This window comes from Saccostrea echinata, unplaced genomic scaffold (genome assembly GCF_033153115.1).
Source record: "Saccostrea echinata isolate AGI-Se365-2 ecotype Australia unplaced genomic scaffold, CSIRO_AGI_Sech_v1 ptg000086l, whole genome shotgun sequence".
NCBI lineage: Eukaryota > Metazoa > Mollusca > Bivalvia > Ostreida > Ostreidae > Saccostrea > Saccostrea echinata.
Genome location: NW_026889835.1, coordinates 2070700 through 2142788, shown reverse-complemented (window position 1 = coordinate 2142788; position 72089 = coordinate 2070700). Strand labels below are relative to the sequence as shown.

At 32.7% G+C, this 72089-nt stretch overlaps 4 protein-coding genes across 6 annotated transcripts; 1 reads left to right on the top strand and 3 right to left on the bottom strand.

The window, feature by feature from the left end:
- Nucleotides 1–6433: 6433 nt before the first annotated feature.
- On the bottom strand, nucleotides 6434–15137 carry LOC133177056 (astacin-like metalloprotease toxin 1). Its single transcript, XM_061312147.1, has 12 exons — nucleotides 15117–15137; nucleotides 15018–15030; nucleotides 14836–14868; nucleotides 14610–14656; nucleotides 14419–14497; nucleotides 13501–13639; nucleotides 13208–13383; nucleotides 12774–13082; nucleotides 11439–11459; nucleotides 10818–10955; nucleotides 9121–9365; nucleotides 6434–6542 (listed from the first exon to the last, which is right to left on the bottom strand). Exons 1-12 carry the CDS (start codon nucleotides 15135–15137, stop codon nucleotides 6459–6461), a joined length of 1305 nt encoding a protein of 434 aa, XP_061168131.1. The 3' UTR covers nucleotides 6434–6458.
- Nucleotides 15138–22182: 7045 nt separating this feature from the next.
- LOC133177055 (zinc metalloproteinase nas-6-like) lies at nucleotides 22183–27632 on the bottom strand. Its single transcript, XM_061312146.1, has 12 exons — nucleotides 27576–27632; nucleotides 27021–27033; nucleotides 26862–26894; nucleotides 26709–26755; nucleotides 26356–26434; nucleotides 25942–26080; nucleotides 25682–25857; nucleotides 24980–25288; nucleotides 24518–24538; nucleotides 24284–24421; nucleotides 22538–22785; nucleotides 22183–22312 (listed from the first exon to the last, which is right to left on the bottom strand). The coding sequence occupies exons 1-12, from the start codon at nucleotides 27630–27632 to the stop codon at nucleotides 22229–22231; spliced, it is 1344 nt and encodes a 447-aa protein (XP_061168130.1). The 3' UTR covers nucleotides 22183–22228.
- A 7047-nt stretch (nucleotides 27633–34679) lies between these two features.
- Nucleotides 34680–37675, bottom strand: LOC133177004 (cilia- and flagella-associated protein 299-like). The gene is made up of 6 exons (XM_061312084.1): nucleotides 37542–37675; nucleotides 36122–36255; nucleotides 35923–36013; nucleotides 35642–35784; nucleotides 35153–35282; nucleotides 34680–34872 (listed from the first exon to the last, which is right to left on the bottom strand). Exons 1-6 carry the CDS (start codon nucleotides 37647–37649, stop codon nucleotides 34774–34776), a joined length of 705 nt encoding a protein of 234 aa, XP_061168068.1. The 5' UTR covers nucleotides 37650–37675; the 3' UTR covers nucleotides 34680–34773.
- Nucleotides 37676–38051: 376 nt separating this feature from the next.
- Nucleotides 38052–67847, top strand: LOC133177082 (trichohyalin-like). 3 transcript variants are annotated; one of them, XM_061312176.1, is made up of 14 exons: nucleotides 38052–38137; nucleotides 40143–40309; nucleotides 40724–40916; nucleotides 41143–41251; nucleotides 42521–42618; nucleotides 42983–43062; nucleotides 45773–45881; nucleotides 48899–48996; nucleotides 50026–50100; nucleotides 50316–50416; nucleotides 50668–50795; nucleotides 56827–56982; nucleotides 59178–59405; nucleotides 65747–67847. In XM_061312176.1, the coding sequence occupies exons 2-14, from the start codon at nucleotides 40164–40166 to the stop codon at nucleotides 65897–65899; spliced, it is 1674 nt and encodes a 557-aa protein (XP_061168160.1). In that variant the 5' UTR covers nucleotides 38052–38137; nucleotides 40143–40163; the 3' UTR covers nucleotides 65900–67847. The 3 variants fall into 3 exon arrangements, with proteins under 3 accessions (XP_061168160.1, XP_061168159.1, XP_061168161.1); XM_061312175.1 differs by lacking the exon at nucleotides 38052–38137 and having other exon boundaries at nucleotides 40133–40309; XM_061312177.1 differs by lacking the exons at nucleotides 38052–38137; nucleotides 42983–43062 and adding an exon at nucleotides 42834–42913 and having other exon boundaries at nucleotides 40133–40309.
- The last annotated feature ends 4242 nt before the right edge of the window (nucleotides 67848–72089 follow it).

Sequence of the window (72089 nt, the reverse complement as noted above, 5' to 3'; positions counted from 1 at the left end):
GTGAGGCACGATAGACAATCAAAAGTTTTCATTTGAACATATTGTAAAAAATCTTCAAAAATTTTCTGGAGAACAGCAAAGCCATTTTAGTAATATTAATATGGAAGCATAAGATCTGTTAAATAAATATAGATAAATAATGTGTAAAGAATCATTAAACGTCAACTTCAATTAACATGACGATCTCTTCAAAACATTATATTTCAGCAATTTGATTACTTTTTTGACATATTTCATTTTATTTTTGGTTCCTTGTGTGTTAAATATCAATTATTAAATAATTGTTAAATATCAAATATTAGTTCATTTGCTTATCATATTCTGCAATTTATTCTGAAATACCAGAATAGGATTCGATGATTATAGTCCAATTCTACAATGAATCTAAAAATAAACATTAAAAAACATAATAAGCCAACTCCGTATTGTTCAAGACCTCAATTTTGTTGTCGTCTGTCTGGTTAAACCATTTCGGGCCAGTTAACAATGGAGTTACCTCAATCTTGTTAATGAAAGAAATCGTAACAAAAGGAGAACTAATGGAAATTTTCAACGATGCAGCTTTTTGTAAACACGATTGACCTCCATTTTTTAAAGTACAGAAATTTGCGTTGTTGCAAAAATAGTTAAGTTCTTTTATTTATATCCTTGAATAAATTGCATACAAAAAAAAAAAAAACAAAAAAAAACAGAAGACAACAAGGTCCAATGTCATTATCAAATTGAAAAATATGTATCAAATATCTTTCAATTTACGAAAATGTTATTTATATATCACGGCATAATTTGTGTATCACTGATAATAATATAATGGCTATGTTATTTTGTAAATGAAGTTGATTTTGAGAGAGATCGAGAATTCATTTTTGGGGAAATCGCACCTCCACAGGTTTATGTGATATTTCTCCGACAATTATTTCATTGTTTTTTTTTAATCATAATTTTTTTTAATTTCAATCATATTTTGGTCCCACACCACACAGCATTTGAATATTAAAATAATTCCAATATTAAATTTGCTTTATAAATAAGTAAATGGCACACTGCAAAGCTTCACATAAAAAATTAAATATAGTATGACCTAAAACGTATATGCAAAACATATTGATGTATTTTTCGCGCACTTTAACTTATTGTTGTGGTTTGACAGAGGGTAATAAGGAATGATACATAGATGCTCTCTGCTAGGGTCAGCGTTTGGATACAATAACGCAGTAAGGCTCCCTAATTACCAGAATCAACATTCTTTCACGCACTGGCACAAAGTGGGGAAGTGATTTGTATATCAATAGTCTCATTGTAGACTTGTATGTATAACATTGCTTATATTTGTTTAGAATGGTGGAATACAATTATCTTGCATGTGTTACATATCTACTTTTTATGCAAGAAACTGCTTATCGAAAATGTAGCGTGTTTCCAGAGAGCTTTCTGGGATAAACGTAGAATCCCTAGTTTTTCCAACAAATATTCTAACTTAAGAATTTTCGTCTTTGCAATCGCGAAAAATAAATTTACCACACATTACACAAAAGTTGAGACTAATCGTGTTGCTTCATACTGAATAGCTTAAGGTAATGTTTTGTAATTAATTGTTACGTGTCGAGCAGATTTTCTTTCGCAAAAATACTTCAAAGTCGTAATTTAATTGCCCTTTGTTATATTAAAAAACGAATACAATAAATTCTAATTCTAATTTTAAAGAAATCTGGTTTTTTTATCTTCGAATCTAATCTCGCCGAGGACAGGTTTTCAATATAAAGCAATACTAGAAACTGATCCATTTTTGAAGTTTCTTACCTTGAACAGTGAACGTATAAAAGAGTATTCCCTCGATGGGTCCCTCCGTATGCGAGGCATAATGTATTTATTTTAATGTTCTTCACATGGTCAGTAGAAATTGATTGTTAATGATAAATCGCAAGATATTAAATTATTCATTATCACATGTTGATCTTTAATTGCTATTAATTATGCACAACAGAAATCGCATGACTGGTATAAAGTGGCACAAAAACTACTCTCTCCACTAAGGGTAGTACACAATAGTAATATCCTAAAATCGATAAGCCTTTCTTGTAGTGTAGAAAAAATCCCCTTAACGACAAATTGCACCTCTGATGTCGGATAAAAAGGACGCTGATTAGCAAAATTACATGCACTTTTTATTATCCTCTTTCAAAGCAGACGTTCGGTCATAAGCGCGGGTAGACAAATTTTACGGTATTTCGAGTGGACACAGGCTAGTGTTGACTTATTAGATTAATTACAAGGCACTGCAGTTTAGTTGGTATGCAGATCCATGAGCGAAATTGTGAACATCTTGCTCCAATGACTATTAATCACACGTGAGTCTGAAGAAAGAAGCCTATGATGCCATTATACAGGCTTCTTAAAAAGGCATTAACAGAATAAAAAAAAAACTGGATAAGCTTGATTGTTTATAGCTTTAGAAGTCTAGATGTAATTAGTTTTTAAAAACTTTTTGTTCTCCATACGAAATCGTAACAGACACATATGGTACAAACTGTCACCTAAGTGAATAGCTCTCTATATGAAAAGTGTTTTCTAACGATTTGGCAATGAAAATAAGCAGAAAAGTTTGCAAAGAATCGATAATGAGAAGGCGAAGGACCTTTGCATGGGTCATTCTTTGCAATCTGATTTAGAAAAATAATTTCAGATTTGACTTGCGTGATTTGCTTTCGTTTCCTCAAAGGAAATGACTTTTTATTGGCTGTCTTTGGGTAAAATGCTTTGTTTTCGCATTCTTAAGTAATCTCCAGCCTTGACCTTATTCCTGCAGCCATTACTCTGCCAATTTAATCTAGTTATCCCTTTTATTGGAACTATATATATGCATTCCAAAACTTTACCAATTTAATCTAATTATCCCTTTACTGGAATTATTTACATGCATTCCAAATACTTTACCAATTTAATCTAGTTATCCCTTTTATTGGAACTATGAACATGCATTCCAAACTTTTCATTAATAACAAACGTGTCGACCCATTACTGCAAAGTCCACATTGCCAAACCACTCACTCGCTGATTTTTCAGATTAACACTGTCCATCCATCGTCCGTACGTTAACATCTGAGCATTTTCAGCATCTCTCTTACGGCTAAGCCAATTCCATCCATTTTGATTTGGTATATATACAGCACCCACAGGCAAAAGGATAGATAAATTGTGAATATTATACTCCCTGTGTCTTTAGGGGTGGGGCCAGTCATCAAAATTTATAAAAATTTCTTCATTTTTGGACATTAATCAGTCAAACTGTTGGGCTGAATATAATACGCAATGAGTGCTCTACCAATATTCGGGAATTCCTGGAACCTTGGTGCAGTGCTCAGGCTCCAGGGCGGGGCTAAGTTTTCATATATATGTTTTTAAATCTTCTTTACTCATGGACATCTAGCTGACAAACTGTTTGCGTGGTTATAAGGAACACTCAACGTATTGTTTTGTGGATTCAAGTTCGGTCATATCTTTACATATACCAAGTACCACTTTAAGTTAAGCTGGAGCAAATACTGGACCAAATTATTGGATCAAAATTTTTCATGGGAATAAATAGGTAAATTTCTTTGTAGAAATCTTCCTCTGAAAAAAAGCAGGGCGAGAGGACTCGGTGAGCGGTGTGGTCAATGGGCCTCTTGTTCTTACTTCTTGGTTTATTTATCTTTTTGATAGATATACCTCATGAATATGAATTTCTACAGCTGTTTGACCACTGAAGCAACCTTTTCATTTGAAAAGACAGTAATGAAACATCTCTTCTCGTGTAAGTAGTAGATAGGGTAAATCAATTAATAATAAAAGTATTTAATGAATTACCTGCTGGACTCTTTTTTATAAAAATATCATGGTGTAGATATTGATGATTGTTGAATCAAGTAAAGCATTGTAAGAATACTTTTTAGTGTCGTTGGAAACATTTTTTTCGGAGATGAACGGTTGCATACATTGCTTAAATTACCGTTATACAGGAGTCACATCAACTTTATTTTATCAAACTTTGAAATGTTTTTGAAATGTTTAACAAAGCCCCCCCCCCCCCCCCCCCCGAACTCTGATTGACAGTGCAGACTGCAGAGTGCAACTAATTTTATGTGCCGAGCCGAATGAAAGTTGATTATTTGTAAAACTGATTGCAAAAGAAAAACAATTGCTAGGAAATGTTTGCACCTTAGTTTCATTTAGAAAGCCCATTCGGTAATAAAGGGCACGACTAGAAGTTATGATAATATCATCTATTTCGTGGTTAGCACACATGATATTATAGGCAATGTAGACAAATTTTTCGCAATAGAAAACTAAAGACAGCTTGGTATAATAATAGTAATACTTAAATAATCTCTATCTGTGCATTATCCGATATCTAGCATTTTAACTTTACGTCTTCACATAGCTGGAAATAATTATACACCACCTCTCCTGTTTTTAAATAATCATGTAGTGAAATTATTCATTACATGTACTTCTTTTTAACGACGTGTATTCTTATATTTTTCACAATAATGAATGTTGGTTGCAGAAGTTTCAAATTATTAAGATATTTGTGCATCTAACAAAGTAACATTTCACATGGACACGTACCGATATTCGCAACCAATTACTGTTCACAAAAGACATACACATGTTCAACAAAACATATTTATTGTTTCAATATTTGCCGTTGTTGCTAGACTATGATCTGCATCAATGAATAGTATTCCTTGCCCATGACACATAAAACAAAAATTATGAATAGAAAAATATGGCGATTATGTATTTTTCTAAGCCATCTCTCTATTCGGACAAAAATATACCCCAAGACCAACACATTAAATCCTCTAAAATTCATAAACGTGTTTTGGCCGTGGAATAATTAAATCTTTCAGAATGCAGTAACTTAATTCAACTGGCGTTTTCACAATTATTCAATGAATGAAAGATTGTTCAAAACGTGTGTTTCTTTTGTCAACTCAAGGTCACGAAAACTCCTGTGTTTGAAAGAGAAGATGTTGCAGGACTTACCTTATCTTCTGTGGATTTCGTATCCTCTGTGGCCATTTTTAATTACAAATGATTGTGTACAGGGTAATTTGCAGTAAGAGAACATACGGGTGGCCGATGGCCGAATGTTATGATGTTCAGGTTGAATGCATGATAGGCTTAACATGTGAAATAAATGCTGTGAGAATTCAATAGGGTATCTGGAATATGGGTTTAAAAGGCAGTTTCCATCCACAGGTAGATGAGGTTAGAGGTATGTAGGTCTTTTGAAACGGTCATATACCTCTACAATTTTCTAATTCATTCACGCGTACGCGTGCTTGTAAATGTTAAGTCGAAATCTTTTCCCGAAGCCAAACCCTTTTAATCGTGCGAAACAAGACAATACTATTTAACAAGTAATCTAATTTACCTCAAGCAAAAGTGTGCGGCAAAGAGCGCAAAATAGAATTATCTCTTGTAAGAAAATTAAACCACCTGGACCTTTGACGGTTGTTCATTCTAGGCGATTGTTGTGAATAAAGCAACCGGTCCATCTTGAAGACAATGTTATCTTGATTCTCCGTGATCATGTTCAATATTTTTTTTTTACATTGATAAATATTTTTCTTGTAAATACTGCAAAATTTATATACATTTTGCGTTTTCACATTGAAAATATTGATTCCTAGCGTTCATTAATGTTTTTAAAATCATTGTATAAGTTTTAATGTTGTGCATTGATGTAAAATGATAGAATACTTACATTTATCTCAAAAGCGCACGGCAATATATAGTAAATGATTAATTTCTTATTAAAAGTTACTATTTATCAAAGATACAGCAAACAGTGCACTTAGTATATTTATCTTTCAGAAACATCTCAGAATATACATTAACTGAAATTTATATATATTTCAAAAATTTCTATTTATTTGTTCTTAGTATGTTTTAAGTAAAATTGGTTTTTCATGCCAATAAAATATTAACATGTACTTTAAAAAATATTGAAATTCATCCCTGATTTCAGTCATAGTGATGTAATATAACCCAGAAATATGCAGATTAAGTCGACCAACTGGATATGGATACACAGCAAGGATAAAGATACGATTCACATAAGGATTCAGTAATACAACACTGCAATTTATTCAAGGCTTAGATACATTTCCTTTATTCCTATACATGTACCTGGAGCTTTTTTTCTTACGTGTAAAAGATATTTTTGCATTTTATTTTTAATACAGTCATGTGATTTTTTTTAGTTTATGTGCGTCACCCAAATATTCTGTTTAACCATTGAAAATGTCTGCAATGAACAGTTCTGAAAATGACTTGCATATGTTTGAACATTGTTTAATGATAAAAAATGTCATGGCAAAGTATTCCTTCGGAAAAAACACTTCACTTTTATTGGAAAAATACATCATTATACCACCAACATACCAAATTTTTAAGAAACAAATGGACTACTAACAGTGGCCAGGTGTAACGGATAGGTCATCAATGGCTAAGTCACTATGATAACCACTTCCGGTATGTCCTTCAATCTCAAACTGAAATTCAACCATGATATCATTACTGCATATCAGTAGAAATCCTACAAAACCCCTTTGAAACTTTTTTTTATGCCAGTGACGTTATATTCTGTTACATTTAATGATGGGCTGATGATTATCATCGAAAAACTGATCAATTTGTTTAGTAATTGGACTATCAAATGCAATAGTTTTAATCAAAATTCAAGAAATAATGTGTTTGTTGCAAATAAATCGAATATTTGTTATTTCTTTATATTACAATATAACTGCCAAATATATATAAAACAAACATTTTTCTATCAATATTATGGAAACTATAACCTGCCTGACACAAACTATGCTATAAGAAAACAAAAGGCCCAAGGGTCTTAACGGTCATCTAAGTATAATGTAACGATTCATATATTAAAATAAAATAAGCTGATATCAAATAAAACTATGTTGCCCAGAAGCAAGAGAAATGGGATAATCAGGGATCAGCAAAATATTAATTTAGTACTCAGTAACAAATCTCAAAGTTGATTTATTTATTTGCCTGTACTTTCGCCATTTGTCACAATCCCAATGCAGACAAAACAAAACAATAGTTCTAAAGCACTGCTAGTTAACACATTTAATTCCCCCTCACATTGGCCTCTATTAGTCTTTGAAGATTATTTAATGTAAAAAGATACGGTGTCCCATTTTCATTTATCTATTATTTAAGACTACCTGACCATTAAAAACTATGAAAGTACTTTTTGTATTAAATATTATAAAAATTCTTGTATAATTCTGTTATTCAATTGACCTTTTTAAGTTACCTTATTTACAGTAATTAACTATCATAGGTGAATAGCAAAGGGGAATAACTTCTTTTAGTAGAAATTAATAAATTGACCAAAGGGTACAGAATTTCAAAATCTGATAAAAACACCCTTGCTTATTGCAACTTTATATATTATGTTTGCCCTCCAGATGCCCAGGAGCAGAGAAGAAGATTTTCAAAGAAATAATCCATTTTAACTATAGATTCAACATAGCCCCACCCTAATACTAGAGCCCCTGACCCAGGGGCAAAGATATTCACAATTTTGGAAGAGGCACCCTTGCTCGTCATAACCATGAACTTATTATGTCTCCTTAAATACAATGGACAGAGGAGATTTTCAAAGAAATATTGCATTCCTATTATATATTCAAAAGAACCTCTCATTAGCCTGAAATCCCTGACCCCGTGGTTATGAATTTCAAACTTTTTGAAAAGACATCCTTGCTCACCATAACCATTCAATTAGTTTTTTTGTTAAACACCCAGAGGCAGAGAAGATTTTCAAAAAAAAAATAATAATAATAAAAATGCATTTCCACTATTTATATAGAAGCCGTCCCCTCAACGCATGAACCCCTGACCCTGGGGCCACAAATTTCACAATTTTGGAAGAGGCATCCTTGCTCATCATAACCATGCACTTAGTTTAATTGCTAAATACCCAGGGGCAGAGTAAAAGATTTACGAAGAATTAATGCAATTTCACTATATAATCAATAGAGCCCCATAACATCAGAACCCCTTACCCAGGGGCCAAGATATTCACAATTTTGGAAGAGGCGATCTTGCTCATCATTATTATGTATTTGGTTCATCTGCTAAATACCTAAGAACAGAGAAAAAGATTTTCAAAGAAATAATGCATTTTCACTGTATAGTCAATAGAGCCCCCCCCCCCTTCCAACAGAAAATTTCACAATTTTGGAAGAGGCATCCTTGATCATCATAACCATGCACCTAGTTTATCTACTTTATATACAGGGAGAGAGAAGATTTTTAAAGAATTTATGCATTTTCACTATATGATCATTAGAGCCCCATCCTAACTCTAGAACCCCTGACCTTTGGGCCATGAATTTCATAATTTGGTAGAGGGCTCAATGCTTATTACAATCATGTTATCAGTTTGACTGCTTGGTGTCAAGGAGTAAAGAAGAAGATTTTTAAAGATTGCACCCCCTCCCCTAGGAGGGCAGGACCATGAAATTAAAATTTTTGTTCCCCCTTACTCATAGATGTTCTATGCCAAAATTTGTTGACATTGGTTCAGCAGTTGCAGAGAAGAAGCTGAAAATGTTCAAAGGTTAACGCAGGACGACGGACGAAAACGAATAGCAATAGGTCATCAATATACTAAATATTTTTTCTTTTAGAGGCTGTCTACCGTATGACTGTCTACATGTGACCAACTCCACAAGATAAGGACTGTCTTTTGCAATACTTATATATATCCAAAAAGAGGATATTTTAAACAAATTAAGCATGATTCCTGATTAAAATCAATTTCAATGCATTTTGATCACGAGTCCAATCTTTTTTGATAATTTTTATTCTTCTAATTTCTAATAACCCTAACTATGGTATTTTGGGAGAGTTTTTATGGTATCGAAAGCTATAGTACTAAGACTGCAAATGATTTTTTATCCCCCCTCCCACCGACCGATTTTAATATTGATGCAACGGTGCATTGATCATTTGCAAAGGAAGAAGCGCAAACTTACATACATTTTACAATGAAAGTATTTCACTTGGGAGGGGGAAATCCATCTGAAATATTATTACCTGGAAGGTAGCGTGGATATTAACACTGAGTCTAAGATGAAGCCACCTGTTGCCATGATCACCAGTATACCTCTTCATGTGGTAGGTGTGGCCGTGCTGGATAAGATTGAATGACAGATACCCGGTCTGTTGTCCATACATATGGAAGTAAGCGCTGAAGCAGTACTGACCAGCTGGGTAAGATGGCGAGTCTAATTTTGCTGTCTTTTGATAATGGCCAGAAGCCTCCATATAAAGGTAATGTCCTGAATATCATCAAAAGCAGTTCATGTTCATAAAAAATAAACTTCTACACATGAAGGAAACAATGAATTGGTTGCATTGTTAGAATGGATATTAAAGTCTGTGTACAGTTTTTTTTAAAGGAGATAAGAATCAGATTATCAGAGGTGCATGGCTATTCATTTCACTGTCACATCTATCATTTTATTAGAGCTTGCATTTGACCTACACAGTTTCTTTTTAAAAAAAAACTCTAAAGAAAACATTTTATTACTACTAAATAGATTCTTAATAGAAGATATTTTGTTGTGTTTTCATCTTAAAATTGGATAGGTATCGGGCTTTCTAATCTACCTGATGAAAGATTAGGGGAAAAAGTATAAAATATTTAGTAAAAATAAGTAGGAAAAATTAGGGAAAAGTAGGAAATTTACCAGAAAAGCTAGTTTTTATCATCTTTTGGTAATAATTTTATCACTGCTCGAATTAAATGCAAATCTAGTCTCAGACTGCATAACCACCATGAGACTTCGCATCTGGAATTACACATATATTAACTAAACATTTACAAGAGGTGTAGCTAGGGACTACTTGATATGGAAACAAAGGAAGAGGGTTCTGTGGACCGCCTTGAGGCTCCCAGTAGGTCCAGGGCAAAGCCCTGGTTCGGGGTGCGGGGGGCAAAGTCCCCGGAAGCTGAACAGCTTAATTTTAGTGTCCCCAAAAGAATATTACTGACAGTATATTAACTGAATTTCAATATAAAAAATTCTTATTTCGCCATGAAATTTTATAATTAAGTAGAAAAGGGCTCTCCTGTATTATGATGGGATTTTATCTGACAAGTCGTGTGCTTTTCATCCTAAGCTCTACATATATTGTTACATATATCATTCATTTTAATTAAATAATTTGTAATTTGCAATCCCACTTACATTATTATTTTTAGTGCACCTTACACATTCAAAAAGTAGTTCTGAAAACTGGAGATCTCATCTACTAGAATATTAAGTGATAACACTTAATTTAAAATCATTGTACATTGTGGTGTCATGGTTGTCGTTTCATGAACAGTGTTTTGCTATGTAAATTGATAACGAGGTGTATATCAAAACCAGTTTCAGTTCTTTATTAGGTGGAAGCGCTTGTATATGCCTAGCTATCACCTTGAATACTCTTTAGAAAAACAACATTGTCTTTTTCTCACTCAGTTTGATTTAAAATCTTTTCTATTTTAGTTTATTTTACTTTAACTTTCTCAATCTCTTTTCATCTGTATTATGATACCTTTCACTTCTTTCTTTCGTGACTAAAAAGTAGGAATAGTTGGAGGATTTTCAAGAAAAGTAGGATAAAGTAAGATCAAAAAGAAATAGTAGGAAAATGTAGGTACAGTAGAAAGCCTGTTGTTTAATACACGAAGTAAACGACGAATCATCCTCAGGTGTAAAATACTAAAATAGGGAAAGTTTTACCTGAAGTACTTCCGTAGTGGTCAGTGGTGGGTCCGGTATTGGCACTAGGTGTACGTCCATGTCCATCTGTCCACTGAAGGTTATCTGTTGTGGATTGGGTCCATCCACAAAGTCCATTGTCAAAAGTGCATGTAGCAGCTGTCAATAAGGAATTAAAAGGTCATCCTGTAAGATCATTTTTACTCTATTATTTTTATGGTGCATAATTAAAATATTCCATCTATGAACTTGTTATGCGAACACGCATATTTCAATTTGAATAAATCTTTAATAAAATACAAGTACCAACTTTTTCTGTAGCAAACGTTTGAAAAGAACTACTATGTTAGCATTTTGAAGGACTGAATATTGAAGTAAAGATATACCTTGGCAGTTAGAACTATGTGGAAAGTGTTCTTTCAAAGATTTATAAGAAAGAAATGACTTATAAAACATAAAGCTTATTCTTAAAATTTAAGCACAATACTCTGGTGACCGTGAAAATCATCCAGATATCACCAATCTACCTATCCTCAGAAGAAAAAGATTAAAAAGCACAACAGACAGTGTTTAACGTAACAAAACGACTCTCTTTCTCTCTCATACGAGACATATATCCGTTGAACATTTACAACAACATACCTCCATTGGATGGGAATGTATCTAAAACGAGAAATAAGGACAATACGCAACAGAATCGACACATGAGTAAATTAAATTGACAATATCTATATGAATCAATTAGATCAATTAGTACAATTCCAACAAAAATGTGGAATTCTTGATGTCGACAAATAGGTTATGTCTAAAGCCTTTCCTTGTGATTTTGAAGAACATCCTATGCATTGAATAAACAAAATGAAAGGATGACAGCACTTAAGGACATGCGAAATTTGCGACAAAATAAACGACCTTTTTTTCTTTTTAATTGCAGGAATGGTCAACATCAAGTCTACAACTTTGCGAAATTACTTAAATAAAAGTAAGTACAAATGTATTTACAAAGTACGAATCTGTTTTCAAAGGCGGGGTCATCATAATTTCTTGAATCTCCGTACGATAATTAGTATGCCCACTCTTTCGCTCACTTTATACATAGTCTGCTTATGTTTGTCTATTGTTTTTCGTTGAATAGTAGTTGTAAATTTCTATTTATAATGTTGTGTCAAAAGCAGAATAATAGACAAACATGCGCTCGTGGTTTAAAAGAGAAAAAAATGCATCTTCTTACATTTGTTCTCTCTGTTTTAACCAAGGGTTGTGACATATGGAATATTATAATTCACTACTTTCCCTCAGGTAACTCTGTGAAACTAAATTGTAAGGTGGCATATTTTGTGCTAACTAAACATTGTGCTCGAACACGTTAAATTGTTAGACACCGATTTAAAATCTTTTTACCTAACATGGACGTGCTCATATTGTTAATTTCGTTTTGAAACTTTTGTAAATAGTGTACTTGTGCCATACAGAATAAAGAAAGAGATTGCAAAGTGTGATCACGTATTTTTTATACGTCATTGTTATTTTTCTAGCCTAATTTCAGACCCATTCTTACAATCAAAGTTAGCTCCACCTCCAATGCCTACCTTTTGTTCAATCAAAGGCAGGTAAGTGTAAATTCTCTATATTTGGAAAACAGAAATGACAAAAACCATAGAATTAGTTTATTGTATCACAGTCTAAATTCATTTTAAAATATAAATTTGGTACCAAATTGACAGAAATCTTTAATAAATATGAAAGTGAAATTAGGTTAACATATGAAAGCAACAGAAGCGACCGAAAAAGAACCAAACCCCAGCGTTAAGTGCAGTCATCCTTTGCCGAAGTTTTGCGGTGCAATGTTTAAAATGCTGATGCAAAAACAGCATTTCTTGACAGTTTGATGTAAGGCAGGTTTAAAATGCTACTACATGAAATTTCCCTTTATTTGCACAGAATTTTGTTTGAATAAGCATAAGAAAGTAGACTCACGTGGGGTGGCGGTCTGATGATGCACTGTGACCTGAGGAGCAGAGGTAGCCCCTGTTACAGCGCCACCTGGTGGTGATCCAGGTCTAGGAATACAGCCGTAACGAATCTGAATTTCTTTGGCATCGATGTCGCTCAGTCGAACACGTTGACCGATCGTCACGCCGGGCTGCAGAGTCTCAATGGTGACTTGTCGTCTGTTGATGGCGAAAGCATAGGCGCTGTAGTGCATCACGGATCCATAGTCGTAAGGTTCGTTCAACATATCTAGTTGAGGTCCTACCTTGTATTTATCAAAGTTTCTTTCGTGTCCTAAATATCACCAAACACGAATTTAACTCATTAATATAAATATGAAATACTGAAAAATGATTTCTCTATGATATAAATATTTCTGAAAACTTAAATTTCAACCACTTGAAAGAATTGATTCCCACCATGTTGAATGTTTTCGAAGTGAATTTTGACGTAGTTGTCTCTGTCAGCTCTACTTTGTTCGTGCCAGAAACCGAGAGCATGTAAAATTTCATGCATCACAGTTCCTTTCCTCAGGCATCCTGTTCCTAATGTTACGTCAGCACGTCTGCCATGGTAACCAACAGGTGTATGACAGCTAAAGAAATTTCAAAGATATATACAAAATAATTTTATTAATTTCTTTTTGCATATTTAAATAGTAATAACATTGCATAATGAAATGGCATAAGGGTTTTTGAAAAGAAATTTCTACCCCGATCCATATGTGAATTGGATGTAGGCAGCGTCATTTGTTCTTGGCCTGAAGTCTATGCACTTCTTGCCATTTACCATGGTTTTATCCATGATTTCCTGCATGGCGTCCTTGAACAACTGGACGTGTGATGGAATTGCTGAAAATTTAAGAAAACGCTTGAATAAAGATGCTATTAGTAGCTGAAGGCAAGTGTATGATAGGAAAATTTAGATGTACACTTGTTTGGTAGAAGAAACTGGTGTAGATTTAAGTTGGGATATACCTTTACAAAAATGCACAGAAGGTCTAATCAAATCTCTAATTTTATCATAGCAGATTTTAGAGAGAGGCTTAAGGGTTCAGTATTATTATGTTTGGCAATGTTAGAATCTCTCAAAGGTTTTAGTTCAAAATCACATAAATATTTTGAACATTTGCATAAAAAAATACATAAAAAGAGGTACTTCGTATTGGAAAAAAAGAAGGTACGTCGTCTGTACCTGAAAAAGGAGAAAAATGAAAACGCCAAAAACACGTGCCCAGGGCTTGCCCATGCTAATGAATTACAACATCTAAGCGTCATCATGAGGGGACCACATAAATCCGGAAAAATAAATTTCAAAAGAAATTCAGAAACATAGTGATAAATGTCGCTCTCAACAACTATTTATCTTTAACGGATAAATCTGATTACAATAAAACTTGGCAAGATCAAATAATGATTCTGTGATCTTGTTTGAAAGAAAAGTTTCAGCATGTCGAAAAATTTTCACCAGAAAATTTATTACATTTAATCATTTTATCATTTATTATCATTTAAAGAAAGTTTTCTTGGGTCTTCATTCTTAATTCCAAACTCTGGTTCAAACCCACAGCCTTTTAAAGATAAAGCGAGGGACCGAAATCATCTTAAGAAAAAGATTGACCAGGTCATACCTGCATGATGGCTATCGATAGTATAGTGAACAACACCATGTGGCCAAAGATATCTCGTATCTCCTATAGCATTTCTAAGCTGAAATAGAGCACATATTCTTATAAAGGTTTATTTTCTTACAGAATTTACCAAAATTACTAACCTAATTTTAGCATAGTGTTATTAACAATAATTTGCACGTCTCACATACATTTGATTCTTGTTCAGGCATCAGCTCCATGTCACCCTCGAACAAACCTAAAAATATAAAAGATTGGTACCACAGTTTTACTAAATAGGAATCAGAATAATGCAAGTAATAATAATAATAATAATAATAATAATAATAATAATGAAAATAATAATAATAAAAGGAATTCGATTTAATAAATAGGTACATGAATTGAATGATTGATTACTTATTTAAACTCTCTTACCAGGATTTTCCTCAGGATAAGCTTGATCAAATCCTAGTTTAAAAAAAAAAATCACTCATTTTTATTCGATTCTACTTAAAATGTTTAGTAACCATTTTTTTTTTATAAATCATTCATTGATTTAAATTTCACCGCCGAATCAAGTTAAAAAACTACTGTAAAAAGTAAACAGCCGAACTTACCATCTGGTACTTCCTAAAATACGGAGTGGTGAAGTTCATTATTTTTATGAAGAATTAAATATTTTACATAACGTTAGAAATTTATGTAATAATATTTACAATCATCGTTATAATATCCATTGCGCAAAAAAAAAAAAAAAGAAAAGAAAAGAAAAGAAAAGAAAAAAATGACAATTTTTGGGAAAAGTTTAAGATCTAAGATTTTCTGTTAATTGTTTATTGATTAATAAGTAATAATGACAAAAAGTACTAGCCTGTTTTGGCCTGGCGACAACTAATGTAACAAAGAACCCTATAAGCCACAACTTCATCCTGGTGTATTGTGAGATCAACTAGTGAAATTCAGCCAGGTCAGAAGGGCTTATAATTGAGTGTATGTTATGGAGGACTTACAGAGTCATCCGTGAATCTGACTATTAATTACTGAATGATAAGTTTTACATATTTCAGATGTACGTAGTGATACCCTTACACTGCTCTTTTTCGTGCGAAGTTGCATGGACAAATAAAAAAGGCATATTTTCAATTTCAATCTTCGATAGTATATAGGAACTGGAAACATATTCTTGTATTTTCAAAATAATAACAATAATGATTTGTACTTTTATATTTACCCTATGGCATCCAAATAAAACTTTGCGCTATTGAAGCAGTGTTCTGACTCTGAGGAAGCATACTGGAGAGACAGAGTCAAAGCTGTGCAGAAAAACAAATATTGGATCGACAACATTTTTTTTTCTGACAAAAAGCACTTTGGAAAACTTTTACTGTAGAAAATAAGCATGCTTTGAATTTTCAAATTTATTCTTAAAATCTTTGTATTTATTTACTTTTTTCTTTAAAAAATATGTATTTATCATTTATGAAGTACTTTAGATGATAAAACACGATGTTTATTTTTAAAATGATTTTTAATGAATAAAAGTCGTAATTATTCCGGATCCTTTCCTGTTGCCTCAAATTGACACCAAACTCCTTTTTTTTCAATGGTGTAGATTTCTCCATTCTTCAACATAGGTAAAAATTTCATAGCAGAATAAAAGTGAACTAGTATCGATACATTATGCATTTGATGAAATGCGTTACTTAACATGTATTGCCCTTTTTCTTGGTCTTTTATGAGCCATTCAGAGTCGACTGGCATGAGTTTGGATTTTTTCCTGAATTGTACATAGTTAAAATACAATATCCAAGCGTCAAAAGAACTAGTATGCGATAATATATAATGCCACATTCAATTCAGTTTCTGTAAACGCTATGTGAAATTTTGTTGCTATGTATGAGTTTCCATACAAAATCTTTGTAGCTTTAGTAACAGACTTTGCTGTGTCGTTACCAAACCTGTAAAAATCCGCCCCAATTCGTTTTGAATCACGTCATCATAGATTGGTCAACTTGGTACACCTTATAGTAAATGTTATGAACTTACTATAAAAGTGCAAGAAATCATCCTATTGTAGATATATGTAGATAATATATTGCTTAGATTGTTTGTTGAGGTTGATGTACGAGTTATTTGTCAGTCTCAGTTTGAATTTGCAAGTAACGAAAAGGAGAACGATTGAGAACTAATTAATTATTACTGCGTTTAGTTTGAGAGATCCTTGGAATGCACTTAACGTTATAAATAGTGTGGACTCACTTAATGCGGACGTAACATATTTGGGAGTTTCTAATGTTTACGACTTCAGAGAATTTTACGATTTTAACGAAGTAGTGATTCGTGAATGTGGCCAATGTTTTACAATGTTTTGTCTATAATTTATCAGATCCAACAAGATAAAAAAAAATCTTTTTTATTATTATTTATTTATTTTCCGTGACATAATTCTTCTTACAAAGAATGGTACCAAACATGGAGAAACATACCTGCTTCGCCAAAAATGTATTGTTTATCTACTTTTTGTTTGTCCCTGTGGTTTTAAGTTTTAACATCTTTACACAAGTTAAGAAAAACCAAACAAAGTTCTCTTTGGACATTAGATGGCAATATTGTCTACTGTGATTGTTACTATATCTAGAAATATGCATATTTCGCTGTCGATTTTTTTAAATGAAGCATTTCATTTTGATTGCTAACTTTATTTACTCGTTGTTGCGTTAATTGTTATTTAGGCCACTCCACTTGTATTTCTTGTACATTCATAGTTCATTTTATATACTAACCTTAATTGTTTAAGGAATCATTCTGCTGTGTTTTATACGTAGATAATATACTAGGCAAAAGGGCTAAGGCACCATTCAATATTCTCATATGTAAACAGAACATTTGCCTAATCGGCACGAGTAAATCTAAGATACTTGTTCAATGCCGTCGTAGGATTTGCCGATATCATGGTGTCAACACAAGACCCTCAAAAGAACTATTAATTTAGTATTTAGCTATGGTGGTCAGTGAGGTGACAACAGCGATGGTATCCTTGTCTCTCTAACGATTAGAGTGATATGTCTCTCATATCACATAGGAGTCACCCAGTGCTTTTGCATCTCGGTCCACCACACTTTTGCCACAGATGTTGCCACAGATTTACATTGCAATCTTGCAATAATTGTGTGGTGTATGTTGAATGCCGTGACCACCAATAGAATACATTTTCATATTTGTTAATCTAGTTAAAGCATTTTTAATATATTCGATCAGTGCATATTATCTATTCAAGATATATTACTAAAGTCAGGTACTCTTCACACAATTGCTCCGAAGAAAATAGTTCCATTCATGATCAGTAGATACAACATTACAACAAATGTTAAGAATAATGATGTATATTTAATACGTTAAAGAAAACAAAATTAACGTAAAAAGATTTTAAGAAAATCACTTTTCCCAAGAAAAGGAAATAAAAAGTTTTCATATTCCTACGCTCGCTGCCTCCTCAGTCTTTTTCACGAAAATATATAGGTCATCCTTCGATTGATAGTGATAAATCTTTTCACCAATTATATAACTGTCATGATTATTGTTCGTTAATTGCCGTATATTTTCTTTTGAGTGAGAATATTAATCATTAACTGTGTGTGTGTGTGTGTGTGGTTTTTTCTCTTTTTTTAAATAACGGAATGGTTATTATGTTGTTAAACACCTGCAATCGTAACTTCTCGGCAAAGCAACGTGATTTGCCGAGCTCGTCTGAAAGGATCTTCGCACGTGTGTAAACCTAGTCTATTTGGTCTTGCAAGCACAGGTATGTGCATCGTTCGCTAGTAACGCTTAGATCATGTAGACTGGGTATCAGTATTTGCTACGGACATGAAGAAGAACTATACACCAGTTTCATAACAAGTGCAGGTTTTTTTACTCAAGCCCTAGACTGGGCTAAAGGGGCTGAGTTACCTAAAACGATGCTAGGTCATTGATCTACTCAGTTTAAAAACACGAAAATATACTATTTTTGTAAATAAAAACATTTCTAGAAACAAAAATGAAGTTTATCTTCAAAACGTCTCTATATTCAAAATCTATATAAAGTGTTAAATGTCGGATTTTATTCTATGACGAAGGAGTGATGCTCCACAGCCGCAACCGATCTCGCGCTTTCCTTTGCGTTTAACAACGGCCGTCAATGCATCTCTAGACGAGTTCATTGATTACTCTTGTTGACCATCTTTAACATCTGCCTATACTTTGAGTTAAAGTACTTTAATAGCACAAAATTAAAAAATAAATTAAAATCTATCCTTGATAGATCTATAGTTTTGCTATTTATAAAAATTGGGCTATCTTTGATCTTTGCTTGGACTTGTTTCGAATTTTTACAGAAGATTCTAACATTGGAAAGTTAGATGGTACACATGTAGCACAGGCCCATAGTATGCGGGATTTTTTCGGAGCCCCCCCCCTTTCACTTTGAAAACGTTGCTACAGGCCTGTAACATGCTATTTGGATTAAATATTCCTGAAAATGAGTGAGCTGTTAAATACATCTTTAAAATTATACGGTTAATTATATTTAGTCTATGTTCTATGTGAAATTAAAACTTTTTCTATAGGCATCTGATACGTTGTGATAATAAAAGTCACTAATCGCATGTAACGTTATATACATGTATGTACATGCAGTTTCCTTAGTACATGCATATTTTATTCAACAAAAGATGTTGAAACCCAGTAGCCTAAATATTATGTCATTTTAGGTTATTTATGGCCATTGTATAGTTGACTTTCTACAGCTTGAGTATCTCTGACGTTTTATCAGTAAATAGTTTTTTTTTTAAAAATTAGAAATCATCTGAGCACAATGAAAATTCGAATAAATTAAAAGTCGAATATCTTGGATATGGGGTAACCCATATCTATTCTTGTTAATAGAGGAAACAAAAAAAATTTATTTATTTTATAAACCTTACAAAAGGAACACCCTGCAGAGATCATATTGACTGTCCTACCATGCCCTATGGTCAAGTACCGCTTAGGATGATTTTTTTCTGAGTTTTGTATGAATGCAAAAACAAAGAACCCAAATCAAGATAGAAAATAGATTTATCCCCCCCCTCCCCCCACCTACAGTGTGAGCACGATTTTCATACATTTCTATGAAATCGTTACGCTTCATTTAACATACGATTCTTCATTCAGATTGAGCATTTAAATGAATTACTTTTAACTTTTTTAACATATTATTAATACATTAAATTCATCATTAACAAGTTTTGAAAAGGTAATTATTTATGGTGGTTTGTTAGCAGTTTTATCTAGTATATTTTACTTAGGTTGTTTGCTGATGATACATTTAATGTTATCTGTCAATCTCTGTTTTAAATTGCATGTCCAAAAAAGAGTCTGAATAAGAACTGTATAGTTGTTACTGCGCTAAACTTATAGTTTGGGGGATCTTTGGAATGCACAGCGTTATGAATAGTGTGGACTCACTGAATGCGGCCGTTGTAACGAGTTTGGGAGTGTCAGATGTTTATGACTTCTGAGCATTTTACGTTTCGTAACAAGAAATAGTGATTCACGAATGCGGTCAATGTTTAACAATGTTTTCTCTATGTAGCATACACGTGTTGAACTAAGTATATGTTTTTTTTTATTAATATATCGAAGGATTTTGCAAGAAATCCTGTCCAAGAAAGATACTCTTCTTAAAAGCAATTTGTACTGATGTTTGAAATTACTGCACTTTTTCACCATAAAAGAATGTTTATTGAGCATTTATTTAATATTTGTTTTTGCAATTCCTGCATCTCTATAGACAACACAAGTAAAGAAAACCAATGAAAGTTCTCCTTAAACTACATGGCAATATAGTCAACTGTGATGGTAACCATTTACAGAAATATGCGTATCTTGCCTCTCGATAGACTGTCAATTTTATTTTATGGTTACTATTCCTTTAATTATTTCTAGAAATGTTGCCTCGGTCTTGTTTTCGTTGAAAAGATCATAAAATGATCTCGCTAACCTATGAAAAATCTGTGAGCATAGTAAGATTTCGCTGCATGTCCGTAAAGTTAAGTTGTGAACATGACTTCTTCTTGCTCCAAAGATGGTTCAGACCATCTCAAAGAATATTTTCTGAACGTAGCTTTAGCTAGAGAAAAAGGCAAATTTCGACAAAAAATCGTAAAAGTAAAGACTGGAAAACATGGTTTACTTTGGTGAATCTTCACTTGTAATTACACCTTTTATGTATGCTATCACACTAGTGATCATTTACACTAGATTTCACTAATGGGATATAGAAGTAAGTAAAACCTTTTTTATAAAAAGATGTTAAAAAGAAAAGAATTGATGATATATTTGAACATTAACGTAATGTATTTCAGTGTTAGTGTCTTGTCTCACTTTGCATAATCCTTTAATTCTATCTCTCAATTTGTATGGGAGCCTGGTTAGAAAGTCAGTAGGGATCTTTTTGATATTTTAGTAAAACATTTGACTTATTTACACATATAACATATTGACATCAAAATCAATATGCTTTAATCGCGAACTTTATTCCAAATGTTATATACTGTATATAGTATGTATGTCAGATGTACTAAATAGACTTAAATCTTAGTACAAATATTCTTGCTATCAGCAAGCTCCCGACCTTTCGTGTTATGAGGTGTCTGTACTGTGTCCTTATCAGTAGGACACCATATTAGTCTTATTTCTAAATTATTCTTAGCAGTGCCTATTTACACGAATTCATCAGTCGGTCCATAATTATATTGATTAGCTTTCTAGAGATATCGAGATTCGTAAACTGAAATGGTAGCTAATTTCTGAAAGAAGATTTTACAAATTTTGTAATGTCTATACTATGAAACGTATGTGTATTGCTGATTTATTATCATTTTTCTTAACTATGCTATTTGCTGTTTCAATGGAAGAGGTTACAAAATAGTTTTTAAAAATATAAGCTACACCATGTAACATCATCCACTTCAACATGTTCAATGCTACCATCTCATTTTTGACAAAATAAAATGTTTCACAAAATTTATATATTGTATAAATGTAAGATTAAAACGCCAGTCGTGTTTTTAATAAAAAATTCATAGTATAAATAGCTCGTCTAAAATTTTAAGTTATGATTACATGAAGTCAATCAAAAGAGAGAACATTGTAAATGGAGGGTGGAAGAGGATGTTGTAAAAAGTTGGGAGAAGGGGTTGGAGAGAAGATGTGAGAGGTTGGGAGGGGAGAGAAAGTAAGACAGTGAGTTGGGAGGGTTTCCCTTGTTCAACTCTACGTCAACCTTATCAAAGCCAAAAATAAATACGTGTATTTGTGCAGTGTGAAAATATCGTGACAAAGGATCTTCACATTTTCTTATCATTCTGACCTTGTATCGATTTTGTGCTACATGAATTCTTATCATAATGTATATTTCACCAAAAGGCATGATGATGTCGGATATACATAATTTAATCATGAAAACTATTATGAAACTAATGCATAATTATAATATTCTGTCAATGTTTTCATTTGAGACCGTCAATTTGATGCTTAGAATTTTCAGGAATTCCTCAATTTGTTAGTGATAAAATATACTGAGACTTTATATGATACTTTCATATATAACTGTCAACAAGTATTTGACTGAAGAAATTTGATTTGCTAGGGCGATATTCTTTTGCAGTTTTCTCGATTATTTCATTTATAATTTCATGGAACTTTTTAAAACATTTTACTAGAGTTTTGGAGAACAAAAAAAAAAAAAAAGGCTGAAAATCCTTTTAAATGTTTACCTTTAATTATCATACATTTATTACAAGATTCAGCAATGATTCGGTGTCACTGATAAATCGTCAATAGCAATATCACTATGGTAACCATTTCCAGTGTGTCCTTCGATTTCAAACTACAACAATACGTATTTTATAATAAATAAGATTCTTCCAAATAATCATGTTGAATAGCGCAGGCTGTCATACTGATATAAATTTCACAACTCGGACCAAAATTATACCTGTTATGATTTTAAAAATGGATAAGTGAGATTTTTGAAGTGCTATAATAAATTAAGATACTAGTAAATTATGATTTTTGACGGAAAAATTTCGGAACATCTCGGATGAGGACCTACCTGGAATGAGGAAGCATGTACGTTGATACTCAACCTCATATGGAGCCATCTGTTACCATGATCACCTGTATATCTCTTCATCGTGTAAACACGTCCGTGTTGAACAATGTTGAATTGTAAATACCCAGTCTGTTGTCCATACATGTGAAAGTAAACACTGAAGCAATATTGTCCACCAGGGAACACTGGTGAGTCTAACTTGGCTGTTTTCTGAAGATGGCTGCTGGCCTCGAGGTATAAATAGTGTCCTGACAGGAAATAGACAAGATACTTACAGATTCTCTTTTTATTACTTTGAAGTGTAAGCAAACTAATATCATTAACGAGGTTCTGAGATTTTTAGCTCACCTGAGCCGAAGGCTCAAGTGAGCTTTTCTGATCACATTTTGTCCGTCGTCCGTCTGTCCGTCTGTCTGTCTGTCAGTCCGTCCGTCTGTAAACTTTTCACATTTTTGACTTCTTCTCAAGAACCACTGGGCCAATTTTGACCAAACTTGGTACAAAGCATCCTTGGGTGAAGGGGAATTTAAATTGTTAAAATGAAGGGCCAAGTCCCCTCACAAGGGGAGATAATCAAGAGAAGACAAAAATAGGGTGGGGTCATTAAAAAATCTTCTTCTCAAGAACCACAGGGCCAGTAAAGCTGAAACTTATATGGAAGCATCCTGGGGTAGTGTAGATTCTAAATTGTTCAAATCATGACCCCCGGGGGTAGGGCGGGGCCACAATGTGGAATCAATGTTTTACATAGAAATATATAGGAAAAATCTTTAAAAATCTTCTCAAGAACCACTGGGCCAGAAAAGCTGAAATTTATGTGGAAGCATCCTGGGGTAGTGTAGATTTTAAATTGTTCAAATCATGACCCCCGGGGGTAGGGCGGGGCCACAAGAGGGAGTCCAAGTTGTACATTGAAATTAATAAGAAAAATCTTTTAAAATTCTTCTTCTCAAGAACCACTTGGCCAGAAAAGCTGAAAATTATGTGGAATCATCCTGGGGTAATGTAGATTCTAAATTTTTCAAATCATGACCCCGGGGGTAGGGCGGGGCCACAATAGGGAATCCAAGTTTTGCATTGAAATATATAGGAAAAATCTTTAAAAATCTTCTTCTCAAGAACCACTGAGCCAGAAAAGCTGAAACTTATGTGGAATCATCCTTGGGTAGTGTAGATTCTAAATTGTTAAAATCATGACCCCCGGGGATGGGGCGGGGGCCACAATAGGGAATCCAAGTTTTACATTGAAATATATAGGAAAAATCTTTAAAAATCTTCTTCTCAAGAACCACTGAGCCAGAAAAGCTGAATCTTATGTGGAAGCATCCTGGGATAGTGTAGATTCTAAATTGTTCAAATCATGACCCCGGGGGTAGGGCGGGGCCACAATAGGGAAACATTGAAATATATAGGAAAAATCTTTAAAAATCTTCTCAAGAACCACTGGACCAGAAAAACTGAAACTTATGTGGAAGCATCCTGGGGTAGTGTAGATTCTAAATTGTTCAAATCATGACCCCCGGGGTAGGGCGGGGCCACAATAGGTATTACAAGGGGGAAGTCTGGTAATGAACAGCATGGCCAAAGTTACTCAGGTGAGCGATGTGGCCCATGGGCCTCTTGTTTCAGTATGATTCTCTTTATTCAGAGTGCTTGTGGGTATTAAGACAAGCAAATAGGCAGTCTTGGAGTGTAATAATTTCCTTCTAACTATACATACAGAGAGAGAGAGAGAGAGAGATCTACCAGATGTGCTTCCGTAGTGATCAACACTTGGGCCTGTGTTTGCACTTGGTGTACGCCCATGTCCATCTGTCCAGTCAAGGTTATCTGTTCTGGATTGGGTCCACCCACAAAGTCCATGGTCGAAAGTACATGTTGAAGCTACAAAGGAAAACCCCAGTCATTTTTAAACAATCTGATGAAAAAATGTATATACACGATACTTTATAATTGTGTAAACTAGGATTGAAAACATACCTTGATTTGATGGGAAGGTATCTGAAAGGGAGGAGAAAATTTGTTCAATTTATGTTTTCATACCTTGCAGCTAAAGATAGATTGTTGACAAATACCAGGAATAATATAGACATTTAAGTTTTTAACCTACTTATTAATAAATGATTATTAAAACTTTAATAAAATAATTAAATTATAAACTTATCTTATAAATTTTTTTATATGTATTTTGAATGCCAAAATATGATTACTATGTATTTTACAGTGTAATTAAAATTATTGAGAACTATTTTTAAAGAAATCGTACTTCTAAGAAAACTAAAATACATCCAATTTCAATATTATTCAAACAATTCTAATATGGCTATATAGAGAAAATCTGGATAAGTGAATCAAGTCCCTCAAAGACATGACATTTCATGTTTTACATGGAATTACATGCACATATATTATTCTACAATCTTGATAAATTGCAAAACTTACGTGAAGTAGCTGTTACGTGATGAATTGTGACATGAGGAGGGGAGGTAGCTCCTGTCACTGCTCCACCTGGTGGTGACCCTGGTCTGGGAATACAACCGTAACGAATCTGAATTTCCTTGGCATCGATGTCGCTCAATCGAACACGTTGACCGATCGTCACGCCGGGCTGCAAAGTCTCAATTGTGACTTGTCGTCTGTTGACGGCGAAAGCATAGGCGCTGTAGTGCATCACGGATCCATAGTCGTAAGGTTCGTTCAACATATCTAATTTGGGTCCTACCTGGTATTTATCGAAGTTTCTTTCGTGACCTTAAAGTTCAATAAGTTTTGTATATATATATATATATATATATATATATATATATATATATACCTTGATCTATTATGACGTCACAATGAACTTTTGCTTTTGGACGTTACCAGATAATCTACCTGACATTTGTATAACTGCCTGAAGAGCCTATCATGGCGAAAGCGCTTGCAGAAAATATTTTGTGATTTTTTGGATTTTTATTTTTAATACCGGTATATATATATATATATATATATATATATATATATATATATATATATATATATATATATATATATATATATGAGAGGAAAACTATGCATGCTAACAATAATACTGTAGTCATTCTAAAGCTTTTTGCAAGCTCAAAGTGTTCTTTCTACAGTTTGTCCATCTATCCTCATACAGACCAGGTTGAATGTTGTCAAAATGGATTTTGACGTAGCTATCTCTGTCAGCTCTACTCTGTTCGTGCCAGAAACCGAGAGCATGTAAAATTTCATGCATCACAGTTCCTTTCCTCAGGCATCCTGTTCCCAGAGTTACGTCAGAACGTCTGCCATGGTAACCAACAGGTGTATGACATCTTAATAAAGAAAAGTAAGTTTAAGTTAAAATACCCCTCAGATTGTCAGTGGAAAATTTATTCTGTAAATATGTATTGCCATACCCAGATCCATATGTAAACTGGATGTAGGCACGTTCGCTTCCCCTTGGCTGAAAGTCGATGCATTTCCTACCATTAACCATGGTCTTATCCATAATCTCCTGCATGGCAGCTTTAAACACCTGAACATGTGATGGAATCGCTGAAAATAAATGTTTTGACGATCACTTGCGATCTCATACCAATTTTTTGAATATTTTTTAAGCAAAGAAATGAAATTTCAGCTATTTTATTCTGAGTAACATCGATATAAGCCACTGGTCCTGTTTTCATTCTATTGTGGAAATAGAATGGACATAAACCCGTGGCTTGCGATGATGCGGTCTCGGGAAACTACATGTATCTTCCACTTTACATGCTTGTGTCCACTAAAATTATATACATCAATAATTTTAATATAGACTGGATTTTTTTTACCTGCATGATGAGAATCGATCGTATAGTGAACCACTCCATGTGGCCACAGGTATCTAGTATCACCTATAGCATTTCTTAACTGTAAAATCAAAGTTGATGCATTTCTAAGTATGTTAGGATGTCAACATTGGAGAAAGGTAAGGATGAAATATTTTAGAAGTCAATTCTGTTCTATTCGAATCTTCAAAATATAAATTACACATTACTACAGTATATCGTATATTATTATCAGGGAATTTTGAGGTTGAATTATGAAAGGCTATCATCTAAATTAGCGTAAAATCTCCATACTTTAACTTTACAATACCTGTATTTGCAAAAAAATTACTATGTTAGCAGGAAGGGAAACTCACATTTGATTCTTGTTCAGGTTGTAATTCAATGTCGCCCTCAAATAAGCCTGGAAGGCAAAATAAATGATGTCGAAAAAGATAAAACATTTCTTTTGTTTATGGATTGTTTGTTAGTTTGTTTTAAATTTTCACAATTATTTAAGCGATTCAAACCTGGATTTTCTTCTGGATAATCAGGATCAAAGCCTAAGAAGTGGAAAGGAAATAGTTACTGTCTTGCTTTCTACTTAAAGTAAATGACATTTAACATATAATGTACATGTATGTATATGAAAAGTGTATTGACATGAAAGATGATAAATTAAGACTTACCAACAGGAACTTCCTTAAAAATACAAGTACATATTACATGATTTTTTTTCTATTTATATCTACATCATTATTTTCACCCCCATGCAATAAAAAAAGTACGTCGTGTTTTAAAGACGACAATTGATAATAGATGAAATAGGTAAATAAATTATTAGTTTTTCCAACCCCAATTATTTATATGTTTGATTTGTTTTGTTTTGTTTGTTTGTTTGTTTGTTGTTTTTTTCATTATGGTAAAGGAAATTCGTGAAATAATATTTGAGGAACAATCTTAGAATATAGTATTCAAGCAAAGTTATTTGGTTGTTAGTCTTTGACCTCTATAAAATAAACCAGTAAATATTTTTGCGAAAATAAATTTTCTGAAACTGTTGAAATCTTCATTTGGTGCTAATGTTAATGATATTAGAATTTACAAAATTTACCAAATTCAACTTTGAGTTTTAAAAGGAGTAGAATTTATATAAGTATATATAAAGAAAATCCTTATAGAAAGTTCGATTTGAATTGAATGTTTAATTTTAATAAAAGTTAATATTTCCATGAAGCACTTACTGGTTGTGGTCTGGCGTTAACCAGCGTAATCAGGATTGCTACTAGCGACAACTGCATACTTGTGTGGGATTTGACCAAGTGGTAAATAATTTAGTGCACTCTGAATGATATGCAATTGTATGGAAACCCTCTTGTGTGTGGGATTTTTTTTTTTTTGCAGATGTATACATAACTTTGAGTGTATGATTATTTTTACTATATTATGTATGATTGGGTTTCCTATGGGACTATTTGGTACTTTGGAGTTTTCAGAATGCAATTTTCAATACAATAAAAAAAATCAAAGAAAAATAGATAGTATTATCTATTTGTTTCTTTGAGTTATTTGAGTATTGAATAAATAATTCTTAAATCATTTCTAGGTTAGTCAACGTATTCAGATGTTAGATAATAATCCTTAAGAATTTCTTGAATAAACCGCATATTTAATAGTTGTATCTTTTTCATTTTTTTTTTTTTTTTTTGCGAGAAAATTTGAATTGTAGTGTGTTTATCATTTTGGCTCATTCATCAAATAAAGGTTTAATTTTACTTGACAATTAACTGTATACACATTAGAGCTATATCATAAATGAAAATGTATACTGCATGCATTGGGAATTTTACCACAGATGAAGTATCTAGACTGCCATGTATTTGGGATATAAAGAATTTAAAGTTTATTGAGGGAAGAATTCTAGAACTTCAGATTCATTGCAAAAAAGAGAGTTAAAGATATGCTGGATAAAGATATAACCTATCTCAATGATAGTTTTGTTTGGATGAGATCTAGGCAGAGTGTCCATCTTTATTACAAAGGCATGATTACGTTTCCGTACTGCTCTGTACATGTATGTGCATATAGAATATTCTACAATGTAGGTCGTGGGACAAAAACGATGACCTTTCTCTTCTTATGAAAGAAAAAAAAAATAAAAAGGATCAGGAAGCTTTTTCATAATTTTGGTTACAAAGCGAAAAGAGAAGAAAAATTGATCTGCCGGTTGATCTTATTAATGGAATTGGTTCCATTTTGTTTTTGTTTTTGTTTTTTACTAACCTCTGTAGGAAGCATGTTAACTTATTTACTTTTAAAGAGTAAATTAAAAAAAAAATACTACACATAGTAGCATTGAACAGAAAGCTCAAGATAACACAATGATATCATATAGCTAAGGGTCATTTGACGTGGGCGCCTGAATGAGGCAGAGGCTTTAGGGGACAGATTATTTTGCCTTTCCCATGTGTCCAGGGGGAACCCTGAAAGGTGAGGGGGCAAAAGCCTGACCTGTCGGATTTTAAAAATTATATAATACATTGTATCCGTTTTCTAATCACCTGGAGCAAGTTCCATTCCATTCTATCGTTGTATTCGATTGTCTGTAATTGTTCATCCACTTATATAATATATAAGATCTAAAGCATTAGTATTCAAAATTGTGGTTATCAACATATAGAAGGCTTTCCTTTGTAAAACATTCCTCGCTCCCTATCCCCGGAAAATAGGCTCTAAAGTAGGAATTCCCCCACGGAAAATGAATCTAGAGTAGGATTTCTCCTACGGAAATCCCATACCAGATTCAATTTTCCGGGGGAAACCGTACTCTGTGTAATAATTATAAATCCAATGAAATATCATGCCTTTACTTATATATGGGGGGGGGGGGGGGGGGTGACGACGCATTGTTACAAGTGTCCCTTCTATAATTTTCCAACAGGTGCTTTCGCAATAGACAGTCTTAATAAAACTTCACAGAAAAAGTAATCAAAAAGTCTAGTTGTGCCTTCAACATTTAAAATTTTCATAAAAATGGCGACCAGTTCCTTTGATACATACATGTACGAAGTATGAAAATTGTTAATTTCAAATCTAATATTTTTAGTAACTGCCCAACCAATTCTTTTGAAGCATTAAAGTTTTATTCTTTTCTTCTCCTTAAACTCTTGTGAAAAAAAACATTATAGTACAATATAATTGGTTGGACAACTTTTTAACTGTAGTTATTGAAGTTTAAAGGAGGAATTTTATTTTTAATGGATTTTTTCCGATCAAAGCATAAATTAGGAGGTGCACAATAGCACTATGTTATAAAGATTCTTTGAAAGTCTCATTAAATTTTATTCAGTGGTATAGGAGGAGTTGCGGATAAGAGATGGGTATCCCGATAATTATAGAAAGAATGTTAATGTCCATGTTTTACAATGGAAAGCCTGAAATATGTGTCTGATCAAAAAGTACATTAGGAGATCAAAATGGCACTATGTAACAAAGATTCTGTGAAAGTCTCATCAAATTTTATTCAATGGTAAAGGAAGAGTTGTGGATAAGAAATGATTATCCTCGATTTTATAGAAAGAATGGCAGTGTACATTTTTTTTTTTGGGGGGGGGGGGGGGGAGGGGGGCTATGGGAAACCCGAAATATGTGTCCGATCAAAAAAATTAAAATAAAAGGTGCACAATGGCATTATGTTATAAAGATTCTGTGAAAGCCTCAATAAATTTTATTTAGTGGTATAGGAGGAGTTGCGAATAAGAGATGGGTACCGAAAGCGTACGGAAGGACAGATGAACCGTGGTACAAACGGACGGTCGGACACCCCAATCACTACTCACTCCCCGCTTTTCAAGCAGGGAATATAATAAAAACCGGTCAATGTTTAAGAATTCGAATTTTACAAAACGTTAAGAGAGTATTTGCTTTCTGCTTCAGTCAAATCCAATATTGCACCGCTGGATTCGAGGGGACATACTTATGCTCGAAATCAAAGTTGCTTGTATTTTTATACCCACGGTTTAAAAGCGGGGGGGGGGGGGGTATAGTGATGGGAGTGTCCGTCCGTTACGTTTTGGGGAACCCATTTCTTATCTTCAACTCCTCTTATAGCACTGAATAATATTTAATGAGACTTTCAACTAAACTTACATAGTGCCATTTTCCACCACTTATTTTTTATATTTTGATCGGGCGCTTAATTCGGGTTTCCCTTAACAAAGACACTGTCATTCTTTCTATAATATTGGGGTACCCATCTCTTATCTGCAACTCCTTCTATACCACCATACTGCTTCTATACTGTGCGGGGGTATCATTTTGTGAGTTCAGTGCTCACAGCACCAGGCTCCGGGGCCATAAAACTTAGATGAACTCACTTTTGATCTCAGTCTCACTTTTCCACTATATATTCCTTTTATAAAAGTGAGACTGAGATCAAAAGTGAGCTCATCTAAGTTTTATGGCCCCGAAGCCTGTAGTCTACTCTGGATTAGCTATGTAGATTACAGAATTTTAGAATGGTTGATATAACCCCATCCCTCCCACAAGCATGATTTATGTTAAAATATTGGAATCACTAAACGTCCGAATTCTGTCTGTGGACTTTTTTGTCCATGGATTATAAACAAACCTTTTCAATATTTTTCCCCAGACGTAACTTAGTAATTACACATCATCGGAACATGTACTCCTGTAATAAATACAACTTTGAAACGGGCGAAGGTTGAAGCTTGGGACCAGGGGCCTGTTCAACAGAGAGAACTTCGCGAGCGCTCACCAAAATTCCTTATCCCTTCAACAGAAATGTTCGCGAGCGCTCGCTCTGTTGAACAGGCCTCTGAAGTGTGTCTTGATCCTGTACGAAGTTGATTCAGAAAAGCGCGAACTTTTTAAATATTTCATAAAACACCCAACCAAAATTATAATTTTTTACACATTGCTGTGAAATAATATTTTCGATCATTTGGAAAATATAAAAAGGTTGTAAAGTCATGCAAGTGGAAATGGTATTTAAAGGGTGTTAAATGTCGACGGTCGGCACATCGCAATTTTTGACTTTTAAAAATAGCATTGTCAGCGAGGTTTTCTTTATAACCAGATTGAAATATAATGAAATATAATGTAACCAAAAAAGAAAAAAAAAAACAACTCTATACTCTGGAGTTTTGATGTGTGGAAATTCATTAATTGACATCATAAATGATAAATATATTTCGTTATATGCACATACATGTGATATTGCCAATGTCATTGGCGACGTCGGGTAATGCGGCGCACCAAATTATCATTCTACATGAAAAGAGAAAAATACTTGCTGTGGCCTTCAATTCCAGATTTAGATATGCCGACGGCATATTATCAATTAACAATAGTTACTTCCATTAATATATCGACTCGATATATCCCAGTGAACTTGAAATAAAAGATACCAGAGTCTGACACATTTATTTCATATTTGGATATTTTACTAGAAAAAGACGTTAATGGTGACCTAAGACAAAACTTTATTTTATACACAAAATAAAACAAGGTTTAAGAGTACAGTTGGTTTAATATCTAACATTTTAGTAATTCAAACAAGCATTCTGAGAGTATTGCATTAGCAATACTAGTCCCCTACCGGCAAGTGTAATCTGGTTCCCGTTAAGAATTGAAAATGTCATAATTCCCTCAAAAATCAATGAAGCTGAACGAAATGCAAACTTGATCTATAACTAATCAAGGTAAAGTCACATACCAAAAATCAGCTCAACATCTGAAAGCGTGTAGAAGAAAATTGCGGAAAACCCTTAAAAATTGAAAAGGCCATAATTCCGTCAAAAATCAATGAAGCGGAACGAAATGCAAACTTGATCTGTAACTCCTCAAGATACATTTACATAACAAAAATCAGCTCAATATCTGCAAGCGTTTAGGAAAACCAAGTGGGACAGACTGACAGACAGACAGACGGACAGCTAGACAGGCGGACGGACGGACAGACTCAGAGGAAACCTATAACACTTGAACACATTAAAAACTAAGGAAGAAAATTGTACATTCTCAATTACTCGTATTTTGGCAGTCAGAGGGCTACTCATTACTTTCTCTACCTTTCATTCCTAAACCTAAAGCAACCACTAAATATCCCAGGAAAGCAAAATGTCTTGGGCTGATCCGCAACTTCCCTTATTTATGCAGAAATATACCCTTATCACCTGCATATGGAGTTTATGTCTCCCAGTTGATTCGATATGCAAGAGCATGCTCTACGTTAGAACAATTTCTAAAACGAGGCAAGCTATTGACAAGTTGATAAAACAAGGATATCAACAGTCTCGCTTGAAGTCTATAGTCGATACAATGACCTTGTCAGCAAATGCAATCTATCATTAAGTCGAATACTGACTGACGTTTTCCATACTTTTTGTTAGGCCATTACTTGCACACTGAATAAGGATTTTCCCGTTTGCCCGATCATGACAAGGAGCGCTCGTCGGGTGTGACCGGTCGATAGGGGATGCTTACTCCTCCATGGCACCCGATCACGCCTCTGATGCCCTTAGAGGCCCGTGTTTGCTCTGCTCCCGATTTCTATTGTTTCATTGGATTTCTGACCATGAATACTTTTCATTATCTCCATCTTTCAGTACTGTGTTGAGCGGGGTGTGACTACTGTCCATAAGAGAAAAGAGATGACCAGAAGATACAGACCAAGTTCGAATTTGGTCATGGCCTGATGATTGTCAGAGTTATCCCTCCTGAACTTAGAAAAAAAAAAATAAGAAATTTTCAGTTTCTGCTCTTTTGTAGAGATGTATGTATGCAGGTATTTTACTAGAAAATACAGGTCAAGTTCGAATTTGGTCATGGTCCGATGATTTTTGACAGAGTTATCAGTCTTGAACTTAGAAAAAAATAAGAAATTTTCAGTTTCCGCTCTCTAACTTTTGTAGGGATGTATGTATAAGGTTGAAATTGCATGGACAGGTATTTTATCAGAAAATACAGGTCAAATTTGAATTTGGTCGTGGTCCAATGATTTTTGACAGAGTTATCCCACTTGAACTTAGAAAAAACAAGAAATTTTCAGTATCTGCTTTCTAACTTTTGTAGGGATGTACCTAAAAGTTGAAATTGCATATACAGGTATTTTACCAGAAAATACTGGTCAGTTTGAATACAAATTTAAATATTGCATTTGAAATTTTGGCTGCTTGCCAAACGACACATCTCGTTAATACTTACGTCTCAAAAATCTCAAATAAAAAAAAATCTTTTCGAAATGTATATTTAAAAAAAAAAGACATTCGATGGAGTGTTCAGTCTCCGAACGCTCTTATTTTGTGTTCTGCTGGATAGAACAATGGTAAACGTACCAGCAATGTACATGTGTATAAATAGTAAAGAATAGAATATAACCTGATCCAATAATGCTCAGTGTGCCTTGTTATTTCAACTTATTACTAGTAATTACCTTATACTTGTTTGAAAATCTGTATTTCTCTTCTCTGTTTTTATATTAGTTATTTTTTTTTATTCAGATATTTCATTTTTCTAATTGAAATTTCACCATATTCTTTTTTTCTTGAAAATTTGGGAATTTTACTTGAGTAAATATTAATATAACAAAACGTAACATTTCATGAAACATACAAGATTGTGCACATATATATATATAAACATGCAAAACTGGTAAGAGACAGTCCCGTTTCAATGAAATGTATGTAGAATGTACCTTGAACTATATCTAAGATAACGTAGCAATATCGTCATGCTAAAAAACTAGAGCAAGGTGACAGCATCATGATATGTATGAATGTATTCGTACACTAATAGGCTACTAAAAATTAACAGCTGAAATGGAATTTTCAGGTAGGGGATATAAAAAATATGTTATTCCGACAGGGTAATTTGCAAAAATTTAACATTGCGTTAGCAAAATCGCGTTGTTAACGTTACGCCGTAGCGAGGACGTAACTTAGGACAATTCGCCATCATACTAACATACAACACGCCGTCACGCAAACGAATCTTTACCCAATACACCGTTACGCTAAAATACAACACGCTGTCACGCTAACAACGGACTGTCATGCTTACACAACTTTACAAACATGTCAATGCGTTAACAAACAACAAGCTGACGCGACTTTTTACAATATAGCTTATACATATATAAGGCATAAAAAAAAAAGTTTTCTACATTCTCACAACGTCAGGGATCCTAAGTCCACGCATGGTCATGGGACCATGCATGAACTCAGGACCCTGAAATTGTGAGGATGTTTCCTATTGTAGTTAAAAAAAAGAAGAAGTCAGCTCTCTTTAATTGACAGAAATTGTTCAACAAACATAGGGAAAATAGATATCATTACAGTATGTTTATTTTATTAACAAATGTACAGAACAAAAATAGTCTAAACATGATACATTTACACAGACACTATAAAAATCAACAGTTTATGTTTTCCTTCTTGTGATATGATCATATATAACAACTTGGACATATTTGGGAGTCTCTATCACATAACGGTATGAATTGTCTCCTGGGTTGGGGGCCTGAAATATTAACAGAATTAATCATAATTTAAACAAGTGGGACAAGTTGTCATCTACTAAGAAAACATAAGAAGATTAAGGAGGATAATTATATAATCATTGTTTTGGAGATAGTAGTAATAGGGATCACTTGTTTCCCAATCCTATTCAGACTGTATAAATATTGTTTACCCATGCATGTATTATGCAATTATTATCAACCTTAATAAACTTCAAAAAATAAATTTACAGAACCTTTAAGCTCTTGAATAGTGTAAGTGATAAATAAAAAAAAAATTACCTTGGGATCTACAATGAGCTGTTTGCGATCCCTTTTGTTTTTGAAAATCAATCCTGTAGCATTCTGTGCCATCACAAGATAGTTTGGAGAAGGATTTGATGTAGAAGTCTGAGTTTCCCAATTATAAAAGCTGGAAATAAATGCATGTGACACTATATCATTTCTGTGACTTCAATACAATAAGTGAGGGATCTTATGTTTGCATTTCATATAATATAGGTGATATACTTTATTTATTTTGTGGAATGTTGTTTGATAGTAGGTATTGCATACAGTCACTTCAGTCTACACAATGAAAGTATTTGCTGGTACATGTATGTGGATCAAAGCTTATGCTTTCCACATTAAATTGCAGTGGAAAGATATACAACATGACAATCCAGTGCCCCATTAAATCACAGGATATTGTACATGTAGTTTCTGGGAAAATAAGCTATATATATAAATTTGGATACTTATTATCTTACAAATCATTCAAAATCTTGTTACCTTAAATCTGATGGCCTTGGTAAGAGTTTCTTTTTCTCTGCAAAGTATGGCTCAAAGTCCTCTGTCTTCAGTCTGTGTGCATAATCTATGTAGCCAGAAATTTCTTGGCCTCTTGCATTGAAATCCCTAATGAATATTACACTCTACAAAATAATAATAAAAGTAATTTCACTAATTTGGGTAAAGGTATCTGAATACAGACAAGTGCTTCTACACTGTTGTATGCACAGTTGAAAAACACATGATTAAAATTTATTTTCTTGTAATCTGTGGATACCTACTGTCATTTTGCCACTTCTATTAGCCTCCTCCTTTTCTGCCAAGGCCTTAAGAAATGGATCCTTGATATCCTTCCCAGAACTTGCTAAAGTTCTTCAAACCAATAAAACAAATTAAAATATTTTCACAAAACTTCTAATATTAGATTTCAGTATCATTGAGTGTAATGAAGTAATTCATTAAATTTTATAGAATACATACTTTTGTTGACTTCTCTTTGAAAGTCTGCTGGCTTCAGCTGCCTGTTTCCTGGCTTCAAATTCTTCCCTTCTTAGCACTTCTCCTCCACTGCCTTTATATCCTAGCTCAATGACCTGCCTGGCAAGCTCTTGATCCTTAAGTCAAAAGAAAAAATATTTATCCAAAAATATTCTGCTGAATGAACACGTTTATATAATATTATCTAGAAAACTTGATATTATCAATAAATAACAGTTACTAATTATCAGTATGTGGTGATTGTGATTTTAAAGGCAATATTAAGAATATTACATTTTGCATGATATCTTTAGGTCCCAACACTGACGCCACTGTCACTCTAGTACTATTAGTTACATAGTTTTGTAGTGACAGGGTACGGGATGATACCTGGTTAGTAAATTTCATACCTGGTGAGGCGAAGCCAAGCCAGGTATGAAATTTACTAACCAGGTATCATCCCGTACCCTGTCACTACAAAACTATGTAACGAATTAACCCCACCGATGAAATGTCTATGGTCTGTGGTTTGTAAAATTGTTTTTCTCCGCTATATGTTTCATCAATCATACAATGCCTATTATGACGTCACGTTGTGTTACGTAATGTTGTTTTGCGAGTGTTTCATAATGTACTGACAGTTTCGAAGACTTTTAGTAAAGTGAGAAAAAGGTTCCATCTCGTTACTTACATTGATTAACTTTTTACTTATCAACAGACACCCGCAAACCTCGTGAACTCGAGTTGTTTGAAGTGTTACAAAAGAACGATAACTCCGCATCAACCATGTATTGATTTTCAAGCGACTAGGTATAAGTAATACACCCCCTTTACGTGACAGACTTCAACCAATCGGAAGCAAGGATTTCATCGAAAAATCATCAGAGGTGGGATAAAGTAAAATCTCGTTATCTCGAACCTAATGGGACTGAAAAAAAACTTCAAGATATCCGAGGATACGACATATCGAGGGTAAAATATTTAAAGAATAAGTGGATGGGATTTCCAATTAGTTTGACATATCCATGGTATTCGAGATATCATTGTTCGAGATGTTGAAGTTCAACTGTATATCATATTTGGCTTCATTAAACTTTTTTTTAATCTGAGTGGTTTCGCTCTCATTCCATGTTCTCCCTGAATGGATTTGCTCCATTTACCTATTTGCCATGAGTAGATTGATTCAACCCCAGTGCTTTCTCTCAAATAAAAATGTATGCTATGTTAGACAACGGTTGTCAAACAGTTGTTAATAATTGCAGTTTTTAGATCAAAATGAGCATTTTAATTGAATTTGATAATGAGATGTCAATCATTACTTTTTCTGCTTTCTCTTCGTTCGAAATTCCTCTGTTATTAGAAAATCTGTTACACATATATAAATATTTCAAAAACCATTTCTGTGACAAATAAGATAAAATACCTCCAAATAGAACAAATCAATTGGTTTGATGTGGGAATCAAGAAACTCTTCGTATGTTGCAAATTCTGCAACGATATTATCACTTCCACTAGGTACTTCTTCCTCCATGTTGTTTACATACCTAATCACGCAATATCAACTAATACGCAGTCAAATATAGTGCAAAATTTATTTCTTAAAATATTGTTTCCTTTTATGTTTGGAGGAAAAGATAGCTAATCTCTCCTTTTATTTTTTATTTACTGAATCCTACATGAACAATTTGAAAAGATTTTGTTTGTTTATAAAATAATATGTGAAACACCAAATTAGCGGAGTAATATACTGTTTCCAAGGTGAACACTTTTTAAAAATAAAATAGAATAGAGTAAGAAATTATGAGCTTAATTTATTAATGCAAATGCATTTTATGTAGCTGCTGATTTTTTCTTTTCTTAAAGAAAAAAAATTCTGCTCTCGTTTTTACGAGACGCGAGTATCCTAGACAACAACAATGGCTGCCTACATTGGTTAACGAATCGTCGAATGAAAATATTTTTTCTCTGCCCCTTTATGCTGTGAAGTACTGCTGTAGTTGTGATTCTGCATTATTACAGGTATGGTCTTTACAGTCATTTTCGTACATAAGTACTTGAAGCCTGCAAGAATATCCTGATGCAATAATTTTAAGTAAGTCAAGGCAGGTGCCCGTCATTCTGGTCATAGGGGATCGGTTTCATGATGATAAATTTGGTGTACTGAGTGTTCTTTTAATATGTTGACGGTGCGACCGTTAGGACGAGCGCAGTTGTGTATAAATTACTGGATACCTATCTAGTTTTAACTTAGATCCACCCCTTCATTTGGAAGGTCTAGAATGTGACGTCAAATGACGTCAAATATTAGTTGCATTTCCATAATGAAGTCTTAAAATTAATGGGCAAATATTGAACAAAGAGCATTTTATCTACTGTCTACCTGCAATTCCTGTTAATGGAAGGTGAGTTATATTATTGTGAACTTTTCTTTGGTCATCGCAAGAACATGATCCAGAGAGCAGTTCTGCAGTTCTAGTTTACATGTTTGTAGTTTAGGGCTGTATAAATATATCGATATATCAATACGTATCAATATTTAAGAATGTATCGTATCAAAATATAACTTCCAATATGTATCAGACAGGCAGATTTTCTTATAATTCTGTGAAAAAGTTGGGAATTTCCATCACCAAAGTTTTGAATTAAAATTGATCAATAATGATGTAAACATTAAGCAGATAGCACATATCAGACACTTATTACAAAATATATATACAACTTTATTTTAACATGTTGATTTCACAATCATTAAAAGTTTGAATTTGAAGTGTAATTTGTAATGACAGTTAGACAAAAACTTCAAAATGGGTTATAAAACAATTAGTTTTTATAAAATTCATGCAATTACCTACTATACTATAAACATGTTTATAGTATAGTAGGTATATATATTTTTTAACAATTAAAATGGGGAGTGCCTATGATTTGCACATGCTGTTTTATATAAGCAGTGAACCAACACATGGAACATGATACCTAGTAATCATTAGCGGAGCGGAGAAGTGTACCAAACATGCATAGAAAGTTCAGAGAACAGAATGGAAATCCCATCAAATTTCACTCTCTCTCTCTCTCTCTCTCTCAACTTTGCCTGTTATTCCATATGCCTACTGAGAATCCTCTACTTCCTTCACATTGTCTATAGAAGAGCCCTTCTGCAATGCTTTCTTTGCTCACTGTATGCATATACATGTATTACATAAATAATGTGACCACGTGAGCAAGCAGAATAGTGTGAATACAAATTTCTTTGGCTTTGTTGCCCTCAATGTGAAATCAGTCAAAGGTTTCATAGTCAAAGACACCATCAGGCCATTTTAAACAAAGTTTACCCAAACAGCCCTTTGCAATGCTCTTGCTCTCAACTTTGAAACAAAGTTTACCCAAACAGCCCTTTGCAATGCTCTCTGCTCTCACTATGTGTGTGCTCAATTTAAGCTTTTACATAAGCAAGTAGAAAAATTGTATTTAAATTTTTTTGTCATTTTATGGCCCCAAATAAAAAAATTCTGGAGGTTTTAAAGTCAAAGACCAACGTAAACAAAGTTTTAAAAATAGTCAAAATTTAAAGGAATAAATGTCAACTAAATAAAAACTCTACAGAAAATTGGGAAATACTTTAGACAACAATAACCATGGTAACATAATAAATTCAGCCTGATAAGTTCTTGCTTTTTACGTTGATTTGAATCATTAAGTAAATTTTGTAATCTGCATATTTAAGGAATAACTGTTTTCTTGTTTGTTATTAATTTATTTGCAACCATTAATGCTGATATAATATGTCCAAAAACTGAGTTTTACTTGCATGTTAGAGATGCATCAGTGGAGTTGGAGTGGCTCAGTGGATGCATCATTCTATGATGATGTCACAATCAAAAGAATTCGCTTTTGCTGATGCTCAACAAACTGCCTCAAACATCAGTCATTAGCCAATCAAACTGCAGATTATAAAACCTTACCTTAGAATTATTCATATTTGACTATTGATATGCTCGTCAAGTTATTTTCTTAATTTTTATAGTGAAGAAATTAAAGGAGGAAAATGGTTCTAACAGATCTTCCATTTGAAAGAAATGCCCTCATACACAGCAGATACAATGCAATCTGTCGACCAGGAAGTGCTCCACCATTTAAGGCAGATGAAGAAACTCATAGGTCTTCTTCCAAGGACTATGCAGCTTTCCTCAAGTAAATTTAAAAGTGTTGATTGATTTTTTTATTGTTTAATGCCAGGTCAGCAGTATTTTAGCCTTATTAAATGTGTTGAAGGAATTTACATTGTGATAATCAGTGTATTGATAAACTGTTGAAAAAAAAATTCAGGAATAATTTTAGCATAAAAAAGTACTGGCAAAAGAATGTAAATGTAAGCATATAAAGATGATTTTTGGCGTCTCAGAAAGCTATAAATCCCACATGTGTGTGTTTGCAATTTTGTATAATATGCAAAGTAATGCATGTTTATCCATATGTATGAACATCTGTATAATAATGGCAGAGTGAAATTCAAAAATAAAACTTCCATGTCTGAATCCATGTTTATTCCCTAATTTAATTATCTTGTTACTCTGGATCATTGATTTTTAAATATCCATTTTACAGAGATCAAGAGAGAAAAGTTGGACCAGAGGGGTTTTTAGATTCTAACAGATACTCTCACTCTTTCCTTATAAAAAAAGATGCTACTGGACGTCGTAGAGCGGCCAGTGTGTCAGGTCAGCCCTCGGTGGTCACCCTGACCTCTCGTATAGAGCAGGATAAAAAGGGCTATCAAAGACGAATCAAAGTCATAGAGGTAGGCTAAATCAGTCTTGAAGCTGAAATTCAATTAAGGAATAGTATATTTTGTTTGTTTGATATCAAAAGTACATGTTAGTTGAAGAAAATTAATTTCAAAGATATTTTTTAAAAAAAGAAGTACCTTGTAAACAATAATTCCTTCACCTTGTAAACAATAATTCCTTTTGTTATTAAAAAGAGACGACAGTATCAATACATTTTTTGGTGATCTTCAATTGTAGGATCATATGTGGCAACACAAACAAGAGGAGAGGGAATTAAAGAGAACAGAAGGGGATATCATTAAAAACCAGAGGGCAGTCAGACACACTCTCAGGGATTTTGAAAATGGTAGTGTAATTCTGTAAAAGTCTACTAATGGTAGATTTAATTTGAAGATCTTAAATCAAACTTTGAAGAGGTTTTTTTTTCCACACTCCCCTTTTCACATTGCTGATTAAGACCATTATTGCTATTTTGTTCTTCTGTTTTCTTCTCTCTTCATCTCTTTAACAGTCTGAAACTTTTCAAAAAACTTCTCGTTTTTTATTTAGGTATTAATTAAACATGTAGATTTCTTATTCAGTCAGATGTTAATTTATGTCTAGAGAATGTATCATGATCCAAGGTCAGATAAACAAAGTCAAGGTCTAATGGGTTGCAAGTGTAATAATTTTTATCTCTCCCTAAACTGTGTGAAAAAAATGAAGAAGAATTAAAAACTTGTACTTGGCACTAATAACTAAGGTAGCTTATAGTGAGAAAGGGGGTGTTCTGATCCTGTCACAAGGCCTTGTTGACAAGATCAAGATCACATGAAATAGAAGTGTCAAATTATGTCAGATCAATAATTTTATTATGGAAAATAGAAGCTTTTACTTGGCATAATTCAAGGAATGTGTGTATTTGTTCAGATTCAAAGACTCAGATTGTAAATGATAATCGGAAGAAAGTCATTCTTGACACATAGTTATTTATAACTGGAGAACAGTCCCTAGTTTGGAGGCATTTGTATTAATTGATATAAAGGCACTAAAGGAAAAACAAATGTCAATATATCAGTACATGTATATAAAAAAATTCAGATTTCATGTTCTGAAGCATATATTATGTATTATAGATACCGGTATGCACACAATCAGATAGACCCTCTGTTTAAAAATTATGTATGCAAAATCCATGCATTGCCAAATGAAACATTGTAGGAAATTGTAAAATACAATGCAGGCCTATTTAAGAAATGATTTCTCAAGCAGACTTACTTGCATTTAATATAAATTAGGGTTTATAGTCTATTTAAGGATCTGTACACTCTCTGAAACAGGGTAAATGTGAAACTTTTATTATACATCTGATGGAAATAATGTTTATTTAAGTTCTTTGAATCTGCAAATTTTCATCTTGCTTTGAATTAGTTTTAGCTAGATTATGAAATAAATTATCATTTTCCCAAAACATGTATTGACAATGTGAAAGCGTCAAATTAAATCATTAATACATGTATGCATGCAAATTCAGGGCTTTCAAAAACATTAGAATCAGGTAGTACTTTACAAAAATAACAAGATAAAAAACAAAACAAAAAAAAAAAAACAAGTTTTTTTTGTTCTTTACTTTCAGCTATAAATAAGAAGAGAATGGCAGAAGAGAAGAAGCTTAGTCAGGGTCTGGAGAAATATACAGTGCTTAGAAGAGACCATGTTCATAAAAAGGAAGAGGTGTGTTTGAAAACACTAAAGTCCATGAATGTTATATTTGTATTGGGATTTTTTATTTCAAGTGATGCACATGCTCTATGTTTTCTTTTTTTCTTGAAATCCAGATGGCAGATTTTTGTTTACAGCTGAAGATTAATCTAATAGCCTAGTTGCAGGGTGGAGATTCTTTTCTTGGGTGAAAGTCTTTGTATGGTTATCTTGTATCTTCTTTTCAGAGAACCAAAGAGCGCACTAGGAAAACTATTCTTGAAAATCAAGAGTATAACCAAGAGAGTAGAAAGGCATTTTTGCACTTGTAAGTGTTGACAGTAAATAGTGCATGTTTGAATTAATAGCATCTGTCATTATACGCTTGAAATTTCAGTTAACAAAGAATCGCACACAGAATAATGTTCATGCTAACCAGGCTTTCAAAGATCGGGATAGAAAAAATCAGCTTGCAAAGTAAGTTTGTTCGATTATCAAATGGGTGATGGTAAAATACATCATTTAATAGTGAAGAAGTCTTTCTTCATGCTAAGGAAAATTTTCTGCAAAGGTGCCATGTTAGTTTTTGTAAATTAGGTATTGTTGACCCAATACTAGGTTACGCTGACCTCATTTATGTTAGATTCATGTCCTTCACACTGATATGTAGAATCTTCAAATGGCCTACTTAGGGTATGTTGTATGTCATGACTATTTTTAATAGTACTTGCTATGCACAGTTAAATCATATCAAACACATAATTATTATACACACTGTCAGGTTAAGAGTCATCAATCAGTGTGAGTTTATTCATCTTAGCCGAGGATTAGTGGACATAAGAATATTATTTGTAAGTCACAATGAATTTTTCCAGCAGGTGCACCTTTCCCTTCTGGTATCTTCATTGTAAATTAAAGTTCTGCAGTCCAACAGAATATGTACATGTACATGTGTAGTTTTAATAAGGCCACCTAGGTCACTCAGGTTACTTTTTGCTGTTTTCTTGGATGACATGTGATAAATTTTAAACCCAAATACTGTTCAGGAGCCTTGAAAACAATGTAATTTAGGTGAAAATACTGTACACTACTCATCAAAAAAACTGTACAAAAACTACAAAATTTCAACAACAACAACAAAAATGTCAGTATTAGTGGATCATATTTATTACTGAATTTCAAGTCAATAAATAAACTATATTATGAAGCATTATTTTTTGCAAGCAACTTTTGCAGCCTTTAGAATTTCATACTCATAACAATCCTCAGTATTAAATGCTAAATTTTGTAGAAAGACTACCACTAGTACACATAGGTGCTCAGTTTCAGGATGGTGTACTTTGTTTATTCTTTGTTTTTCTTTGTCTGAATACAATGATTAAAATAAAAATTGAAATCGCTAAGATTAGCAGTTTTTAAACTATTGTATTTCTATGTACATGAAAAAAAAAATGCATATTAAAAAGTGTGGAATGCCTCAACTGCATCATGTGGATAACATTCATTTTGTGAAGACATTTCATCATTTTATGCTGATACTTTGATATTTTGACATTGCATGTATATGCTGAAACTTTGACATTATATGCTGATACTTTAACATTGTATGCTGATACTTTGACATCAGCATATAATGTCACAATATCAGCATATAATGTCACAATATCAGCATATAATGTCACAATATCAGCATATAATGTCAAAGTATCAAAGTATCAGAATATAATATCAAAGTAACAGCATATACATGCTATGTCAAAGTATCAGCATATAAAAAAAGTTATATTTTTCAGAACTGCTGAGTGTAATTTTAACAATTTTTGTTCTTTGTTTATTTTAATATTCTGTATTCAAAACCAGACAGTGGTAAATAAAAAATGTGTAGTAATCTACAGTAAAACAAGCCTATAACAAGGTCCCAGGGACAGATGATTTTGGTTTATAATAAATGTATTTCATTACATGTGTATCCATTTAGTTTACAATATATTAAAGCCATGGGGAATGAAAATCACTTCACTGTAATCCATTATAAGTAGGGATGGCAACGAATATTCGAACATTCAAATATTCATTCGATGAGTTGATATTCGAATATGAATTTAAGATTCGAATATTCGGTGTTTTTCAGATTTCATAAAAAGAGGTACTGTGATTAATAAATTTTGATTAGAACAGTGCTGGAATTATCCCTGTTTAATTTACTAGCGATCAATTTCGATCATCTGATTCTTTCAATACTTTCTTATCTTATAAATCTACTAAATTACATGTATTTTGTTTTGAGTAAGGTGTTAAAGAATTGTACAGTAATGCTTTATGTATAATACAAAACGTACTTTCATAGTTTTTATTAGTTAGATACGATCGGATCTAGAATCGAGAACAACAAGTGAAATCTAAGAATGTCTAAAAGTCGTGATGAGTATACTTATCAAAATAAAATTAATTGATCATTGAATGAATGTCTGATAGAAATAATATGTAAGTAATTTTGTAAACGGCTTAATTTCAGAATAAATGAGTAAATTACTTGATTATCTCTGGTTGTACAAAATCCTGAATTTTATATTCATTATCGGGAAATTAGTTTCATGTAATTACCTAGGAAAATTGTCTATGGAAATATTTGTTTACATTGTATCAAAGCTTATAACAATATCTCTTATCAGGCAGATAATTGTAATTTATTACACGTATTGAAATCTGAACAGTATACCGTTACGACTATCTTGCCTTTGACTGGTTCCTCAGTTGGAGCTACTATAAATACACGTTTCATTTGTTAAAATTATACTTTTCTACATTTAAATCAATTATTTATTTCAAACATTGACAAATATCAAATGGAATTTCTTATTGTACACCTACAAAAGTCTTCATACAATTTTACTTCCAATATAAGTATACCTATGCTGAACCTTTCATGAGAGTAGGATGATGCATATTTAAAATAAAACAGATTTTATTTATTTTATTGAATATTTGAATATATTCAAATACATGTACTTTCATTGAATATTCGAATATGAATTATTGACAAAATTGACATCCCTAATTATAAGGATGTTTTTCTGTATACATGTATTGTAATATGAAGAAATTTGTTATTTTTCTTTACCAAGTCCAATATTTTACATTTATGAAATAAATTACATACTAGTATATTGCGTTTCTTGTTTGATAGGTCAGACTTATCCAGACAGTACAAAGCTAAGATGAGTGAATTGGAGCTTAAGAGAATGGATGTCATGAGAATGAGTTCTGATTATGAGACAAAAATGAAAAAGAAGGAGGTATGTAATGCTTTAATGAGGTTTTAATCCTGGTTATTAAAATTCTAAATTTGATCCCAGACACAAGTTTGGTTACTTGTCTATATGGACATTTTGACTATCTTAGGGACATTTGAAAAGTTCTCAGAATGATGTGATGAAATATTAACCATTTAACAGAAGTTAATTGTCTTGATTTTATTAGAAAGAGCAGGAAAATATGCACATCTTGTGACATCATTCTGAATTCACCTTGACCTTTAACTTTTCTCATTTTGTGTTTAACTTAATTTTAAAGAAACCATTCATAATATTTTTATCAAACTTCATATGCTAATACATACTGATGTAAGCTTTTCAACTGCATCAACATTTTTTGACCTTGACCTTTCCTTTGACCTTACCTGCATTTATTTTAAATTAGTGTTTAGCTCTGTTTTGTACCATAGGACTGGCGGTAAATTTAGATTTTGCTTTCATGTTGCTGTGGTGTATTTGCCAGAAGAATCACAGTTTTTTTTAAGTCACGCCCACCTTTTGGCATCAAGCCATACTGTGTCAAGACCTTGACTAATGAATGAATGATGTCAATTTCAAGACCAAGGCAATGGCTGATGAATGAATTAAGTCAACATTTTAAATTTCAAAAATACTAACACTATTTAGCTTGTCGGTGTCCGCTTCATAAATGGTTCTGTATGTTTTCTCCGCGTTTCCTTAATCAGTAAATGATACGTCCTATCTCGAATTCTCGTCATTTTCTTTCCCATCTCCAAATACATATAGCAATTTCACATCAGAAGTCCCCGCATTTTTTTTACTTCCAGTACCATTTCAAACTTTCATTAAAATGTCACAAATCATTTCATTTTTTGCTGTACGCCAATTGCCATAAAGAAAAAGTTCAATGCCGATGTTTCCCATATCCATCCCCCCTTTAAAAAAAAAAAAAAAAAACGATCTAGAAAGATAACTTTTCTTTCAGAGTTGACGGCTTGAACATAAAAGCCTACAATCGCTACCCCTATACCTGTACCTGACAAAAATCATGTTTCCTGCATCTTCAACATTTCAAAGGTACAATATCTTCACATGTACCAATTCCGATTTTTTTTATCAACAACTTGTAGTAGCAGTGCCGCAGTAAAGTATGATCCTTGCAGATGGAGACAGCTATTTATGCAGACTCCGGACCGTGTCTTGACACCTCGTAGTAGGCGGTGCTAATTATCAACTTGCTTTTCTCTCATTGGTCCTCTGGTACAAGTAACTTACACAATAGATATTAATTGGTTAGCTGTAAATACACTCACAATTTTTATTCACTCGGGGCTCCGCCCCTCGTGAATGAAAAACTGTGAGTGTATTTACTGCTAACCAATTAATATCTATAGTGTAACTATAACTTAAATAAACCATTCATAATATTTTTTATCAAACTTAATATGCTGATACGTATTTGTGAGAATTATTCAACTGCATTAAAAATGTTTGGCCGTGAACTTTCCTGAGACCTTGACCTCACTTTTCTTGAATTTGCATTTTGCTTAGTTTTAAAGAAATCATTTAAGATATATTTATGCAAGCTTATGCACTTATACATAATTTGGTGAGAATTTATCATCTATATCCAACTTTTTAGATTTCAATTTTAAAGAAACTATTCAAGATATTCTCATCAAATTTCATACACTAAATACAAATTTTCATGCTGCATTACAAATATACCCTTGATGGGGCATTCATGTCCTATGGACATATTTCTAGTTTTCACTCCTTTTGCGGCGAGTTTTGCCCTCTTACAAATCAGCTTATTTAAAACTATAAGAGTTGCACAGGTTTATCCGTATATTGGTATACATGTGTCATGATATGCATGATACCTATTGTGATATGGAGACTAAAATACCAATATTTTGAATATGTAATGATAAATTCCAGAAATAATTGACTATTTTGTTCAAACTTTTGAATTACAATTCCTGGAATTGTAAAAAATGTTGTAAAACAGTATAACAAGAGCATCTAGCATCCAAACATGCTTTATCAATATAAAAATAAAAATGAAAAAAAGTGAAGTTCAGTTTTCACAATATATTTCTTAGAAAAAATAGGGAAATTCATTTGAAATCATAGTAAAATTTAAGTGTAAAAATATCATATTATCATGATAATTTTTTGAAAAAAAATGTGATATATATATATTGCGATAAAAATTTGTGGTGATACCCATCCCTATTTTAAATTGCCCAGCAAATTCAAGAAAGACAGCATTATCTCTTAAACACAATTGTATCTGGGCAAATTTAAAACAGGGCAAAATTGTTTGTAAGTGTGGAAAGGTAAAAATAAGAAGGAGCTTAATTAGCCCTGTATATGGTTACTCCGAAAATGATGTCAGAATCCTGTGTTTTTAGTATAGTGACCATAAATTAACATAACAAAAGACAAAATTTAAGCATAGTAAAATTTGAAAGTCATTAATACATTTCTTGGATGCATGCTGACTGACACTATTGCCAACTGGGAAAAGGATTATGGTATATAGACTACAGTCTATCATAAACAGATATAATCAAGCAGGAGCTTCTAGAGTTTTGAGGAAGTCTGAAACTGTGTCATACATGGCATTCTGTGTCTTATGCTAAATATTGGGTAAAAAAGTCATTGCTGTGAGAGAATGACAAAGTTTACAATGATAGGAGAACAGTGGTCAATACTGCAGATTTTACTGGCATTAATTCTTCAGGTGTAATGATCAGTATGGGGCAATGATTAAAGCACAGGAAAGGTTTAGCTGAAGCAATCTCATATTTTCTCATTAAAACCAAAATTTGCTCTCATGTCATATTCGGAATTATGACATTACACAAAATTTTAAGTGATGTACATCACAATATGTCATTGTGCTTATATTTCTGCCCTTTCCAATGATATCAAGATTATTAACTTCCGATAAACAGTTAGTATTTCATCAAACTATTCTCGGAACTTTCCATTTTCCCCTCTAACATCTGTAGTTTCTTGTTTTCTTATAGGAGGAACAGTTTCGATTAAAGCAAGAGTTAGCTGACCTTGCAATCAAATTGAACATGGAGGCTCAAAAAGGGAGAAAACAGAAGTTTGATATGGAAAAGTAAGATATTTTTAATAAACAGTTTAGTGCAATAGTTTTATACATTTACTGATTGACATGCAAAAGAAAGGCAACATGCAGTTAACTACAAATATCTGAATTTTTAAATTTTTTATCTTATGATATTCACAATTTGACACATATTTAAGGATAGGAGAAAACTTGACTTAAAAACACTGGAGAATTAATGATTGATATGTTAAAAGTTATCTTTTAACTGTAGGAAGTAAGAGGTAATTGTTCACTGCCCCCCCCCCCTTTTCAATTATAGCGTACAAGTCCGCCAAGCACAATTATAGCTCAGATTCTATGATGCATCAAGTTCATTAATCTCTTGATTTGAGCTAAAGAAATATTCTTTAGTCTTTTTGAAGTGCCTGTTTCTCAAATGCTGAGGTTGAATTTCCTCAAACTTGGCACCGTGGAGTAACTGTTGGACTTCCAGTCTATGAACTGTCTTTCAAGCTAGTGAGAGTATGAGAATGATGAGGCATGATATAGTGCATCTTTGCATCTGCAACACTCATGTTTATTGTGAGAATTTCATGCTAGAAGCAGTTGAAATGCATGCTTACAGCCATTTTCAGAATTGGCATCACTTATGGGAAAGAAATGAGATTTTTTTGAAGGGGGGGGGATAATGCTACAATATTTATGATGAACAGAAAAGCTTTTGTTAACCCAGATTTTTTGTTAAACAAGCAATTTATGATTTCCACTTAGTTGGGTTCATCATGCAAACTTTGGTCCAGTTACGGAATGAAAATCATTCAACCCTTAAATGAGAACTAATCAAAGTCGAAGATGTTCTCACTGTTGAAATACAAAATCGTAAACAATATCTGATTTGTTTTTTCCAAATAAGATGTTGCTTTTCTTTTGTCAGTGCATGTTAAAAAATTGTAAGATATGAGCTTAGATAATAACTGTCTTCCATTACTTGAATTTGAAACATGACAGTTTAACTGATAATTTTTCAAAATATTCCCTTTTAATACAAAGGAACTATGATTAATAACTTCCTTACAGAGAAAAGAAGAAGGAGCAAACTAATAAAATTCAAGAGGATTTAACAGCTGAGAAAACTGTGGAAAATAAACTAATGTAAGTGTCTTGTCTCAACAAAAGGTCATGTAAATAGTAGTGTAATGAACGTATATATACTATAAATATGCACAGATGTAATTCAAACTATGATATTAAATTGAAAATTGCACAATTTCCCAAGGATGATGTTAAAAATCAGTTATGTACCAGTTATTAGCATATTAGATGATGTCTGCATCACGTTCCTTTTATATTTCTCTTGTGATCTATAGGAGAAGTGATGGCGATACAAAAGCAGCAGAATCAACCAAAAGAAAACTCAGTGCTGATCTAACGGTGACTAAATCTCATCTGGACATCAAAAAACGAGATGGTAAGAGTTATCTTCCTTAGAACATACCATTTTTCATGCATGGTATTTATATTTGTAGCATATAATGTTCATGATTTTAACTACAGGACTTTTGTCATTTCTGCTTGCTCACTGTATCTTTAGTATGTGAATTATGTTATATGGACATTTCTTTTGATCTCTTCTTCTGAAGAATCTTTGAAATAATTTTCTGTCTGAGAATTGAGCAATCTGATTCATGTATCTTGCATTTGTTTACACTCACTTTACAGAACAAAGACATCTGACAGATACTCAGTTTAGACTTGTAGACAACTCTAACATACAGAAACAGTTAAATGAAGCTGCTGAATATGCAGAGATGGACCTTAAGGCAAAACAAATAGATAAAAATGTAGAGGTAAGTTATTTTTATTTATTGTCCCCCGAGTTTGCAGAAATGGGGGCCATTAAATCTCATTTGTCTGTCCATCTGTCATTCTGTCTGTCACAAAAACTTTAACCTTAGTCATTACTTTTTAATGAGAAAGGATTGCACTTTCATATTTCACATGTATATTACCTCTGACAAAACCTTTCTAATTGAACAATGATTTTTGACCCCTTGACCTTGAAGTTTGACCTACTTTTCAGAAGTGTTACCATTGGTGATAACTTTTGAATGAGAGAAGATAGGGCATTTATGTTTGACATGTGCATTACCTGTTAAAAGATCTTTATGAATATACTATGATTTTTGACCCCATAACCTTGAAGTTTGACTTACTTTTCAAAAAAATTAACATTGTTGATAACTAATGAATGAGAAAAGGTAGGGTTTTTATATTTGACATGTGCATTACCTGTTACAAGACCTTTATAAATACACTTTGATTTTTGACCCTATGACTTTGAAGTTTGACTTCCTTTTCAAAAATTTTAACATTGATGATAACTTATGAATGAGAGAAGATAGGGCTTTCATTTTTACATTTTCATTTCCTGTGATAAAATCCTTCAGAAAAAACTATCATTTTACTTCATGTCCTTGACCTAGAAGTTTTACCTGCTTATCAAAATTTTTACCTTTATCCTTAACTTTTGATTCAGAAGAGACACCTTTCTTTCAGATTTTTTTCACATGTGCATTACTTGTGACGAGACCTTTCAGATGGTATTTTGATATTTGACTTCATGACCTTCAGCTTGAAGATTAATGTAGTTTTAAGAAACTTTATTTCTTTGCTGTAACTTTTCTTAATTAAATAGTTCTAATTTTTTCTGCATGATGGACAGACAAGACAGGACACACAGACAAGACAGTTACAATATGTCATAAATACTTGCATACCAACAACTAAAACACTGAAAGTGAGGGACCATAATTCTTCAAATTTGCTTGTTAAGTTAGCATCGACATCATCATTGCATTTAGTCTGTTATTTTCCAGCACACAAACAAAATAAAGAAAAAGCTCTGTATTCACACTTGTTCAAATGTGTTTCTTATGGTCTGAAATTTACATTTCAATATCTAAATGAATTTCAAGAAGTGCTTATTGCACAAAAAATTGAGCAGTGTGTTTCATAGACACTGATGTTTATCAACGTAAGATCTTAACTTGTACGAGTTGTCTCCCTCTTGTCGCATATTCCAATAAATGTTAAAAAAGAATTGTTTTAGATGTTAATTCTCCTTTGGTTTTATACAGGTCATATGGAAATGCTGGTAATGATACTCCCCATTTTACTATGCATGACTGATTATGATTTTGCATGAGGTGTACTGAACTATTATTGTATATTCTTGATATTTTCCTCCAGTTACTTTTCTAATTCTTGTTGGCATGATAGTGAAAGGGCCAGTATGGATTCAATATATTTCTCTAAAAAAGTGTTAATCTATGCATGACTGTTTTACATGGGGAGAAATGTTGTATCTTGTATTGGATGTTGGCTGGAATTATAAATAAAGTGGAGAAATTACCATCATGGCAAACTACAGCCAAAATGTACGATCCTCTCCCATTCTGTCCGTGGTTGAATGAGAGGAGAATATTTCATATCTAATTAAAATATTGACCAATGCGAGTAAAGCATACTCAGAAATAACCTTTGATGTGACCTATCATTATCCAATCGCAATTTATGTAACATTAGTTGTTTATCATTAAATTCAATTGCAGTGCAAACATTTCATTGATTTATAACATGACATCATACATAAGGCATGATTATTCAAGACTTCAAGAATTTTTATAATCAAGCCTTCATGGGTAGGAGAGCTATGTGCGGAGTCCAGACCATGACTTAAGATGATGAGAAATGACAATAAAGGCAGCTTCTATGGTTAAAGTTAGAGTTTTTCTAGAAAATGTCCAGGATAAGATTTCAAATATATCTGTCGGCAATCATGCTTGCATGAGCAGTGTGAGAAACTGAGAGATTTTATCTCTTAATAAATAAATTTGAATTGTTCTCTCACACTGTTTGTTTCCATTTTCTTTCTTTTCCTACATATAAATCAGAATTAAATGTAAATTTTTCTAATCAAGAGTTTTGCAATTGATTTTTTTTTTAACTGAACAAATATATACATTGTATCAAAAAGAAACTGGAAGGGGAGCTTAGTTATGTCAGGTTTGAGATTCCTTTGGTCAATTTCAAGCACACTTTTGTGAAAAATTGTGAAAACAAAAAACAAAGGCAGTCCAATAAATGATTAGATATATACCCCATGCACAGACTCTTTGAAAATTTGTTTTGCTTCAGACCATGAACTGTGACACACAAAAGCTCTAATTAGCAACTCAGCTTGAGTGGATTAGGCATTTGGTGCATTTAGATTTAAAACTAGGGTTAAAGCACCGAATTCAAAGGAGTCACATGTCCAAAACATTAATGGTTTCCGATCATTTGGAACTTTTGTCCATTATCCCATTTGCTGTTTTAACCTCTTTTTTTCGTGAAATGAAAGTCAAGTAGTTTTTTTTTACCCTCACAGGTGCAAGATGAGTCTGAAACTTTATATGGTGGTAATCTTCTAAATGAACACCCGTATGACAGGTTGTGTACACTTCTGTGAATGGTAATTACTCTCATTAGTCTCGATAAGTCATCTCTAAGTCAAGGTTGTGCAATCTCTGAGGAATGATCTTTGTCCCACACGTGGCCATAAAATTTCTGGATAGAATACATGTTTGTTAGGGATTTCGAAGTTTTTTTGGACGATGCCTGATTATTTCTGTTACTAATTGGTCTAAATTGCAATTTGAGGAAAAAAGTCATCTCTTTTTATATCTTGCTGAAATAATCCATTCAAAATTATAATTATCTTATTTTGCATGTTAAGTTAAAAAATGAATGCTATTCAACACCCAATACTCAACTCTTTGCATGTTATGAGAAATTAAGCTGTGGCTAGCAAAACAGCAATGAGCAGGACATCTCCCTCTACAATGTGTAAATAGATAAGATTCTCAGGCAGTCAGGAGTTAAAAGAATGTTTAATTATTATGATAATGAGATTGAAAAATTATAGTAGTATGAGTTCCATAATTGTTCTACTTTTTACAATGCAGTTGAATTTAAAAACATGATGGTTATGCATAGGTAAATAAGGTAGAAAAAGGATTCTCAGGATAATTCTCATTGATTTTGGCACTTCAAATTACTGTGCATTACACATGGATGTCAATGAAGATAACAAAATTGTTAATTTTTAATATTTGAATGACCACTAGCAATACTCAGTGATGTAAAAGTGAAACTTGCTGGTTGACTGCAGTTAAATTGTGTCACATAAAACCTGTTTTAATATCTATATTCCTACCTGATTTATTTCTGTAAATGGTGTTCTGGCCATATTCATGCAATTTTTTTTTATCCTATATACATGTAGCTAGAACACTTTTTTCCAGAGTGCATATTAATAAAGCTAATTTCCCTTTTTCCCCCTGAGATTTGAGGTTTTAAGTGTACCTGAGCCAAAGGCTTAAGTGAGATTTTCTGATCAAATGGTGTCCATCGTCCGCCTGTTGTCAGTTTTCTGTCGTCTGCCGTGTTGTCTGTAAACTTTTCAAATTTTCGACTTCTCCTCCAGAACCACTGGGCCATTTTCAACCAAACTTGCCACAAGTACCTTTGGAAGGTATTTAAATTTGCTCAATTAAGGACCACACCCTTTTTCAAGGGGAGATGATTAAGAATTCATGAAAATTTAATGGCATCTTTTAAAAATCTTCTTCTCAAGTACTTGTACAGCAAAACCATGATTAGTCATATTTTATATATGGAAGCATTCCATTTAGTGTAGATTAAAATTTGTTCAAATCATGGCTCCCATGGGTAAGGTGGAGCCATAATGGGTGTTCAAAGTTTTACATAGTAATATATTGGAAAAATCTATTTTTAAAAAATTTCTGAAGAACAGAAAACCCATGATTAGTCATATTTATGTAGAAGTATCCTCAGGTAGAGTAGATCAAGTTAGTTCAAATCATGAGTTTGACCCATGAGTTTGGGAGGGTGAGGCCACAATGGGTGATCAAAGTTTTGCATAGGAATTTATAGGTAATATCTTTAAAAATCTTCTCAAGAACAGCAATGCCATGATAAGTAATTTATATGTAAGCATCCTAAGGTAGTGTAAATTTAAGTTTATTGAAATCATGGACTTGGGATAAATTGAGGCCAAAATATGTGATCAAAGTTTTACATGGGAACAAATAGAAAAAATCTTCTCAAGAACAACAAAGCCATAGTCAGTCATATTGATATGGAAGCATCATCAGGTAGTTTAGATTCAAGTTTGTTCATATCGTAACCCCCGGGGTAGGGTGGGACCACACAATATGTGATCAAAGTTTTACATGGGAATATATATATATATATATATGTGGTAAAAAATGCTGATGAAGAACAGCAGGGCATATAGTGACTCAAGTGGGCATTCAGGCCCATGGGTCTCTTGTTTATTTTATTATTTTCAGAATCACTGTTGTAACTTTGGTCAAGAAGTAGGAATCCATTTGTGTGCTAAGTTTTTTTTCTTTAATAAATCAAAAGTTATGGATCAAATCACTCCAAAGATTAATAGTTAAATTTTGACAATAAACACAAAGGGAATGAAGAGATGTTTTTCTTTAAATTAAATCGGAACAGTGACCATCAGTCAATTTTTTAATTACTACCTTTTTGGAATCTGTTAAATTATGGGTGCACTTAATTTTGGCAAGTAATTCAATTCTATGTGTTTTTCCTTGTGACCATTCCTCAATTTGTTACGAAAACAAAGCGTTGATGTCAGTAAGATATACATAACAAAGCAGGACCTGTTCCATTAAGTGTTTTTGTTATTTTGACATTTTTCTGTTCAGAGTTTGAGGTTGGTTTCTATGTAGACCTGGCATTCACAAGCACAAAATCAGTTTTATATTGCCCTGGCTTGAACATCTGATAAGCATAGGATTTAAAACTTCATGTTAGGTGAATTCATTTTGCAATTAATTTACACTTAAATGCATTTATGTACAATTTATATTGGGCTTACTTGGTCCCACTTTTGCTATGAATGACTAGAAAATGAAGGCCGATTTCTGTATCCAGTCCGTGTCTTGCCGTATAAGCTTCATATTAAAAACATGCAGTCATGGGCAAATTTTCATTCTTTCACACAAAATAAAAGCTCATTCACAATTCAGACAGTATTAGATGATTCAATAAACGATATTGAAATATTCCACATGTCAAAGGTTTATGTGTCGGATAAGTGCTTGTTTACCAAAGGAGAATTTTGGGGGTCATCTTCCATATCGATTCTAGACATATTTATTCTAGGATGTTAAATTGCACATTCTTTAATGTTTATGTAAGGGTAAAAAATGTATGTATTTCATCAAACTGCTTCATACCTATCAAATATTTGGAATGTTCTTGATTAAGATGACTCAAGGATCATGATGATACCCTATAATTACTCTCTAATTGAAATCCATATACTCCAGGAAGTAAATTTTCACTTATAAAAACAAAATCGAGTCTTGTTAGAATTGGCTGTAAAAAAGGTTCATGCTGATTTGTTTAATTTATAATCTAAAAAGAAACAAGTATTCCTCTTTCAGAGTGGTTAAATTGAGCCACCCTTTAGTGACATCTCAGTAACTACATTGTACATGTGAATGACAGTTCTAATACATACATTCACCCATTTACAATTTTGTAAGTGCCAATGGTTTAATGGGGTATATTAAGTTTTCAGTACTTTGTTGCATTTTCCATTTCAGAACTACTTGCAAGAATTTCCATAGTAGATGTATTTGACTTTATGGAAATCTTAACATGAAATTGTATTGATTAACCACTTTTCATATCATAAATGTGCAAATTTTCATTTCTCGGCAAGTTTTGGAGATATTTGAAGATAACCTAATTAGCTTTCAATATTCATTTCAGGCTCATAATATGAGAAGAATACATTTAATGAATTCATCATTGAAAGCCAGAAAAGAGAAAGGTGCTCAACATGAAGAAATATGCCAATCTAGATTCAAAAAGAGATTCAACGATAAACAGCGCTTAGAGCATGAAGATTCCCTTAAGTTTTTCCAGGTACTGTGCTGAAGTATTACTGTTGAATTTACAATTCATATTTTCATTACAATTATTTATGATCATTATAAGGAATTGGAGAGAGCAGAGGTAAGGAGGAACAATGCTAGTTGGGGAGGGGGGAGAAAGGGGGATAGGAATGCAAAGAAAAAAAGAAAGAATTTTAAAACGTGTTTGATATTATTGTACAGTTTGTTTAAATTGTTTTGAATCAAACATAAGGTTTTGTTTTAATTGTTTTGTATCAAACATTAGAGACTTTTAGTGACTTATAGCAATACTTTAAAAATATATATATATACCCCGTAGCATTATTCTGTCCCACTGGTATGGATGCAATTCATAAATTCCACAGGTTGTAACTAAAATTCATGATTACAGTATATAATGAGATGACATATAAATACTGATGGCCTTCAACTTCAAGGTCATATTGAATTATTCTGTAAAATCTTTAGTCATGTCACTTTCTTTCAATAAAGAAAAATGGGTTAAGGCTTAATAGTTTGCTTACAATGTAGTTATCACAATCAAAATCAGGTTTTAAGAAAGATATTTATTTAAAAAATAAGAGAGAGAATGAATGTGGTTAAACTTTTGTAAAAAGAAAAAAAACTCATGCAAGGTTGGGCTTTTTAATTCAGAAACTTTCAAGCTAAGAATCATCCTAGGTGGTCCAAACAAGTATTCTGTACAAGTTCTCTACAATGTTTGACATTTTTAAACTGAAAAAAATAATAATATGAAAAAGGAACAAATAGCATTTAAACCACAGGATGTTCTGAGTTGAAAAGACTTATTATTCAGCATTTCTATAGAAAATCATTGAAAATTTGTTCACATATTCTTAGCATAAGACTACACCTTGTTAATTTTCTCAGCATGTTCACATCATGGATGAATGCATATATATTTTACTGCATTTGAAAAATGCTAAATTTTCATTGAATGGTTGAATTTCTTACATAATGTCAGTATTTTAAGAATGATGGAACATATGTAATTTAAAGGAAGTTCATGTAAAAAACAGTGACTGTCATCTTAAGCACCTATTTTTTTCATTATTTTATTATGGCATTTCAGTTTTTCTTCCTTACATTATATATAGTTTGCTTATATATTGAACACAAAAGTTGATTTGATGAGTTGTCTTTTCAGAAAGCTCAAAATTTGATGTGAGTCAGAATTCTAATGCAATTACAAATGGTTTGTGCATGAATCACATGATCTAAAATTTGTACTTTTCTGTCAAAATTTCTCAGAAAAAATGCCTTAAAAATCTATAAAACTTTCAACAAATAGAATAGGATTAAAAAGAGCTAGGTTCACTTTATGCATGCATAAAAATGGCCCTGTATATAGCCAATAAATTGCTGACACTCTATGTCACCTTTCAATCATCAATATAAAGTGGAGACTTAATCAGTGTTTCATTTCCTACAACAAAGTTTCCTCTGAAAGCCCAGATACTGGAAAAAAATTGGCTTTGTGAAATTGCAATTTTCTTGAATTTTGCAGAAAAAAGATGTATTAAAGTTCCGTTTGCAAAGAATTAAAATCTGAGCACACTCCTCAATCCAAAAAATAAAACATATTTTATAATCTTCAGAAACAATTCTTTAATGAATATATAATTGTGAATTTTGGATCAGAGCTTGTGCTCTATTCGAAATATTGAAAAGTATCTTGAACTTCAGGCCATTTTTAAAGAAATTTTCAGGACATGGGAATAATGACACATTTTATGATGTCATATTGTAAAATTTGGATCAGAGGCTGTGCTCTATTTGAAATATTGAAAAATATCTTAAACTTCAGGCCATTTTTGAAGAATTTTTCAAGATACATGTATTAGAATAATGGCACAGTTTTTGATGTCACAATGCATCGACCAGTGAGAAAATTACATCAATTTTTTAAAATATTAGTATGCCCTCACCAAGGGTTCAAGTGATATTTAATGCATTTTAAACTGATAATGAGCAGTTTTGATTTTTTTCAGAAATTCAAAGGGCCAAAATGGCCCAAAGTGAAACTTGTCCTTTATATTTAAACATTTGAATTTAATTTGTATGGTACTTGTATATTATGCAGTACCCAACCCTATATTCGTATTTGAAATGTTTTTAAGGAATTTTAAGTTAATTGAAATCCAAAGACTCATAGGTAATAAGTTAATGAAAATTTTTCCTCAGAAAATGGTGACAAAGGGTGATGATTTGGAGCACTCCTTGTACAACAAGATGAGGAATGCCGAGTATGCTCGCCAGAAGCAGGAGCAGACGGTCAGACGAATGCAGCAGCAGTTAGCAGAGCTCAAGAGGAAGAATGCCATCCGAGTTAAAAATGAGCTTGCTGAAACTTACAGGGAAGAGACTGAGCTTGAGCAATCACTTGTAAGAGAAAAGGCAGAATTAGACAAGGTGAGGAACTTGGCTTAATTTCTGAATTTGTCTAACACTGAGGTACATGCATGTCAGACAAATATTGGGACTACAAATACCATTTATCTTTTCCTTTCCTACCTTAAAATCAAAGAGGATGTCATTGGAGCCAGAGTATAGTGTGTAAAGTGCTGTATTTATATAAAACACATGCATGTTTAAGTACAAAAATACAGTCGTTTTAAAGTACAAAAGTAAAAGTGATCTTTTGGTAGATTAATGGACACTGGAGGTCAAATATACTTGTACCACACACAGGAATCTTACTCCCATTGCAAACAAAAACACAAAATACAGATGAATGGAGGGTTTGATTGTAACAAACTTTACATATCTGCCCCCTTCACATTGAGATAATGCTCATTACTTATAGACAAATTCTTCACAGAATATTTTTATCAATCTGGAATTATGTTCCTGCTGTGATGATTTGCTGAGAGATTACTCCAGTGATCTGTGTGGCTTATGGGTTCCTTGTTAATCCATTTGGAAGCCTGCAGAAGTCAATGATATGCTAGCATTATCTTGGTTGATCAAGTACATACGGGTAATTTTCTGTAGACTTCCATGAAGTGCCATTGACTTGTGGGTTTTTTGGGGGGGGTTTTGTTTTTTTTTGTGTGTTAATGGCCAAAGAAAAAATTCAAAAACTTCGTAAGAAATGTTTCAAAAGAAATGATCGTATAGAGCCTTTGAACACAATAATTGATCTTTTAGTCTTAATTTAACCTTTTAAAGTGAAATCTTGTATGGAGATAAAAGATAAGAACCATGTAATTAGAGGCGTTTTTTTACTCTTGGTGAACATTTGGGGGTAAAACTTACAAGATCAAATTATTGCGAAAAATAAGAAATTGGCAAACAGCACTGTCCTTAAGTTGCCATTGGTGAATGTGTTTTCTTGTTTTATCTGTAGGGTACTATAAGTACAGAGCCCACAAAGGGTAATTGCCCATGGTGAAAAAGCTTCACAAGTAGTTGGGTTATCGAAGCCATCAGCTCATGTTTTTCGACAGGGGCCATGATCACAAAGTGATTGAATTTGTACAAAAGTTGTGGACATACATATCTGTCTGGCTTTATGTTCAGTTCACAGAAGGAAAGTGTCGGATTTTAGTTCTAAAGAAAAAACAAACTTTTTAATTAAATCTTTATGAGTTTCTTTGAAATTGGATAACAATTAGCACATTTGATACAGGCAAAGGCTACGGTTTAGGTTTCAGTGTTCATGCTGTGATTACTATCTTATGCCCTATCCTGAACTGTTAATGATTTTTGAGTTGATCTTTTACAATGAGATTGCTTTATCAAAACCATCTTATCCAATCACAAGGGATATATAGCTGTTTGAGGAGAGGAAAAAATACTAAAAAATATGATAACATTCAACTTTTTTAGGTCTACTTAAGTCTTAAAATAACAGGGAAAAATACCTTTTTAATCTGCTATTTTTTCAGAAATAATTCAGCTTCCATATCCATATATGTTTCAAAGGTTTCTTTTTCAATGGTTATTTGGGGAGGCATTATGTTTAACTGTGGGTGATGGGAACTTACCCTGCAGTAAATCATGTCTTCTCTGCTGTAGACTCTACAGGGGATAGAACAAAATACTGGTACATAAATCTGTGGCATTTTGATAGAACATATCCATGTCTTGGCTTTTATGTTGTAAGTGACAATTTTGAAATAAAAATGTATTATAGGATGTCATAAAACTTAACACTGTGTAGGATTGCCTTTTGTCCTTTTGTAATGGATAAACTGCTATGTGTCACATAAATAAAATGTTTTGCAGAATTTACATTTTCTCAACAGATTCTTTTTATTTTCAAATTCAGAATGTTTTTCTCAGTTGCTGAAACTTTAATTATATACCATTTGGAATATTTATTAAACACATAGCTTAAATTTTACATTTGTATCAGACTTAGTGATTATAACTTATCTGCATCATTTTGTTCAACATATTATCTCCTACATCTGCCGTTAAGATCAACTGAGATTTTGTCATGCAGATATAGAAGCAGCTATCTTTAAACATGTATACTGCAAAACTGTATGTTATTTATATACCCTGCTTATATAGAAAATGAAATGATGTTTATTTTGTAAGTAATGCATATATATATAATGACAACATATAATGTATTTAGGGGTGGAAAAATTGCACTGTATTCCAGTCTTGATAGGTGATGAAAACTTCCATTATCAATCTATTATCACTTTATATCTCTTTTCTTGTGAGGTAACAATAAGATCGCACTAAAAGATGAATAAAAACAGGTGTTAGGGAGATCTCATCAAGTATAATGCAAACATTTGCCTTTCTAACATATCGTGAGAAAACATAAAACTTGAAATATGTAACATCAGGTCGTAATCGAAGGATCAAATAATTTCCATAATAATAAGCCTTGTACCACTTCAAGAAAAAGAAAACTACTCATTCATTCATCTTTTTCACAACTTTCTGCTATATGATAATTTGACAATTAGGTAACTGATTAAATTTCAGTTCTTTTGCTATCGGCTATGCACCTGTGTATAAGAGAGTTAAACTTATGGTGCTCTCATTTGCCACAAGGGTTTGTAAGAGTCTGTTAAAGTAGCTGAACGGATAGATACTTATGGTCTTTTTGTCAGAAAACTTGTGTAAAAAAAAAAGTGCAATAAAGTGCCCTTTCACTTTTTTTTGGTTCTCTTAAAGTCTTAACCGTCATTTGTTACTTTCAGTTCTAGAGCTTTTTTTTGTTCTCTTAAAGGCTCGACTATTATTTGTTTCTTTCAGTTCTAAAACTTTTTGCCCTATCTTTCTCTTCCTCTTTTTTGTCTTTCCTGTTATTAAGTTACTTTCAGTTCTAGAACTTGTGTTTTATCATGTAATTAAAACAGTGTCATACTTTTTAAACTATGGTAAAAGAACATTAACAGATTTGTTTAATTAAAACTTAATAAAAGACATGAAAGATAATGTTATGGCTGAGTAAATTTTTTTTACATATATTAGAATTTTTTTAATGAATATTTTAATGTTTTTCCAGTTTTTTTCTTCTTGCTAACATTCATTCTGTAATTGCTACATCAGTATGCTTTAAGAGATTCAAAACAAGTGGAGAAATATGTTACTTGTACAAAAAAATTGTGTCTAAATTCAAATTACATATGGCGTCAAGTTGTCAAATGATAGGGTGGGGATTACCACATAATTCAGCAAACATAAAATGGAGATAAGTCAAACCTAATCACACCGTATGTCAGAAATTCTGCTGATTAAAAAGAATCTAAGCTCTCCTTGAATAATTGCATTTGGCTAGTTACCTTTATGAAATATTTTTTTCATTTAGAAATACAAATACAGAATTTAATGATGTGTGTATTCAGCATATTATCTCATTTCCAAATAGAGATCACAGGGCTTAAAGTACACTGGATTTATTATCACTTCCTCTATTCAGGGTGATAGAGGGGAAGTGATAATTGTGTACCATCAGTGAGATGTAGTTGTAATGGTTAACATCAGGGATGGACTGTTCATTTAAAATAGGAGTGTACAAATTTCTCCCTATATCTGAATTTGTTCTATGAGATGTAATTTCAAGATGAAGGGAAAAAAATATTTCAAGTTGTTTCAAAATGTTTTGAAACACCTCAAATATAATATCCTAGTTTTATTTTCTTTTTAAACTTATTCCATCTAGAATTTTCATAAATCATTACCTATGATATTAAATGTATTTGCAATGAACTGTGTCAATAAGCAGCTTGAAGTTATATCAGTTAGATTGACTAAATATATATGCATGTAGGTAGTAATAAAACTTCATAATGGCTACTCCCTTTTACACTTAGATAATTCATATATATTTTACACACCCTAGCAGAAATCAAAGCAAATCATTCATTGAAATTTATTGCTTGATATCTGATTTATCCCATGGCTAATTCATCACTCATCAAAGAGTTCCAAAATAAATACATTGTAACAGTATGTTGTTTCAAATTGTGGCCATATTTTAGTTATATAAGGTGAAGCATGTAGATGTAATACAATATTATTTTAGGAAAAAAAGATAAATTCATTGTACAAAGGCACATACTTTAAAAAATTTTTTTGAAATAATGAAAAAATCTCTAAAATTAATTTACAAACTTTAAAGCCATTTTAATGTTTAATGAATACATTTAGGTATTGGACCATTTTTTATGCCCATGTTTAAGTCTCAAATAAATCATTTTTGAATTCCACAAAAGAATTTATACTCTAAAATATAACCATGAATTCCAAAAACTCAGTGCGTAAAGGTTTTTTGCAAATCCTAAGGCTTAACTTTATCATCAGAGAATCTATTTTAAAACATTTAAAGTAATTTACAACCTTTAATTCATTTACTGCAAGGAGAAGTAGGTAATAAGTTAGATATTGTAAATTTATGATAAGGGGAGATTTTGTTCTGAAGTGTGATAAACTCAGTATAATGTATTGTAATTTATAGATTATGTCAGCTACAAGTTGTAGAAGATCACTCCAGCTAAAGAAAAACAGGTCAAATACTTGAAATTATCACAGTAACAACTGTGTACTTATTCCATGTACCCAAGAAACACCCCTCAATTATGGCTTATCTACCAGGGTAAGCATTTACAACAAGCCTAAACTTCAACCAGTCATATTTCTGATTCAAGGAACAAAGATTTAATGACATTCGTGTTCTGGGACAACCAAAGTTGAACAGCTTTACTCTTTTAACCATTACTTTAAAAGGCTTTAAAATTTAGGAACTTTGAGATCAAATGTGTATTGAACACTTATCTTCTGTGGTTAAGTGAACATTTACACACACTTTTGTACATATGTGTATTGGGGGCATAATGGTCTTGAATAACTTTTTACTTTTAGTAACCTTAAAAATCCTCTCTGATTTATTTTAAACTGATGTAGTATTCTTTGAAAATCATGACAGGATATTTAGATTGTCCACAACATAATCAAAGTATTGTATCAGTGACATTATGCCTCTGAACAATTTGTTCTCTGGGACTTTGATGGTTTCGATGCTCTAGATTGTGTCTGTCAGCGATGTAGGTTCTTATAATAAAAGTCTCAATTCGTTGTACACAAAATGCCATACAAATCCCATAAATTTTTCAATCCATTCAGATTTTACATCAATATATTAGCATAATTTCAATATCCTTCATTTAGGCTGCTTTTCTGTAGGTAGTAAGTATTTAGTTTGAGATTATATCATGTTTATGAAAGATTAAAAAGGTTAAGTACCACTTTAACAATTTCAAAGAAAAATCAAAACTTCAAAGTCAGGTATTAAAGTTTTAACTCAGTGAGAAATTGAAAGGGAAATCCTTTTTAAATTGAAAAGAAATTGAGTCTATAAAAATGAACACATTAACTTTGGTTTTGTAAGAAATTATTAACACCGTTTTTGTGGCCTTTCCAGCACATTTTTAAACTGATTTTGACAGCATTTCCTCTAAAATTGATTTTGGTCCATGGTTTTTTGCAGTAAATAAACTGCATCATTTTTATGTTATTTAAAATGAATACTTTCTTTCTATCTAATTCTGAATTACATTCTGAGATATCAGTGATTGATATTGGTTTTTTGTTTTGTTTTGTTTTTTTTAATGTAATTTAATTTTAATTTTTATACATTTATTCATTTATTTTTTTAATTCTTTTCACACTTTTTAAGGAAACCTTTTTATTTTATATAAAAAACAAGTAGGAATTGTCATGAGTTTAGTGAATTTTTTTCTATTCTACAATAACATCAGAGGGAAAAAAGTTTAATCATTCATAAAATTAATTTGAAAAATCTATTTAATTCTTAGTATTTTTTGAGATTATCAGTGATTGATATTGTTTTTCTATTTATAAGTCATCAAAGCGTCAGATCTAAAAAGACATCATCCTTTAGCCCTGATGAATAATGAGTTGTTCTTGGATGTTGGAAACAGTTTCCCAGAAAACAAGAAATTAACAGAAATATTTAACAAATTAACTTCAGCCCAAATGCTACAATCAAGCTCTCCTCACTTGTCTTCAGTGCAAGTTATTTATTCAAATTTCATTGATATGTGTTTGTATGCCTACCACATTTTGCCGAAAGTTTTCCAGATTTAAACTGAAACTGTTGCCTCTTTTTATGATTTATATAAGCTGATCTGTAATTTATGCCCCCTTCTTGCTAATTACCATCAGAATCTCTCAAGATTTGTGGCTTCACTGGCTCAAAATTTTCTTTTTAAGAAATGTTTGCTTCATAGATTTAGGCATTTACCATAATTTTTTTTCTACAGGTGCATGCACAGAGGGAAGAGAGTTATGAAAAGTTGCAGAAGCATCGACAGATGTTGAAAGAAGACAAACACATCTTAAAGGAGCATGAACGGGAGCATACCAGACTGCTTCGAATAGGAGCAAAAACAGATACAGCCACTGAAGCTTATTAAAAGTGACTTGACTGTTGTAATTGGTTCAAAAGAAGACTGGCTGGTATGCTTTTTTACCCAAGGTCCTGTGTGACAACTTTACAGTCATCCAAGCATTTTGCATACATTGTCTTCATGATGCTAACCCAGTGTATCAGTTGAAACAGGGTCACTGAAGTGTTTTGCTAGGTGCAGGGTCATCTGAATGTTTAACAGTTGCATGAAAACATGTTCTCTTTCCTCTTGATTCATGGTTGAATCTCTTGCAAGTAACTGAAAGTAAATCACATAGTTTGCATCTCACAAAAACATAGGAAAAGCACAAGCCCTGAGAAGTTTTATTCTAGTCACCAATTGTCACAGACAGAATTACAATTTGGTCATTCTTACAATTCCATAATTAGTAAATTGTGGCCCCTAAATTCTGTTAAGATTTAGTTTAATATTTAAGCACCGAATTGGCTTTATGTAAGAATTGTGTAATGTATTTATGAATTGATAAATCCATTTGCATTCTATAAATGTGTGTCTAGTGCGTTACTTATTCTACCTATGAAATTTACTCAGAATAACTCTGAAAAGAGACATGTTAACTATGATTCCTTACCTCTAGGCATCAGTTTTTAACTCCTCATGCAAACTAGCTTTTATTGCCTTTATTTTTTATGTAATATAAATGTTTTTTTAAAAAATGCCAATTTTTGTAAAGCTATCGCATCTTTTTTTAAAATTTAATTTTGTTTGCAGCATGTTCCAGAACTCTGACAGAAATTATTTTAGTATCCCATTGTACAGACATTTGTATGAAGTTTAATAACAAATATATAAAGGATTGTTAACAGAAACAGAGAAGGATATAAAATGTGTGAAAGTGGATCAGATGACCTTAACGAAACTGACGATGTATTTTGTCCATTCTTTTTTATGTTGAGTAGTATTCAGGTGTCTTTACACATTTGGAAGTGTTTGGTGCTAGAAATTCAGGGACTCTTGCCCTTAATTCTTTCTAAAAATAACCCTTTTAGCACATCTGGTTATCACTGAGGGAAAAGATAGTTTACAAGGAAAAAATTACCATTTGCAGTTGTATGTATTATCTGGAATCAGAATGGCTTATTTCTGGCCAACAAATTCAACTTTACAATTTTGTACAATGTGCTCAGAATTATAGTCTATAATCTGTCTCCTTTGAGATGAATAGTCCCATAAATTTAATTCATGTAATATTTAATGTTAGGTATTAAAATGACACAACTCCAATTAAAATGTGACAATTTGATACAAACTGTTTTATTAGACAGTCAATTTGGTGGCAAAATGATGTGTTAATCTGCATTACTGGTGAATTCATGGGGTGTTAGATATCCTTTATAATACAGACTTAATGGGGAAATGTGAAGATGAGTCTCAAAAGTGCTTAAGATTTCAAGTGATACTGATTTAAAAGTCAGTCTAGAATTGTAATGTGTTGTTCACATACAATGTCACAGGATATTAGAACTGCCTTTTGTTGAAGTTTTTGTTGCTTCTCTTAAATGCATGCCTTAAACTCGGTCTCATTGTGGTTGTTCTACATATATATTGAAGAAATCATATGATTTTCTATTGGGAAATCATTGTACTGCAATCTTTATAGATAAAAATACATAAAAAAAGTTAATATTGTGTTTTAATCCATAACTAAATCTTATTTTGATTTATGTGGATGGAGAATTTTTGTCTGTATATTTTCAATCATTCCGTGCCTCTATGTCATGTGCCAACATAAACTAGATCTGTCTTGGGATTTCATTACAAGGCCTCTGCTTTGAAGACAATGTTATTTGTGATGTTATACAAAACACAGTAATTACTGTTTACTGATTTATGTCACATTTTTATTTTCTGGCTGTGAGAATTTATTTTTATTTTGACATACATATCGATGTTTTTTTTTTCTAACTAAGCATACTCTTTACCTTGTGTTAAAATAAAATGACTCAACTTTTTAAAATTAATATTTTAGTGATTTTTTTTTTAATTCGGATGTGTTTATTTTTTAGTAATGAAATGAAGGAAAAAGTTTATGTTATCGGCCCTGAATTTTTTCCAAGGTCACCATTTTTCGGTGAGGAATCTGGGAGCCCGGAATGGGAAAGTCGTGTACGATCTTCCATATCATAACTGTTTTCAGAATTTTAATGCAGTTATGTGCAAGTGAAACGAAATTACATAAAGCTGAGAGTCGTACATTCATCAAGAATTCATCGAAGGTACATATTGCAATGGTACAAAAATCTCGGACCCGGTTAACAAGTTGGAGCTTGAAACAATATCTTTTGTGAGACACTTTCCTCACTGCTTTACTTAAAGGAAGTGCGTCACTGGAAAATGCCACCCCATGTGGTTCCGTAATTAGATAACGTATTTTTTTTTTTGGTCAGGTTTACCAAATTTTCAGACCAGTGAGTTATAATATGTACAGATCTGCAGCAACGCTTGCAGTTGCTTATAATCTATTCCGAGATTCTAAAGTGAAACCTTAATAAGATAAGTAATTACTGTATAAACAGTTTAGCAAATGAACATTTTCCGATAAACACGTTAGAATGTGCAAATATGTCATAAAATGGCATATCTGCGTTAAATTAGGTGACAGGGTATTTGAACAAACATCACAAATTATTTATGTCAACGACAAACAATTTGAAGAACACTTATCGGCCAGTGTCCAGTGGTGTTATGGTGGACTTGACCTTTTTTGATGATACTAGCCAGATTTTGACATCAGCCATTGTCAACTGGTGGGTGGAACCCGAATATAAATGATCTATCAATGGACACCAAGCATTTTTCTCTTCAATTGGCAAAAACTAATAATCTCGCCGTACAAACATACGGGCACAGATTATTCTTTGTTTTACGGGTGTGAGAGGGAACCAATGCAAGGGGGCGTGTCCCCACGTGTCTTCGCTGTCCACGTCGTGATCAATTTGTCCGTGTTGCTGGCTCCTCATTAGTCGTCCGATGGTCGGAGATCGGAGTAACCCGCTGGTCTCCGCGGAATCTACCTTTGCTAGTTCTGTACACGTAGTAGTTGTTTACCCACAATACGAGAACTCTTCCTGTCAACACGTTGTTCCGAAGACACGAGATGTTCCTGAATTACCCACTTTTTATTAATTCTCGGGAATTACACTAAAAAAGACACGAGATGTTTCTGAAATACCCACCCTTTATTAATTCTCGGGAATTACACTTAAAGACACGTGATGTTCCTGAATTACCCACTCTTTATTAATTCAAGGGAATTACACTAAAAAAGACACGAGATGTTCCTGAATTACCCACTCTTTGTTAATTCAAGGGAACTACACTAAAAAAGAAACGAGATGTTCCTGAATTAGGTTGAATGAAATTATCATAAATGAAGAGAGAAAATAAGAGAATGTAAATATAATTATGCATTGAATTCTTATTTTTGGATGTCGTTTACGCGCGGTATTCAATCTGTCGGCACAGCTTACTAACAAGTGTAAATCTATGAAACAGAGATTTTGTCTTATAAATGACCTGACTGTGCCGGCAAGTTGAATACCGCACGTTATATATTTGGTTTTTTTTCCATTTCATCCATATAAAATTTGAACAAATATTGATACACAAATAAATTATATATTTATATAGAACAAACGATAACAATAAATTTTATAGCTCCGATTCATGTTTGAATGAAATGCAAACTGAATTTCTCTTATTCGAATAATACAGCAAGAGCTCTTACTATTCCACCGTGTGTGACTGGTTTTTACTGCATCAAATGAATATAGTTTGTCTTCCCCGATTTAAAGATGACTTACATGTTAGTCTGTATTTATCAGGATATCAAATCTTACCACAGATAACTTCTAATGGAGTCCATGCCAGAGTTAGACGTCCTTAATTGTAGGTGGGCATTTTAAATATAACGGTACCGTAAAACGGTCTTGGGTTTCTGTACACAAGACCACAATTTGCCCTTGTCATAGTAATCTTGTTGTCGAGTTACTGAGTTCATGACATATCTCAAAATCGTTTTATCTATTCATAAAAAAGGAGAAAAATCCCTTAAATTCATGTAATACAATTCAAAATTAATTATACAGATTATTAGGTTATTAAACGCACGCAGAGACCTATTTTAATGTTATTTATTGAATTTCTTTCATTATATGTTTACGACTTGTAAAATTCTTCTACGTTTGAGGTCGGACAATCTAGAATCTTGTCTTCTGTGCGAAGTATGAACGAAGGTTCTTCCCCGTCACGTACGTAATCAAAAGGTATCGCTGGGGCGTCGCGTATCATTTCGTTGTCTCCTATCAATGGCCGAATCAACAATTTCCCAAACTTGAAAGAAGACTGTAGATACTTAAGTCTTCCTCGCCGTGTGGGTATTAGATAACAACACACAAAAACATTCCCTTTTTCCTTGACTAGCCCCACCTTCTTTATCTATGGAACATACTGGCTGTTCAGACACTGAGTGGCCAGGAATTATCTTCTCTATTGTCGGCTCTAGATTGCTAGTCTCGAATTAAAGTGTTGATTATTATCACAACCAGATAATGAAATAACGTGTTTTTGTGATATACGAATTTACATTCATAAAAATGCTTATCGTATTTGAATTTCTTCGATTGATACTTGCTCATCAAATGAATCATTTTCGCTTGTTGTTCCCCAAAAAAACTCAGATAATTATTCTGTCATTAAACTTTGGGGGAAAAATACAGTTTAACTTATGACAAGATTTTGTTTTAAAAGAATAAATGGAGAGTTATCTTTGATATTCTGGGTTGTTCGTCTATAACTTTCTATCTCTCTATACAGTCCCTTTTAAATAACCGTTTATTTTCAATTAGCTCATGGCGATCTTTCATCAAAAAATGAAATTAATTACCTTTCTTAAAGATATTTTCAATTGGTTCATGTAAATTCCATTTACCGATTAGTTTATTTTACACTTTTTCACGTTTCCCTCAATACACAGTATTTACAATCTACATAAAATCATCAATATCTAGTTGTAATCTAAATGGATGTCGAAAAACAAACAGCTAAGTGCTTTTCTAAATATTTGTTCACCATGGATTAAGCTGTTGAAAAAATGCTGTAATGAACCCCAGCTCGATAAGTCTTGTACAGCATTTAAAAGCTAGTGCCCCCCTCGAAGAGAGACGATAGGTTATTTTACGACAATCACAACAATATGATATTTTGTTACAATCTTTCTTTTTTCTGTCATTTATAGGAAGAAGAAGAGACCCATGAGCCACAAGGCTCACATGATTCACTTTCCTCCTTCCTGACAAATGAGTTCATGTATATTGATAGGTAAACTCCTTTTGCGGTCATCAAAAGGAAGCCCGTTTTTCCGACTATTCACTTAAAGTCCATGATTTTGGCATTTTACTATTTAAGTAATTTACAGAATACTGAGTCCCAGTGTCAAGTATGCAGATTGATACATCTGTGTTCTTGCGGAGGTCTAAAGTAGGTTTTGTCTTTCCTGGCTCAGTGGTTCTTTAAATGAATTTTATATTTTGAACTCTTTCTCGTCACTTCTCCTTCATGGAAAAAACAGGGGAAAAAATGAATCCACTTCATCTCAGTATGTTTTCTGCCAAGCTTGGTTGCAATTGTTCCAGTGGTTCTGGAGACAAGGACGAAAATGTGGTCAAGTTTATAACAGATACGCTTAGATCGGCCTGAAAACTCACTTTAGCTCAAGTGAACTAAAGACTATTGGAGTGTACGATTGGTCCATTGGTTCTGGAGAAAAGGCAAAAACGTAGTTTACCAACGACACGTGACAATATAGACAGACGCCGGACATGCTCAAGTCGACCGGAAAAGCTCTACTTTAGCTCAGGTTAACTTAAGCCTTTGGACGTGTGCGGTTGGTCCAGTAGTTCTGAATGTGCTTAGTAAAGTTTACAAACATCAAATGACAATAGAAAGACAGCAGACAATCTTCGATTGCAAGAGCTTATTTTACCTTAGGAACTAAAGACTGCGAGAGTATTCAGTACCTGACAATGAGCTTTAGAAACTTACATGTAAGTCATAGTGCAAAGTCAAAATGTTCTGGATTTGATATTTTTAATCATCTATAGCTAAACATTATTGCAGCCCGGAAGACCGGGCTGCTCTATATAGATTGTGATGGAAAAATCGACGGGAGAAGTTA

What these genes read in the sequence shown, in the direction of transcription:
- LOC133177056 (XM_061312147.1), bottom strand. Translation starts at nt 15,137, where the DNA reads ATGGATATTATAACGATGATT. An exon ending in TTATCCTGAGGAAAATCCTG is followed by an intron (nt 14,657 to 14,835) that starts GTAAGAGAGTTT and finishes TTATATTTTTAG; the next exon opens with GTTTGTTCGAGGGTGACATG. An exon ending in TCATCAGACCGCCACCCCAC is followed by an intron (nt 11,460 to 12,773) that starts GTGAGTCTACTT and finishes TTCTCGTTTTAG; the next exon opens with ATACATTCCCATCCAATGGA.
- LOC133177055 (XM_061312146.1), bottom strand. Translation starts at nt 27,632, where the DNA reads ATGCAGTTGTCGCTAGTAGCAATCCTGATTACGCTGGTTAACGCCAGA. An exon ending in GATCGATTCTCATCATGCAG is followed by an intron (nt 26,081 to 26,355) that starts GTAAAAAAAATC and finishes ATTTATTTTCAG; the next exon opens with CGATTCCATCACATGTTCAG. An exon ending in TCACGTAACAGCTACTTCAC is followed by an intron (nt 24,539 to 24,979) that starts GTAAGTTTTGCA and finishes CCTCCCTTTCAG; the next exon opens with ATACCTTCCCATCAAATCAA.
- LOC133177004 (XM_061312084.1), bottom strand. Translation starts at nt 37,649, where the DNA reads ATGGAGGAAGAAGTACCTAGTGGAAGTGATAATATCGTTGCAGAATTT. An exon ending in TTGATTTGTTCTATTTGGAG is followed by an intron (nt 36,256 to 37,541) that starts GTATTTTATCTT and finishes TTTTGACTTAAG; the next exon opens with GATCAAGAGCTTGCCAGGCA. An exon ending in AGCTCATTGTAGATCCCAAG is followed by an intron (nt 34,873 to 35,152) that starts GTAATTTTTTTT and finishes TTAATATTTCAG; the next exon opens with GCCCCCAACCCAGGAGACAA.
- LOC133177082 (XM_061312176.1), top strand. Translation starts at nt 40,164, where the DNA reads ATGGTTCTAACAGATCTTCCATTTGAAAGAAATGCCCTCATACACAGC. An exon ending in ATGTTCATAAAAAGGAAGAG is followed by an intron (nt 42,619 to 42,982) that starts GTGTGTTTGAAA and finishes TTGAAATTTCAG; the next exon opens with TTAACAAAGAATCGCACACA. An exon ending in GGACATCAAAAAACGAGATG is followed by an intron (nt 50,417 to 50,667) that starts GTAAGAGTTATC and finishes CTCACTTTACAG; the next exon opens with AACAAAGACATCTGACAGAT.